This window comes from Pseudopodoces humilis, chromosome 7 (genome assembly GCF_049639895.1).
Source record: "Pseudopodoces humilis isolate 2021_Gansu_Grassland_sample_001 chromosome 7, ASM4963989v1, whole genome shotgun sequence".
Classification (NCBI taxonomy): Eukaryota; Metazoa; Chordata; class Aves; order Passeriformes; family Paridae; genus Pseudopodoces; species Pseudopodoces humilis.
Window position 1 is genome coordinate 62,149,899 of NC_142206.1, and position 70,217 is coordinate 62,220,115.

The window sequence follows — 70,217 nt, forward strand, 5'->3', positions numbered from 1 at the left end:
CCTCCAGGTCCCCTTTACAGTGAGGGGCCCAGAGCTGATCCCAGGACTGGAGGTGCCTCAGCACTGCCAGCACAGGAGGACAGTCACTGCCCTGCTCCTGCTGCCACACCATTCCAGGCACCTTTGTCCTCTTGCCCACCTTGGTATACCCGGGCTCACGTTCAGCTGCTGTCCCCAGGTTCCTTCAAGCAGAGCAGCTCTCGAGCCACTCCTCCCCACCCTTTTGCAGAAATACATCCCTGTACAGAAATAAATCCCTTTATTTATATATCCCATTGTGTCCCATGTCCAGTGTGTCCAGAGCCTCCAGCTGGGGAAGGAGAAGGGTCAGAGCTCATTCTCCTCACTGCCAAGCTCTGAGACAACAAATACTGCACCACTGCCTGTGGGGGTATAAAAATACATGTTTTTCACAAATAGCACTGCATCACTGTGTCCGGGATCCTCTTCCACTTTTCCACGTAAAGCACATTGCTGATGTGACCGTGTGGTTCTTCATGAGCAATCCAGGGACACGTCCTGGGCTGGAGCCTCTGAAGGGAAGCACAGATGGTTTGGAGCTGTTCCTCCACGGCCATGGGGGTGACAATGAGGGGAGCCAGCCCCACACTGCCCAGCACAGCTCTCCCAGCCCAGCCCAGCTCCCCAGGCTCTCCCAGTTCAGTTCAGCTCCCCAGGCTCTCCCAGTTCAGCTCCCCAGGCTCTCCCAGTTCAGCTCCCCAGGCTCTCCCAGTTCAGCTCCCCAGGCTCTCCCAGCCCAGCCCAGCTCCCCAGGCTCTCCCAGCCCAGCCCAGCTCCCCAGGCTCTCCCAGTTCAGCTCCCCAGGCTCTCCCAGCCCAGCCCAGCTCCCCAGGCTCTCCCAGTTCAGCTCCCCAGGCTCTCCCAGTTCAGCTCCCCAGGCTCTCCCAGCCCAGCCCAGCTCCCCAGGCTCTCCCAGTTCAGCTCCCCAGGCTCTCCCAGTTCAGCTCCCCAGGCTCTCCCAGCCCAGCTCCCCAGGCTGGCCCGGCCCCGCCCGGCTCCGGGGTCTCTCCCACAGCTCCCTCAGGCACCGCGGGCCAGCGCGGGCGCTGTTCCCGTCCGTGTGCCCGGCTCAGGCGGCGCTGGAGCTTCACCTGCAGGAGCGGCGATTTTACATCTCCAAAAGCTCCTCCAGGCTCTTGCCGATGTGCGGGGGCTGGGCCGCGGCGTGGGCGAGCAGGCCGGGGCCCATCTGTGCCCACAGGGCCCGGGCCAGGCTGGCCGCGGCCGTGCGGGGCCCGGGCACGGAGCCGCCGCTGGCCGGGCCCAGCAGGTGCCACAGCACGGGCAGCACCTTCTGCTCCACAGCACAGGGCTTCCGTGGGTACAGCTCCGGCACCAGCTCTGAAATATATCCATTAACATATCCATTAAAATTACACTTTAGATGGGATCCCAGCTTTGACAGGGGTACAGATCCAGCACCAGCTCTGCCATAAAATATTCATTTAAATTATAGTTTAGATGGGATCCCAGCTTTGACAGGGGTACAGCTCCGGCACCAGCTCTGCAATAAAATATTCATTTAAATTACAGTTTAGATGGGATCCCCAGCTTTGACAGGGGTACAGCTCCAGCACCAGCTCTGCCATAAAATATTAATTTAAATTACAGTTTAGATGGGATCCCCAGCTTTGACAGGGGTACAGCTCCGGCACCAGCTCTGCAAGGCAGCAAACCAAGCATCAGGATAAAATCTTAATTTAAATTACAATTTAGATTGGATCCCCAGCTTTGAGAGGGGTACAGCTCTGCATCAAACAAGCAAGCAAGCAAGATAAAATATTAATTTCAGGATAAAATATTAACTTCAATTACAATTTCCATGTGATTCCCACCTTTGAGAGGGATTTAAAAGCACTTAAATCATCTCCTCAAACTGCTGCTGTACACGAGTTTGTTGTTGCAACATCAGCTCCCATAAAAAATACCAGATTTTCCCACAACCACTCCTTTTATCCTCTCCCAGGAGTTTACACAGTAGCACCAGTGCTGCTGATAATTACACTTTTCCATCAAGCTAAAAAAACTAAAATAAATAAAGGGGGTTTTAGGCCTTTTTTTTTTTTTTCATTTAGGATTCTCATAAGGACCTTTATTTCTCACAGGGTAAGATCTGGTATTTCCAATTTCCCCTCTATCTCACAAATAAGCAGTAAATATTTAAGAAAAAAAGCAGCCTTATACTGTCAATGTAGAATCATAGAATGATGGAATATCCTGAGCTGGGAGGGACCCACAAGGATCACGAGTCCAGCTCCTGGGCCTGCACACACACATATAAAATACGTATAAAAAATAAAGATGTGTGTTTATAGGATGAAATATTTTCCCTACTTGGACAATTAAAGCACAGAATCATTTTGGTTGGAATAGATCCTCAAGCATGAATTCGGTGTTTCATTAGCAGATGTTTCCCTCTCTGCCAGAACAGCCTCCTCTGATATATAATACAAACCACTCCAAAAATCCTAGCAAGAGAGGGTCTGTTTAAAGGCTGTTTAACACCCTCAGAAAGCATAAATTTAGGGATATTTCAAGAACAGCCTGTCCATTGTGTTAGTGAGTTCCATTTCACACAGAACTGCTCTGAAAGTGAGCCAAGGAAATATTTGGTTCAAGCATACTTCCCGTAAAGGCATTTTTTAAACTTAAAACATGGAAATTCAGCCTTTCTCAAGGAATTCCTGGCTGGGAGGATGGGGAGGGGCTGGGATGGAATTGCCAGAGCAGCTGTGGCTGCCCCTGGATCCCTGGCAGTGCCCAAGGCCAGGCTGGACATTGGGGCTGGAGCAGCCTGGGACAGTGGGAGGGTGGGATGGGATGGGTTGGGATGGGATGGGATGGGATGGGATGGGATGGGATGGGATGGGATGGGATGGGATGGGATGGGATGGGATGGGATGGGATGGGAACCATGGGATGGGATGGGATGGGATGGGATGGGATGGGTTGGGATGGGATGGGATGATACTTAAGGTCCCTTCCAACCCAAACCAGTCTGGATTCCTGGCAAGAGCATGAGGGAATGAGCACTGGGAAAGGGAATACAATGCATGTTAAAATTACTGTATGCTTGAGCTGTTTGTAAATGTTAATCCTTAACGTATTTAAATATATGAGGTATTTAACTGTAAATTAAATCCTTAATATATTTATAAATATTTATAAATTCCAGGTATTTATAGATGTTTCATCTGATTGTAAAACACTAATGCAAATGCTAATACTAATCCTTTGTTTTGTCAGCAATAGCTCCATTAAAGAGCTGAAATGTGACAAGTGCTGCACAGCCTCCTGAGACAGAAGGGAAGGTACAGAGCCACCTTGCAATGAGTTTCCCTAATTAAGGGAACCCAAGCAAGCAAACAAGCAAAGGAGAACAGCACCTTACCAGCCAGCTTTTCTGTCAGGTCCTGCTTTGCTTTTCCACTCAGGAACTGGGCTTTTGTGCAGAATGGCTGCAGCAGCAGGGAGGTGTCTAAAGGCAAAGAGCAAAACATGTTAAATTCTTAAATGGGAAATTAAAATATCTGGAAATAAACCCAATACGGGAAAAGGTAAATAAGAAAATACTATGGAAAAATAACCAAAGCACTACTGGGCAATACCAAGGTGATTTGTGTGGTGAGAATAAACCCATGATTTTTTACACAGTGTAGCAACTCTATGAAACTCTTGGAAAGAGTAACACTTTCAATTTACAACATAATCACAACAATTAAAACTGTTTCAAATTAAGAGAGTAAATTGCTTGCCTAAGTGTTGACATAGGGCCTGGACAACGTTTGTGGCAGCTGCATAAATCCCTGGATTTTTGGAGTTGAGGTTGTTGTCCACTATGGCAGGAATTAACATGTTGATCACAGGTGATAAATTGTCTTTGAGCAGTGGAATCATCTTGTGCATGGTCTCCAAAGCTGCCTGGTTCACTTTGCTGTTGGAGTCATGTAAGCGAGGCTTGAAAGCGTCAAAGATCTGGAAAAGCATCCAAAAGCACTCATGGAATTGGGAATCAATAGCTGAGGTGCAAAGCTCATCACCTGCTTTATTGTCACACTGTCATTGTCCACCTCTGCAAATGATGGCTCTGCTGTCTCCAGGGGTTGGGAACAGATGTTGTGTGAGGTCCCTTCCAAACCCAAACACTCTGGGATTCTGAGGTTCTGGGATGTGCAAATACCTGGGATCACGTTTAGAGCAAGCAACACTTGCTGTTTGAATCCTGTGCATTAATGTGACCTGAAGCCCTGCAGTGCGAGGGACTCCAGGCACAGGAACTCTCACTGGCACTCAGATTTCCTGCCAGCCAGTAATTTTAGGGAAACATGGCTCTGTTCACTACAGGGAATGTCAGAAAGGTTTCATATATATATATATATATATATATATATATATATTTAATTTACAGCTGCTGGATGTTTCTTTCTCCTACAGAAGCCCCTTTCCTATTGGACATTGAGCTTTAGCACAATAAATTTAACACAATACTTTCCTTACCTTCTCCCACACAAAAACTTGTAACTCTACTTCAGAGACAGTTTTACAGTTCTTCATTAATCCTTTCTGCTTTTTTCACAACTATTCCATATTTTGATATTTACCCAAGAATGGAATGAGTAACAGCACACAAGATTCCAGAAATCATGGAATCGCAGGCTGGTTTGGATGGGAAGGGATGTTAAAGCCCATCCCATTCCACCCCTGCCATGGCAGGGACACCTTCCACTATCCCAGGGTGCTCCAAGCCCTGTCCAACCTGGCCTTGGACACTTCCAGGGCTGGGACAGACACAGCTTCTCAGTAGTTCAAAAGCACCCTGAGTGAAAAATTCCACATTTTTCCTCCTGTTCCCTTTCTTTCCTCCCTTAGTGGCTGACACAGACCCCCCTGCTCCTCAGTGCTCTCTATCAAACATCCTTATTCCAAAAAGGACCCAAGACTTTTCTCAGAAAACTTCCTGTCAGGATCCAAAGCCCTTTGAATCGCAGCCTTCTCCCGGAGTTACCCTGACGACGTTGGCGAGCACCAGGGCTGGGCTGCTCTCCGTGTCCAGCAGCAGCCGCCGGACGCCGCTGATGCGCTCCCGGAAATCTTTGGCGTTCAGTAACCCCACAATGTCCCTGACATACTCCTCACTCTCCAGGGCACTGCGAGGAGCTGCTCTCCTTGGGGCTTCCTGGGCCTCCGTGCCGTCCCTGGGGGAAAGGGAAATGTTATTCCATCAGCTGGAACAGGAGGCTCATCCCGCACATTCTCTTCCCATCTGAGTGCAAGTATCAGAAGTAAACACAAGGTTTCACCTTAAATGTGGTGAATTAAAAATAAATCATCTAATAGTAACTGTTGTTCACAAAGTCTTGTGTCCACTCTGCTCCAAATGCAGCTGGTTTTGTGACCAGGAACAATTGGGGACTTCCCTTACATCAATGGGTCACAACCCCCCCAAAACTTACTTTAGGTTAATTCTTTATTCCCAGAGTACTCTAAAGACTGACCCCAGACCAGCTGTTACCTCAGCAACACTCCATGCTGAGGTGAAAACCCAGCAGCTCTTCCTAGAATATTTAGAAACAAATTTCCTGTGGCACCTGATCTCATTAGAGTCATGGAGAGAATTATAAAACCTGTGGAATCACCTCTCTGTCCAGGTAAGCATTTCCAGACCATCCAGGCAGTCATTACCTCACTCCTAATTCCTGAACACAAGGCTTGGATGGGGAATGGAATAAACAATCAAAATGTATCAGTAAATGTAGAATCAGTTATTATTTAGGACCGTGGAGGGTGTGTTAAAGAAATCTGGTCCTGAAGAGACACTGCAGTCACAGCCCTCTGAACTCTTGGATGCAGTTTTTGGCTTGCTTGAAATTTGGGAGTGCTTCTTTTTCAGTTCATTGAATCACAAACCATGGAATGGTTTGGGTTAAAGGGACCTCAAATCCCACCCAGTGCCCCCCCTGCCGTGGCAGGGACAGCTCCCACTGTCCCAGGCTGCTCCAGCCCCAGGGTCCAGCCTGGCCTTGGGCACTGCCAGGGATCCAGGGACAGCCAGAGCCTGTGCCAGGGCCTGCCCCCTCCCAGAAAGGATACAGGGCAGTGTCCTGGGGTGATCCATAGTGCTCCTGTATCCCAGATCTATCTCAGCCAGGCACCCTGTGTGTGTGGGGGGGGTGTTTGTGAAATCCCCTCACCCGGGCTCTTTGAGGGATTTCTCTGTGTGGCGTTGGCTTTGTGGGCTGGTCTTTGTTCCACCAAAGATGCTTTTTCCCTTTCTGGGTTCTCTTTTCACTTTTGTTTTTCCCCTCACCTTGGAGGGACCGCAGTGAGAGGGTTTGAGCTGCCTTAAGGATGAACTCTGCTGTCTGCAGCTGAGGAATCCCAGCAGGAGCAGATCCCTGTGGGCAGCAGCAGCCAGGGAGGGACAGCCCCGCGTGGCCCCAGCGCTGGAGCTTGGCTGTGGGCAGGAGGCTGACCCTGGATGAGCTGTCAGGCCTTTGGCTGCTGCTGGAACTGCTCCACGAGGCTCCTGCCTTCCCAAGGAGGGTCTGACACCAGCTCATCCCTTTGTCCCAAAGCCTGAGGCCATCCCTGATAGCAATGGCTATTTCTCCAGCATTTTGGGTCTCTTCTTTTCCTGGTGAGTTCATTAAATTTAGCACTTTGCTATTTAGCAGTTATTTACATTTCCCCCCCTGCCTGTTGGCTGTTTGTTAATAAACTGTTATTTTTTCACTTACACCTACTCCTATCTCATTCCTTCTTGGCAGAAAGGGATTGATTGGAAAGAGGGGGAGTTCAGAGTGCCCACCTCCTTAACCAGTGACACTGCTGAGGAGGCCCCAGCACAGAACCAGCTAGCAGAGGGTGGGACGTGACACTCCTCACTGGTGGAACCAGCAGGAAATCCATGGGAAGCTGCTGAAGGACAAGGCTGGAAGCCTCCAGCTGGCTCTGGACATCCCTGAGAGAGGCAAGTGGCCAGCACACTCCCTCTGCACTGGGGGATGGTGACAAACGCTCCGTGGGAGTTGGTGGAAAGGTGGGAAAAGGGCAATTGGAAGCACAGAGGGAAACTGATCTTGCTGGAGAATGGGAAAACATCACTGGCCAGGTAGGGAGGCTGAGAGTGAGGTCCATCCTGTGCCTGAGTCTAGTCTAGGCTAGTGAGGAGCATCACAGCAAACAGCTGGAGCAGGCTGCAGGAGTGAAGTGTCCCGGGAAGATCTGGGCTGCAGACAAGGGAGTTATTTCCAGCTTGGTGGGCCGTGGGGCCTCACGTCACTGGGGAAGAGACACCACCTCTAAGTGAGCATGAGCCCAAGGGGTGGCCTTAACCATGGACACTGTATCCCAGCTAATCCATGACTGGATCCATGAAATGTGAGCTGCTGTCGAGGCCAAATGCTGGTCTGGGGTCTCACAATAACCATGGGAAGCCCTGTGGTGCACACGAGGGCACGGCAGGAAAGGCTGGATGAATCCTGCCTCGAGCAAAGCCAGACCCATCCCTGGGGCTGTCTCTGCTCTGGGGCCTGCCTGCACCTGCTGGGTGATGCACAAATGTGTTGTGAACCTCAGGGGGATCGGAGCTGGGGTGAGAACAGCCTGCAATGTTGGAATGCCTGGGTACCCCTGGCTGCTGAATGTCACTGCCACTGCGTGATTTAACTACCATGGGCTGCTCCAGTCCTACCAGTCACACACCCAGTGAACTACTGGGATATCCTGGATGGGCAGTGACCACTGAAATAACTGTACTTGTATGTAGTTATACATAGAATGTATAGATATGTGTGTTTCAAGTGCAAATGTACTCATCTGGGCATCCATCAGATGATATGGAATAACAGCTGGAATGTCCTGGGGTAATCCATAAGGTTATTCTGTTCATATCTATCTGAGCCCAAAAATTGCTATTGTATCTTCAAGACCTAAAAAAGGTCAATATAAAACCTATAAGAAGATAAAACAAAACTAAAAGTGGTCAGAGTATGATCTGAACCCTTCAGCACCCCAGTCAGAGTCTTACTAAACCCTTGGTGTCCACAGTTGTGTACGAATGAGTGATTTGTGCTGTGTCTCCAGCCAGGAATGGTTTTCCCATGAGTCTGAACAGCAGCATTTTGGATGATGCTGAGATGGATCCATTGGATCTACATTGCCCAGAGCAGCTGTGGCTGCCCCTGGATCCCTGGCAGTGCCCAAGGCCAGGCTGGACATTGGGGCTGGAGCAGCCTGGGACAGTGGGAGCTGTCCCTACATGGCAGGGGTGGCACTGGATGGGCTTTGAGGTCCTTCCAACCCAAACCATTCCATGGTTCTGTGATCCCAAACAGTGAATTCCAGGTGTTTTGTGTACTGTGTGTATTTCAGAGATGGTCAATAGACAAATTAACTTCAAAATGCACAAAGCCATTTTAATATAACCAGCCACTCTACTGAAGAGTTTCTCTGGAACAGGCCAAGTTGCCTTTTCCTTCAGGGCTGTTTAACTTTCCCAGCCCTGTGTGGCTGTTCCTGTGCTCCCTCCTTGGCCAGGTTCCTCACAGGATAAGCACTGGAGCTCATTACCTGTCTGGGATGATGGGAGCATCTCTGCAAGTAGAGGATGACCTCAAATGTCCAACATTTCCAGTCTGGGAACGCCTTCCTTTGGCTGAGGGTGTATCCAAGGGCATCTCCCCCAGGCCCTGCACAAAGGCACAGCACGAATTCATGGAATGAGGGAATCATAGGGAATTAATGTGGCTGCAGTACTGGAATTGTCTGCACCCAACAGCCCCCAGGACACCTCCATCTGCCCCAGGAGCTGCACAAGACCTTTCCCACACACCTTCTCTCGTAGAGTGCCAACAGTTTCCTTAATGTAAGGCAAATCCTTGGCTGGCACAAACTTCTCCAGGGTTTTATCCAAGTCAGGATGAGCCATCATGCTGAAGAGCATCCTCCGCCCGTAGTACCTGCAGGGAGAGCACCAGGACATCCAGAACAGGGACTGCCTTTGTCACTGGCCATTACAGGTGTGGCACTCCAAAATGGAAAGGTGCAGGGAGATTGTGTCCAGGGAAAGGAAGGGAGCTGGGAAGGGGCTGGAGAATTGCTGAGGGAGCTGGGAAGGGGCTGGAGAATCCCTGAGGGAGCTGGGAAGGGGCTGGAGAATTGCTGAGGGAGCTGGGAAGGGGCTGGAGAATTGCTGAGGGAGCTGGGAAGGGGCTGGAGAATTGCTGAGGGAGCTGGGAAGGGGCTGAGCCTGGAGCAAAGGAGGCTCAGGGGGCCCTTGTGGCTCTGCACAAGTCCCTGGCAGGAGGGGACAGCCGGGGGGGTCGGGCTCTGCTGGCAGGGAACAGGGACAGGAGGAGAGGGAACGGCCTCAGGCTGGGCCAGGGGAGGCTCAGGGGGGACAGCAGCAGGAATTTCCCCATGGAAAGGGCGCTCAGGCCTTGGCAGGGGCTGCCCAGAGAGTTTTGCAGTGCCCAGTCACTGTTATTTGAGGTCTTTTCCAAGCTCAATGGTTCCATAACTCTAAGATTGTTGTTGACATGAGTAACCAGACCCTTTCCCATCCTCCCTCAGAGGATGTGCTCAAGAGTCACTTTAATTAACTGATAAAATTAATGAGAACAGCCTTCACCTTCAGCTGGCTTTAACCAGGGCGGTCCAGCCTCCTCAGCCAGAGCCATGGATCAGATCCAAGTGTGGATCCCACAGCATTCCCTGTGTGGCTGCATCCTCTCCGTGCACAGCACGTCCTGTGAGCCCCTCTCCTCCTGCTCAGGCTGTGCCAGAGCTATCCAGGTGATTCCTGCCACAGGCACTATCCTAACAGTCCTGCCAGTGCTGGGATAACCACTGGACTCAAAGGTTTGTTGGAAGGGACCTGAAATCCCCTCCCCTCGCACCTCTGCCACGAGCAGGGACACCTTCCCCTGGCCCAGGGTGCTCCAGGCCTCATCCCACCCTTCCTGACAGCCAAGGTTTTTCCATCCTAAACGAGGCTGTGCTGCAGTGCAGAGCCCCAGGGGTGGCTCCTGCAGGAACACTCACCGTGTTTGCTGGGAGCTGTCCTGGGTGAACCTGGCGATGGCGGGGAGCAGCCGCTCGGCCGCGGGCCTGGCTCCCCCCAGGATGCGCTCGGGGCCCAGGCGCTGCACCGCGTCCCCCAGGTGCTGCGCCGTGCATCTCCTCACGGCTGAGTGCAGGTGGCTGGGGAGGGAAACGCACCTGAGGGACAGCTCCTGCAGGGGCTGCTCCCAGCATTCCTCCCCCCTGCCAAACAAACCCTGGAACCACGGCATCCTGAGTGCTTGGGCTGGAAGGGACCTCCGAGCCCATCCCTGCCACACCTTCCACTACAATTATTCTTGTTGGATACAGGCAGGGAGGTTTCAGAATTTCAGTTCTAGTTTTCCTTCAAATAATTTTGTTTTACAAAGCATATGACTGTTCTTTCAAAGAGCTCTACAAAAAAACAATCCCTGTGCTCAGAGACACATCCTGGGCACTCGATATCACTGTAAAATTGACTAAAGCAGTGTTCAGTAGACTTCTAAAGATCCTGCAGGAGTCTCATGATCCCTGCTTTGTACAAAATAAACACCTGTGCTGATGCAAAGGAGAGAACAGCCAGAATCAGCTCTCAAACCCGTGCAGCAAATGATCCTTTTATCTAAATCCTGCTGCCTCTGCTGCTCCCACTTGTGTTCAACAACAAAATCCTGCAAACTCTAATGTCCCCAATTTTATATTTGGATGAAAAATGCTACTTTGAGGATAATTTGTAACTCCTGCTGCACTTTCAAGGGGAAAACAAGAATTGTGAGGCTGAGACCTCACTCCACAAAGCTGCTCATGGCAATGGCTGGAAAACATTTGTGTGCACACAACACCTTTGAGTTAAACACAGTGCATACAGGTAAGAAACAGGGTTTTACAATTCCTGAAGTAAAATCACTCTCAGCTCTACCCCTGGAATCATGCTCTTGGATCATGGATCTATTCATAGAATCCCAGACTGGTTTGGGCTGGGAAGGGACCCTAAAGCTGACTTTGCTCCAACCCCTGCCATGGGCAGGGCCACCTCCCACTGGAATTATTCTTGTTGGTGAAGGCAAACCCAACTTTGGAGCTGGTGAATAATCAGAATTTCTGTCTAGTCAGGGCTGCCAGCATTAAAGTCATGATCATGGCAGCCTTGAAAGGAGCTGAGCAGAAACCAGGGACATTTTAAGAGGTCTCATGAATTATAAGTGACCCCATAATTGAAGGATTATGTTGGGGTGAATTTAAGCAACTCAGCCCAATTTAGAGAGAACATCCCCTGTGGAATTGCAGTTGTGTCAAACAACCCTTTTCACCTGGTACTGAGACACAAATTTCCCCTTTGAAGGGTAATTCCACATTCCTGGTCACAGCCTCTGGAGCTGCCCTGTGCTCCAGGAGCTTTCCTGCTGACATGGCCAGAGCTTCCTAAAGCCAGGCCTAGAAAGGCTGCACCTTTAGGCCATGTCCTTATGTGTTATCCATTAAAAACATCCTGTACTCCATGAGTTAGGAAATCTGAGCTGTGAACAGATTCATCTGTGCTCAAATGCTGTATTCAGCCTCCCAGCTCAGTTCTGATGCCTTAGGAATCACAAAACCTTTACAAACTGACAAAGTGGAGGGGGCAAATCCCAAGAGAAAACCCCTCAGCTGGTGGGTTTGAATCTGCCAGGCAAGGTGGGGATGTCTGACAGAGACAGTTCTGACCAGGAGGGCCAAGAAGAGAGAGCCCAAACAGGGCACTTCCCTTGCTGCTGAATGAAAACCACGGGCAGTTACTGCCTGCTGCTCCTAAATCCACAAAATCATGGCATCAGCCTGGTTTGGGCTGGGAGGGACCATGAATCCATGGGCAGGGACATCTTCCACTATCCCAGGTTGCTCCAAGCCCCATCCAGCCTGGCCTTGGACACTCCCAGGGATGGAGCATCCATCCCAAGTCAGTTTGAATCCCAGAAATTCATAAAGAACAGAAATCCCAAGGCTGATTTTTGCCTTTCAGTTTAAAGAGCAGGAAACTGCAGCAGAGCTGTCAGGAATCCATGTATCCCACAACAACCAGCTTCCCAGGAAACAAAAGACAACATTTTGAATCAAGACTAACTCTGAGGACTGGAGCCATGCAGGAAATCTGTGGGGAGATTGAGAATGGAGCACCTGGAATGTGCCACGAAGGGAAATGGAGCCTGGGAAACGTCACCAAGGGCTGGCAGAGAGGAGAGGAAGCACCCAGCTCAGATGTGGTGAGCAGTGAATGAGGATGGAAAAGGAAAACAGACTGAACAGGGCCAGGGAAAGAAGGGAATTAACTCCAGAAAAGAATGGCCACCAGCACTGAGAAGGAAATTAAAGTGCAGACACAAAGGCTCAGCCTAGAGAAGAGGAATCAAGCAAGATAGATGCAGCTAGAGAACTCTAAGTTATACATCAATTTTTGACATAGAGAGGTGCTGAAAACTGGCCAGGGCAGGAACTGACTGCAGAGCAAAGGAGGAAAAGAAAGAACATTATGTCAGCTTTACCAGGCAAAGCAGAACAGCAGCTCCCCAAGAATATACAGTAACAGCAAAAAATAAAATCACTCAAGTGGTGCAGAACAGCCAGACAATACACCAAGCTTCAAAATCAACAGCCAACCTCTTCCATAATGCACAGAAAGGAACAGAGGGGCTTTAATTCAATTTATGCCAACAAACATTGCCCTGGGTAGAGGTTTAGGACAGCTGATTTCAAACTTCTGTCTACTGTACTCTGATGTTAAAAAGCCTACATTTGATAAATTTACTCTATTCACAGTATTCTTTATAAAGTCTTGACAGGAATTACCTTTGCCCTCCATTTATAAGAGAACAAAGTGCACGTGCTGGAGTCACATTATTAACCATGGCCTTCAGTGCCTTGTCTACCTCTTCCCTTATAAAAGTGTTGGATTCCCCAGCTTTGTGCAAAAGGACTTTTACTGCATTATCTAGTTCTTGATCCATGCTCTTTTTCAGGTGGGTGAACAAATCCCCTAAACAGACCACAGCAGCTCGAGAAACACCTGAGCGTAAATTCTTGACCTGCACACAGGAAAAACCCAAAAAACAATGAATAATGTTTATCAGAGAGACTTTAAAATAAATATTCATGTTTGCCCTTTGTCATTTTTAAGTAACATTACAAGCAACTGAGAAACACATTTCTAACTTGATTCACAATGGGTGAGAATTAAAATATACACTCATAAAAACCTTAGAAAGTTAAAATCTACATTTTTTTCAGCCTCTGAGTCTCAAATCATCCTTGAGACTGCCCAGTTGAGGAAAACTCACCAGAGGCGAGCATAAATCACTTCAGAGAGCTGTAAAATATATATATATACACACACAGAGAGCCAGTGGAATATTCTGATAGGAAAATTTAACCTCTTGAGCCACAGCCAGAGTTGTTTCATGGAGCTTTGCAGTCAGAATAGGGGCATGGTAGGCAGACAAGCACCTGACAAAGTTCAGACCTTCAATTTTCTTCTCCCTGTGTGAAAAAATAGTATTTAAATTCCACCCATTTGAAAAGTTTCATGAAAACATTCAGGTGTGGAATTCCAAGGAATCAAACAGCAAACAAATTAGAGAGTAAAATAAAGATGAGAAATTAGATAAATAATAAAAATAAGAAATAATCCCAGATGGTTTTGGTTTAAAAGGACCTCAAATCCCACCCATCCCACCCCAGCCATGGCAGGGACAGCTCCCACTGTCCCAATGTCCAGCCCCAATGTCCAGCCTGGCCTTGGGCACTGCCAGGGATCCAGGGACAGCCACAGCTGCTCTGGGCACCTGTGCCAGGGCCTGCCCACCCTCACAGCCAAGAAATAATGCAAGAAATTTTCTCCAAGCAAATCTGTTTTTTCCTGTGGGACTGTTAGAGCACAGCAGCCTCTCAGCAGTGTCCCACAGTTCTGCTCCCAGCTGGCACCAGTGGCAATTCAAGGATCTGTTTCTTTCCCCAAACTGAAGGCAGCAGCTCTGTAAGCACATCCCAAGGCAGGAAGCACCAAAGAAATGCTTCAGTTCCACACAAAGCACCAAGGACAAGCTGCTAATTCCACACAAAGCACCAGAAAGGTGTTGGTGGGGCCTCTCCAGCCCTTAAACCCAGTTCCCAACCCTAATTTACAAAGCTCCTTTAATCTCAAATTTGACTTTATGTCGATGCCTGAGAGGCTCCTGGAGCAGGGGCTGGGCAGAGTTAAAGGAATAAAGCAGGGATTCATTAAAAGCCCTTCCAAGGATGCACCTTGGGCAGTGCAAGAGCCCGGCCCTGGCTCCAGCCAAGATGGGTCAGGAGTTGGACACTGGGATCAGTTTTGCTCCATTTCCACCTTGGGTTCATTGTGCAATTCCAGCCTCAGGTGATGAAGGCCCATCCTCCCAGATTCTCTCCTCAATTCCCTGCTGGTTGCACTTGTTGGGGCTGAGGCTGCAGCGCTGCCCTTGCTGCTGGGGCTGGGAAAGGATTGTTGTGTGTGCTGAGCTGTGAGGAGACCCTGCTGACACTTTGTGTGCACTCCAGAGTTCTGCACAATTACACACTCTGCAAAACAGCAAAGCTCCAACCGAGGGCATCGACGCCCGTTTTGCTGCGTTTTCCAGAGGATTCTCCCCGTGCCCACCCTGCCCAGGCCCCTGTGCACGCACCAGTCGTGGTCAGCCAGCAGTGCCAGTGCCTCTGCCAGCGCTGCCTCGGGCCTGGGGAAGGGCTGCAGCTCGGCGGGGTCCAGCACCTCGGGGCTCGGCGGCACCGGCGGCTCCCGGCAGCGGCCCCGCGGCGCCGGGCACGGCTCCTCTGTGACACGGGACAAAGAGTCAGCACCTCTGCCAGCTGCTCCCAGCCCGCCAGGGAAACGCAGCTCCGGCACTAAATGGTGCCACAGGAAATGGAGTTTGTAAAGGACACAGGATCCCAGGGGGGTTTGGGGTGGAAGGATCTTAAGGCCCAGCCAGTGCCAGCCCCGCCTTGGCAGGGACAGCTCCCCCTGCCCCAGGCTGCTCCGGCCCTGGCCCTGGGCACTGCCAGGGATCCAGGGGCAGCCTCAATCAACCAACCAACCAATCAATCAGTCAATCCATCCATCCATCATCCATCCATCCATCATCCATCCATCCATCCATCATCCATCCATCATCCATCCATCCATCATCCATCCATCATCCATCCATCCATCCATCCATCATCCATCCATCCATCCATCCATCCATCCATCCATCCATCCATCCATCCATCCATCCATCCATCCATCATCCATCCATCCATCATCCATCCATCATCCATCCATCCATCCATCATCCATCCATCCATCCATCATCCATCCATCCATCCATCCATCCATCCATCCATCCATCATCCATCCATCCATCCATCATCCATCCATCCATCCATCCATCATCCATCCATCATCCATCATCCATCCATCATCCACCCATCCATCATCCATCCATCATCCACCCATCCATCATCCATCCATCATCCATCCATCATCCATCCATCATCCATCCATCCATCATCCATCTATTCATCATCCATCCATCCATCATCCATCCATCATCCATCCATCATCCATCCATCCATCATCCATCTATTCATCATCCATCCATCCATCATCCATCCATCATCCATCCATCATCCATCATCCATCCATCATCCATCCATCATCCATCCATCATCCATCCATCCATCATCCATCCATCCATCATCCATCTATTCATCATCCATCCATCCATCATCCATCCATCCATCATCCATCCATCATCCATCATCCATCCATCATCCATCCATCATCCATCCATCCATCATCCATCCATCATCCATCCATCCATCATCCATCATCCATCTATTCATCATCCATCCATCCATCCATCATCCATCCATCCATCATCCATCTGAGTTTCATTCATGTAAATTCAATTCTGCCCCCATCCTTCACTTTTTAGAGGCACAGACACGAAGGCAGTGGCTGTTTGATGTACAAACACATTCACAGTGTGCCAATAACATCATAAACCTTGAGGAGACACCTGAGAAATTCTGGCCACCTTTGAGCACCATCAGTAGGAGCTTCTGCTCTCAGCAGTTTTCTACTGCTTATTTTAAAGGCAATTCAGTGCCAAAATGCACCCGGAAAAGGGGTTTTGGGGACAGGAGGCAGTCAGCTTGCTGAAAACGCATTGTATCCTTTCACACCCTGATCAAACTAAAACTCTCTGATGTCTCATGAATCTCCCTAACAGATTCCAGATGAAAAATGAGCAGTTGAATGATCCCCAGTGAGGAATTCAATCCCCTCCAGCCCCACAGTACTCTGATCTTCCAGAGCACCTCAGGACTGTCCACTGCACAAATAAATTGTATTTTGAAACCGTCCCACTCCACCTACCCAAACATTTTAAGAGTTTACTGTCCCAGCTTACCAGAATCTAGCAAGGATGAACACTTTGATCTCTTCAAACTGGATGTTCTTTTCAGGGAAGGGTTCAAGGCCACATTTTCTAAGGACAAAGATCCATTTCTTGGCGATGTCAGTAAATCTCCACAGAGATTAAACCCTAGGAAAGAAATAAATGCCCAAACTACAATAAAACCAGCACCAAGTTAAAGCCCAGTATTACCAGCCCTAATTTCCATTTCAGCAGCATTGAGCAGGGAATATTCATTTAAGAAAATCCCTCATCCTCACTTTCTGCTGTGAGTTTGTCTGGTTCACTCATACTCAGTCTAATCCTTTCCCAAGGGAATTCTTCCTTCCCTTCCAAGTCTTTGCTTTCCTGTTCATTATGGTTGTGTTCTCTGTCTTCTTTCCTTTTCCTCCTCAGCTTCTCCTGAGCAGATTTTGACAAGGTCACTTTTATCTGCAAAAAAAATCATGCACAAGTTACCCCAGAGGTGATTCCCCAGTTCCTGATACTGGACAAGGTCAGCATGGAAAATCAGCATTTTCTCTGATCTGACCCTTCTCTCTCATGTGTTTATGACACTTTTTGTGCCTTAGGAAAACTCAGCAAATTATTTTAATCCAGTTAAATTTAAACTCAGTTTAATAAATTTAATCCATTTACTGCTTTGAATTTGATCCTGCCAGGGGTTCACATATTCAGTGGAAATCAGAAAATTAAGACACTGTTAATCATTAACCTCAAGATTTAGTATTCTTTAAATGTTATTTTAAAGGCTTGCAGAAAGAGTTTCATTTCAATGTTTTTTGACTTTGTATCACACTTCACTCAGATAAATCTTGCTCCATTTACATTTGTAAATAGTATTTAACAAACAGCACCACTCCTCAGAAACCAGATTATGGGCAAATATTCAAGAAGAGTTTTTCTTTTAAGAAAAACTTCTAATTGGAGCTGGATTAATTCATCCCTGGGGAAAACAAGACCTGATCCAACACAGCCAATCCCTCCTTCCACATCTGCACGTGCTGTGGGAGTCAGGGAGGGCATTTCCCAGCTCCCCTCCTTCCTGCAGCCCTTCTCCAGGGATTTGAGCATGGTGGGAAGCTCCTGGCACATCCATTTGCCATCCAGGTGGCCCCAAAAGGAAAACCAGGAGCAGCAGCTCGATGGCTTTGGCTGTTCCAATCATGCCCAAACTCCGGGTGTGACTGAGCAGGGCTGCACTCACCCCACACCACCAGGATGAGAAGGCACCAGGCTGTGCAGTGCTTACCTCTCTTTCATTCCCTGCATGGCAGTGGGAATGGGAAGTGCTGTTCTGCTGGAAGCTTCTCCCTGGGGCTGGCTCTGCTCCCTCCCTGGCAGCCTGGCTGTCCCCATTGGCCACACAGGGCATGGACTGGCTGGGAGCTGGGGCAGGAGCGCTCCCAAAAACACCTGGAGGGCAGAACACGGGGTCACACACTGCTTTGGGGTGGAAGGGACAGCAAACATCTCATTCCAGGGATGCCATGAGCAGAATTGTCTATCCAGGAACCGCAATGCCTTCAAACGTAATTCTTTGTATTCCCACTGAACTGGGGATTGTGAACAATCTAAAACATTGTGCAGATCTATTTGTTCTTTTCCCACTCTACATAAAGGCACGTTTTCCCTCATTTCATAACTCAGACACACACAGGGGATGATTTTGGGTCTGTGGTACCTTTACCAACAACAGCAACGACGTCTTCAGGTGTGAACCCCAGATCGTTCTTCGCTGCAAAACCAGGCACTGACTCCGCAGGGCCTGAAAGCACAAAGAGCACTCCCTGAAAATCTGGTTATGCTTTAGGATGTGCCTCATCCTCCTAAAATGTCACCCTACGTCTGAATTGATCCCTTTCCCTTCTCCCAGGTTACTGAAGCCAACAGGATCTGTTGAATACCCATGTGAAGGATGTCCACATCCCACTGACACGAGCCTGGAGCCAGGCTGGGAGAGCTGGGAATGCTCACCTGGAGAAGGGAAGGCTCCAGGGAGAGCTCAGAGCCCTTTGCAGGGCCTGAAGGGGCTCCAGGAGAGCTGGAGATGGACTGGGGACTGGGGACAAGGCCTTTCCTCCACCCAGCAGAACCAAAACTGGTTAAACACAAATAATCCCAACCCAGCAGTTCCCTGCCCGTTCCAGGGACCCGTGCTGCCCTGGGAGGGGAGAGCACTCCAGCAGCACCTAACCTCAATTCCAACAGGAAATGAGCAAGCCTGGAACTCCTCACCTGAGCACCCTCAAATCCCAGTTTGGCCCCAGAGCACCCAGAGGTTCCCTTTGCTACGTGAACAGCCCCACCAAGGGGCACTCTGGCCCCTGAGGTGAGCATGGACAGGAACACACCTGTGCTGGGGTGATGCTCTGCCCCCTCTGCGTCTCTGGGCCTTGCTGGAGATACTTTTGCAGGGTGGGATTTGCTGCCAAGTGCTGGAAAAGTGTCTGACCTGTTCAGATAAACACATTTTATAGGTGCAATTCTCCACAGCTGTCAAAGCCCAGCCAAAAACAACAATGGATTTCAGTCTCTCCATGGCAATATTTCCAGTATTCCCACAAATATTCCCACTGAGCACAAACAGAATTCAGTGGGAATTATTTGATGAGCAGGTCCATCATGAAGAACACCCTAAAGAAACCTGACACTAGGACTAAATTCAGGATACACCCATAAAGTAAGGAATTGTTTGGCCTGGGGATTGAGGATGCTGGTTCCAACCTGGCCAAGGAGAGCGACCAAATCCTCCTGCCCCTTCCAGGGATGAGCTGCCCCCAGCTCAGTGTCCACCAGAGACATTCACCAGGAAAATGCTCTTATCTACAAGAATAACTTTTCAATTCTTTTAAATTTCAAATGATTCTCTGGATATGAGAGGTGATGGAGCCCAGAGCCAGTGCAATACCCACAACTAAAGACTCTTTGAAGCTGCAAGGGAAGGCTCATGCTCCAGGAACATCCCTAATTCCTGTTTCCAGCTCCCATCACCCACGGCAGTTTATCAGCAGATAAACCAAACCCTTCCCAAAGCAGCCACACCAAAACCCCATTCCTGCCACAGATTTTGGGAACAGACAATGCCTGTTTGTGCCAGTGCTCACAAAACTCCCTGGCATTTCTCTGAGCGCTCCAAGGCTTTCACCTGGGATGGACTCTGTCACTCCTCCCAGCTCAGGGTGACTGCCACGTGTCCCCTCCCTTCCTGGCTGGTTCACAACTCCTCTGACTGAGGATCCAGTAAAATATTAAGCACTGGATGATGGACATGGCAATGTTCAGAGCATGGCTTAGCCCAAACCAGCCCACCCAGGGCTCCGCTGCTTTGACTTCTGAAGGATTTCAGCATTTGAATGTGGGATTTTGAAGATTATTTTAAAAAATGTGATTCAGCAGTAATGCACACGGGGAAGGGATGTAAATATAAATTAATTCTGGGCTGCACAACTGAAAACCTTCTGTTTGTGAATCATTCCAGACTCCTTCTGCCTCAAACCCTTTCATGTTGCCTGTTTTGCTTTCTGTTAATGCAGTTCTGTGTCAGTTCTAAGGAAGGTTCCCTGCTCATGGCAGGGCTGGAATTTGGTGATATTTCAGGTCCCTTCCAACACAAACCACTCTGGGATTCTGTCAGTCTATAAAAGATGATTTTGGTACACACAAAAATACCTTCAGAGCTACAAAGAGCTTCATCGTGGGCTCTGAGAGCAGAAAAGGAGATTTTGGACTGGAGAATTTTCAAAATTCCTCAAAACTCTTTTTATCTCATTAAACAATAGTTTATACTGCTCATAACCACCTGGGTTGTTGCCCTTTACAATCAGAGCATTTGTCACCACCCAATTTCTATTTAGAAGAGCTCTGGGAAGGCATTTTAAATTCACAATTATCTCTCAGGAATAAATGGAACCAGCTCTTGATTCACAATAAGAAACATCTGCATTGTCTTCCTCTTCTCAACAAACCCAATTCAATTTCCAGGCTGTAATAACCCGACCTTATCCTTCCTCTTCTCTCTTGTCCTTCTCACTCCCCTGTTCACTCTGGTCACGTTCCTGCCGTGCCAGGGAAAGTCTTTATCAAACATTCACTGTCCCTGGCACTGCCTCCCTGCCCTGGCCTTCTGCAGCTTCATGTTAGAAAGCAGAAAAAAAAAAAAAATAGAATAAAGTGATTAAGCAGCTCTTGTATTTTTAGAGAAGAACACAATTCACACAGAGAAATCAGGCAAGCCTATATAAAACATGTACCAGCGAGTGCCTGGTTTAAGTGAGGCTGTGAGGGGCTCTCCAGGCTCAGGTGACACTCACATCACTCTCCTCCTGGGGGGCAGCGTGCCCACGGGGGAGCCCGGCGATTCCTGGCTGGAAATTCCGCTCTCGCCGGTGGAAGCGGCTCCGGGGGAGGAGCCCTGGGAGGAGCAGTCCCCGGAAAATTCCAGTTTCACCCCCGAGTCGGGGCTCTCCAGGTCGGCGATGCTGCTGCTCAGCTTTGCCCTCTTCTTGGCTGCGCTGTTCCGCAGGGAGCGCAGGGAATTCTGCATCTGGAATTCAGCGGGGAAAAAGGACAGGGAGCACTCAGTGCCCAGGGAAAAGCTGCTTTCAGGAATATAAAATCTGTTTTGGAGTGTTCAGCTCAGCCCGTGGGGTGCACAGAGCAGTGTGATCACCACTCACACGGTGTTTGTGGGATTATAATGATTCACAAGAATAATTATCCTGTGAGCAAACCCAACCTGACAGCAGCGCTGTGCCCCAGCTCCCCTTTCCCGAGCAGGGCACACATTCCTGCTAAAACACAAAAGCTGCTCCGTGCTTTTTAGAGGATTAAAGGAAGGGTTTGATGCCTGCCAGCACACACAGCAGGACCTCAGGCTTATCCCAGCAAATCTGCACATCCTAGAAGCAGAACCATGGAATGGCTTGGAAAGGACCTTAAGGATCATCCCATCCCAGCCCTGCCGTGGCAGAGACACCTCCCACTGTCCCAATGTCCAGCCCCAATGTCCAGCCCCAATGTCCAGCCCCAATGTCCAGCCCCAATGTCCAGCCCCAATGTCCAGCCCCAATGTCCAGCCCCAATGTCCAGCCTGGCCTTGGGCACTGCCAGGGATCCAGGGGCAGCCACAGCAGCTCTGGCAATTCCAGCCCAGCCAGCAATTCCCAATTCCCAACATCCCATCTAAACCTCCTCTAAATCATGCAATCAGTGCCCAGCAAGCAGAGATCCTACTCAAACGAGCAGGAAAAGCTGTAATTACTGAAGTTTTACACTGCAGCATTCTCCCCTCTTTTGGCTGAATATTTCCCATGTCAGAAATTCTCCCTCTGTTTAACGCCCCAGGCTCCTTTCAGTGGGAACCAGAGGATGGAAGGGGCAGGCAGAAAGGCAAAGCCAGGAAATCAGAGAATTCCAGACTGACTGGGGATGGAAGGAACCTTGAAGTTCACCTTGTTCCATGGGCAGGGACATCTTCCAGCACCTCAGGGTGCTCCAAACCCCATCCAGCCCTGGCACTTCCAGGGATGGGGATTGTTATAAATGGCAGTAGAGTTATTGGCTTTGCATTTATGTATTGGCCTTTGCCAGTTATTATTGATCACCAAGACTCTGATAGAGTAGAATTTGTAATCCCTTTTAATTGCCTTTTGATATGGTTTAATCTGTCAGCCTTTGTATGCACTGTGTAGCTTATACAAATGGTAGTGTGAGAAAAATATTATAATATTATATATACTATAATATATAAAAATATATTTATATAATTATATATAATATGTAATATATAAATATAATACTATCTATTTACTATATACTTATATATAAATATATATTTTATATAAATATAAAATTATATATTTATATTTTTATATTATATATAAATATTAAATGTATAAATATTTATATATTTCTATATTTAAATTAATATATAAATACATAAATACATATATTTACTATATATTATAGTACTAATACAGAAATACATACAATACATAAATATATTAGTATAAATATAAATAATACAAATATATATTTAATATATAATTATATAATATATAATTATATATTAAATTATTTATAATGTATAATTATATAATATAATATAAATTATAAAAATAATATAAATATCTGTAAGGTATAATATATAAATATATATAATATAAATATTATAGCTTAGACCTTTGCATCATATTAAAATAGAAACTATGTACTACTAAATACTTTTATTTGTGTAACCAACTCAGATAATGGTGTGAAATAGCTACATTGATTCAATGTATTTGTGGACTGTCTTATCTGAATGAGAAGATAATGACAGGATCCAGGACACCAAGAGAAAAATTTACTGCTGACTCTCCAGTTATCAGGAAGTGTCAAAACATCAGAATGGAGCCTCAAGAAGAAATAAAATGTATTGATTTAATCCACAGGATGGCATGCAGACAAGGCAAAGGTTAAAACCAAGCAAAAGGATTCCCAGAACATGTAACCCACAGGAATGTTTGAGTATGTATAACCCTCATTAATATGCATTTAACCAATGTAATGAAAAGTAATATAAGTAAAATAAGGAAATTGTTTGAAGCTAACGGGGTGCTTTTGACCATCAGCACTGGATCCTGTCCCTTTTTTCCCTCATTAAACTTTTATAAAACACCAATTTTGAACAGTGAGCCTCATTTCTCCCAGGCACTGCTGTTAAAAGTGCCTCTATCCCATTTCACCCACCTCTTCCTGGTCCACCTCCTCAGGCTCCAGCTGCAGCTCCGCGCCCTCGCTGCCCTCCCGGGGCAGGCGCGGGATGGGGGGCACGGGCCGGGACCCCCGCAGCCCCGAGACCCTGCCCAGGCCAGCCCTCAGCTGCAGGGGGGGCTTCTCCAGCTGCAGGGAATGCTTCTCCAGCTGCAGGGAATGCTTCTCCAGCTGCAGGGGGGGCTTCTCCAGCTGCAGGGAATGCTTCTCCAGCTGCAGGGAATGCTTCTCCAGCTGCAGGGAATGCTTCTCCAGCTGCAGGGAGGGCTTCTCCAGCTGCAGGGAATGCTTCTCCAGCTGCAGGGGGGGCTTCTCCAGCTGCAGGGAATGCTTCTCCAGCTGCAGGGGGGGCTTCTCCAGCTGCAGGGAATGCTTCTCCAGCTGCAGGGAATGCTTCTCCAGCTGCAGGGAGGGCTTCTCCAGCTGCAGGGAATGCTTCTCCAGCTGCAGGGGGGGCTTCTCCAGCTGCAGGGGGGGCTTCTCCAGCTGCAGGGAATGCTTCTCCAGCTGCAGGGGGGGCTTCTCCAGCTGCAGGGGGGGCTTCTCCAGCTGCAGGGAATGCTTCTCCAGCTGCAGGGAAGGCTTCTCCAGCTGCAGGGAATGCTTCTCCAGCTGCAGGGAATGCTTCTCCAGCGGGCTGTCTCCTGGAACACACAAGGACTGTCAGGGACAGAGGTGAAGGACAAACTTCACCTCTCAGCTCTGTATCTACAAAACTCCTTCTGCCATGGAGTGAGTGTTAAAAATAGACTTGTGCAGGCTGAGGTAACAATTTATTCCACTTTTAGTGTCTCCTTCCTTTAGGAAAATAGAAATCAGTGTTTCCTGCATGTGCACACCAACATAGAATCAAAATATCCTCAGCTGGAAGGGACACACAAGGATCAACAAAGTCCATGCACCTCCCATTAGTCCCTTTAAAAACTAATTAACTTCCTTCATTAAGAGAAAAACATCCCCAAACTTCCATGGAAGCTGCTGTAACAACAGAAGGACTCCAAAGAACCAGAAAAAATCAAAATGTGTATGGAAAACATATGGTAAGTGATAAATACAGTAACAAATAATAAATAGAGCAATACAGCAAGCTAGATAAATACATCTACAAGGCAGAGTCACAGTCTAGGGGCAGGGAATTCCCAAAGCATTCAGTTGGAAATTTTCTCTATATATGCACAAAAACATGGGTCTCAGTGAAGATGAAAATTCAAACAGTTTTCTTTAATCAATGCAAAACCGTAACTTTGTTTCAGAAACCTCCTGAGCGATTAGGAAGCAGTTTAACCTAAACAGAGGTTTAGGTTGTTTTTAGGTATTTTTAGATTTAGCATATAAAACCCAGGGGGTTGGAACTGGATGAGTTTGAAGGTCTCTTCCAATCCAAACCATTCTGGGATTCCATGATTCAAATGAAGAGGCAAAAAGGCCAAGTAACCCTTTTCCTGCACGTGGGTTAACTGGGGTATGAACAGGTATTTCTGCACTGACTTTCCCTGCAAGTGCTCCATTTTGGGGTTTATTTTAGCTGCAGGACAGACCTTTCCCTGAGACATTAAGAAAAGCAAAGCTGTAGCATATTTTGCTTTATGACACATCCAAAGGCTCCACTTTTGAACAGCAGCCTGTGGGGATGTGAGCAGTGGAGCCACAAGTAAATAACTCAGTAAAATCCCTCCCTTGCCTCACTGCACCTGCCCAATTCCCTCTCAGCTACCACTGGGGACTTTGTGACCACTGAAAAATCCCTCAAAATACAACTCCCAAATCCCTTTTTATCACATTGAGAACATTCCCACCTGTGCTGTCTCCTGGCTTTTGGCTGAGCAGCTGCCTCTGGCAACCAGGCTTAGGCAGCCCCTCGAAGCTTTTGAGGGGCCAGGAGCTGGAGAGGCTCCTGGGATCCTCCTGGGACTTCCCTGGAGAGGCAGCAGGAGCAGAGAGCTGCTTGGGGCTGTTCCTGGGGGATGACAGGGGGAAGGAGGGCAGGATGAAGGTGCCCTGGCTGGCACTGGGTCCTTGGAAGGACGTGGTGGGCTCTGCCTGAGTGCAAAAACTCCTCTGGGTCTTGCTGGGAAAACTGAGGCTGGAACAAACTGAGAAAAGGAAAAGAGAAGAGTGCCTGTGGTAACTCGGTCTTGTGATAAGAATTTATAATGAAATAATACACTGTAAGAATGATTTCCAGTGAAATAATGCACCATAAAAATAATTTCCAATGAAATAATCTATCATAAGAATAATTTGCCATGAAATAATGCACCACTAGGCAGTCAGAGCCTGAAGGCTTTGCCCATGCAAGCAGACAAATCAACCAACTTCATTCTGAAAATTGCATTCCCCTTCAAATGTGAGTTTAAGCCTTGAAATGATTTCTCAGGCATGTTTTGGAGAACTATATTTAAAAAACAGAGTGATGCAAGTAGATCAAACACTGCTGTGATCCTCCCACAGCAGCACCTTTTCTCCAACACCCTGACACAGATCAAAGGTGGGGCTGTAAATGAACAGCCACAAATTAAATCCCACAGGAAGGAGGAGCCATTCTCCATCTGGAGAGGGACTGAACAACCTTCCATAACAGTTTCCATTTCTTAGGGAAGCCAAGGAACAAAGAGACAGCTCCAAAGTGACGTGTCCTGCCTTAGGCCATCGGCAGAAGTCACATACCTTTGTCCTGCTGACAGTTATTTAATCCCAAAAACTGCAAATCAGAGCCCACACTGCCACTCTTCCCACGTGCCTGTGGGTGTCCAAGTGTCCCACATTTCCCTGAAATCTGGGGCTGATGAGAGCCCAGAGCACCTTCCAAAAGAGAACATAAAGAAGCAAGTCAGTACTTCACCAGAGAATATCCAGTAATATTTCACAGGGAATGCAGACTGTGTGTAGCTCAGAGTGTGAAACTCAAATACGCTCTGAGTACTTAATTCCAGAGTCTCTAAGCAACCTCAGAAAGGGAAAGGGAAAAAGGGAAAAGGACTGGCTGCTGTTCCAGGGCGCTGCTCCAGCTGGGAACTGCAGGGGGGCAAGAGAACAATCCCCTCTCTGAGTGTGTGACAATGAAGGGGAGCAAACTTGGCAGGACCAGGAGTCCCCAGAGGGGACAAGGACCGAGCCCAGGGCCACGGGGACACAACCACTCAGGTCTGGTCTTGCCCAGGCCTTTCAGACCCTTCTGGCCACTGAAGCACTCAGCTCTGGTGTGCCCTGGCAGCTCCAGCAGGTCCCTGTGCCCCACTCACCAGCAGCGAGCACAGAATGCTCCAGGTTCAGCTCCACACTGGGCTGCAGTGAAGGCCTGCAAGCTCTGCTCCTGCTGAGAAACAGCTCCTCACTGCCCGCGATTCCCTGCGAGGGACGGAGCTTCGGGGAGTGAGGGAAATCACTGGATGCAGCCAGCTGTAGGGAAAGGCAAAATAAATCAATAAAATAAAAAAATAAATAATATAAAAATATAAAAGCAAAATAAATCAATAAAATAAAATAAATAATATAAAGATACAAAAGCAAAATAAATCAATAAAATAAATAATATAAAAATATAAAAGCAAAATAAATCAATAAAATAAAATAAAAATAATAAATTAATTAAAAGCAAAATAAATAAATAAAATAAAAGCAAAATAAAAAATAAAAGCAAAATAAATCAATAAAATAAAATAAATATAAAAATATAAAAGCAAAATAAAGAAATAAAATAAAATAAAAATAATAAATTAATTAAAAGCAAAATAAATAAATAAAATAAAAGCAAAATAAAAAATAAAAGCAAAATAAATCAATAAAATAAAATAAATATAAAAATATAAAAGCAAAATAAATCAATAAAATAAAATAAATTTAAAAAGCAAAATAAATAAATAAATAAAATAAAAAATAAAATAAAAATAAAAATAAAATCAAAATAAAAAATAAAAGCAAAATAAATAAATAAAATAAATAAAATAAGAAATAAAATCAAAATAAATAAATAAAACAAAATAAATAAAATAAAAATATAAAAGTAAAATAAATAAAATAAAATAAATAAAATAAAAGTGAAATAAATAAAATAAAATAAAAATTAAAAGCAAAATAAATAAGATAAATAAAAAAATAAAAGCAAAATAAATAAATAAAAATTAAAAGCAAAATAAATAAATAAAATAAAAATGTGTGACATGAAAGCACTGCTCTGTGCAAACAGCACAAACATCCTCACACGAGCTTGACTTTCCCACCTACCCAATACTCAAACATTTTAATCATTACAGAGCATTGCAGCTGTTTTGCACTTCTTGCTAAAATACAGGTTAAAACTACTCACACTGAAAGGGGAAAAAAAAATTCCACCAAAATAAACTGGTAGAAAATAGCACTGTTTTAAAAATTGAATATTAAAAATTCAGCACTGACTTTTTGAATTATGTGCTTTAGATGGGGAAGTGCTTAAATACACAACAGAACCCCAAAATCCCAGAATGGAACAGTTCCTTGCAAACCACACACTCCAGATTCAGTCTAAAACTGTACCTGGCAACACCAGCAGCTTTTACTGAGAACTGGCTACAGGTAGGGAGAAAATCTCAATAATAGCAATATCTAACAAAGACAAGGTGATGCTTTAAATAAATTTCTGATTTAATTAGTAAAATCAGTGATTTAAATCATTCCCAGGCTGTATTTGCTCTGCCCTCCCTTCCCAGGGACACAGGAGGGAAAGAACAGCAGGAAAATGCTGAAGTGGTTTATTGCAGGTTATTACAAGTTGGGATGAAGATGTGAGACCTTGGCATTCCCATTCCTGCAATCACCAAACATCATTCCATCCATGGATCCTTAATGAAACGTTCCCTGTTCACATCACCACAGCCTGGTTTCAGCTGGCAGAGAGGGAATTTTCTGCTTAGGAGCTGGCACAGGATAAACTTTCATCCCATTTTTCCATACAGATAAAGCTACACGTGCAGAAGGAGTGAATTCCAACACTGCCATGACTGCAGAGCTTTGCTCAGCTGTTCCCATCCCAGCTCCAGGAGTGAAAACTCTGCTTCCTTGTACACAAATTATAATTACAGCATTGCAAATTCACTAAACACAGGCTTGGGGGTGGTGGGAAATAAAGCAAACCCAAAGCTGCCAGATATTTCCCTGGAGTACACAACAGATCCGAGCAAAGGGATTTCTCGAATGGGTTCAGATTCCTTTAAATTCCACAAATGTTGGAAAATACCTGAATCCATCCACCACAGCCCTTGAGAGTGACCCATCGTGGAATCCTGGAATGTTTTGGGTGGATAAATCCCATCCCACCCCTGCCATGGGCAGGGATGTTTTCCTCTGTCCCAGGTTTCTCCAAGCCCTGTCCAGCCTGGAATCACAGGCAAACATTCCCTCCCTGTGGAGCTGGGATGACACCAGAAGTGCTCCTAATCCAACACCAGCAGCACCAGCAATGTTCTCCCAGGAAGAAACCACCACCACACTAAGACAAATATCTCCCCAAAATCTCTCCCAGAAAAACCAGGCCTCAGGTCCCAGAGGGACACCCAAGGAAGGGACACTTTACCCCACAGACTGGCCACCCTCTGTGTCCCTCTGATTGTTGGAAAACAAAGAGGTTTTGTTCCATAAATCTGATTTCCCAGGGCATTTGAACCTCAGCAAAGCCCAGCTATCAAGTTCTCCCGTTATCAGATCAATATGGAAATGAGAAGAATTCCACATCTGCAGTTAGAGGAGATCCCAGAGTTCACAGGAACTTTGTGAAAGGGCTTAAATGTCCAGTGAAATGTCCAAATGCTCTTGTTTTCCCCAAAAGGAACCTCTGGGTACCAAAGGTACCTCCAGCAGCAGGGTCAGAGCCTGCAGGGTCTGTGTGTCCCAGGGGTAACTTTCACCCTGCAATATTCCATATTCCAACCTGCCCTTGAACACCCGAGTGCCTCCAGGGATGGAGAATGCCCAGAGGCTGCCAGACAAACCCCTCAGGCCAATATGCCTTATCTACCTTTTATTTTTAGTACACATTAACTCACAGATGTTTTACTCACATCTTATCTGATCAGCAGAGTCTAGACACAGCCCTGGACAATCTCTCTGTAACATGACCCTAAAAATACCGGCAGGAAAACAGCTTTAAACATTAATCTGCTTCCATGCATCCTTTCAGCCACACAATGACTCCAAAAGTTAATTTTTAAGCAAATTCATTTGATAGGAATGTCTGAATTAATAATTAATATTTGACATGTACAGAAACCAGTTGACTGCCTGAGATTTATGCCTGATAAATGCATTTTCCTTACTGAGGGAGCTAAGGGCAGTTCCAGGGTAACATCCCACACAGATCCTGGATGGCCCAGGGACAAGAGCTGGACTCTCACAGCTCCTGGAATGTCCTTGGTCCAGGGAACACCAGCCAGCTTTACATTCCCAGACCAAAAACACAATTCACTTTCTTGCATCCAAGACAGAAAATCAGGGAGTATCCTGAACTGGAAGGGACCCACAGGGATCCTGCCCAGACCCCACAGCAATCCCAGCCTGGGCATCCCTGGCAGCGCTGCCCAAACGTTCCCGTGCCCATTCCCTGGGGAGCTTTTCCAGAGCTCATTCCACCCTCCAGGGGAAGAACTTTTCCTGACATCCAACCCCAGCCCAGCTCCAGCTGCTCCCCCAGGTCACCAACACCACTGGACAGCGTCCCCTGCCCTAGAGAGCTTCAGTCAGGTGTGATGAGATGAAGGATCAGGATGTGAAGAAGGAGCAGCAAAGGTGTCAACTACAGCAATCAGGTAAATATTCCACTATTAAACCATCCCCATGTTTCAAGTTTCCTTTACAGTAACTGAGGTCTGACCAACAGGACTCCAGTTCATCCTGTGCCAAATCAGGTTCCCAGTGCCAGAGGGCAGGGATGGATGGGAGATTGGGAATTGGGAATTGCTGGCTGGGCTGGAATTGCCAGAGCAGCTGTGGCTGCCCCTGGATCCCTGGCAGTGCCCAAGGCCAGGCTGGACATTGGGGCTGGACATTGGGACAGTGGGAGCTGTCCCTGCACATCCAGGGCTGGGATGGGTGGGATTTGAGGTCCCATCCCACCCAAACCATTCCAGGAACTGATGATTTACCCCACCCCCAAATGCACTTTACACACTAACCAAACAGAACCCATTGGCCACTTGCTTTCTCTCCCTCTCTGCAGGGCTGGAAACTCCTCCCCATACAGAGATAAACACAACCACACGTACAAAGGCTTCATTCCTTTCAGGAAAGGACCATTTCCAGAGCCCCTCCCTGACTTCCCTGGAGAGGGGTTGTCCCACGCAGGGAATGTTCCTCCTTTCCAAGCCCCAGCCAGGTGTTGGTGCCCGTCCTAACTTGATTTTTGTTCACAGCTCCAGAAAAACAGCAGCAGCAGCAGCACAGGGCTTGGCCCAACCTACCAGGTGAACACTGGCACGGGTTGTTTTTTTTTACAAGCTGTATTAGTTAATACTGAAAAACTGTTCCAAAAAGGAAACCCTTCTTGCTCCAGAAGTGTTTCCTACACACCTTGCTGTCCCAACCCCCAAAGGAACTGATTCATCAGCTCAGGAAGACACAGGTGACTTTAGGAGCCTTGGGAAAGGTAACACAGGCACCAAGGAAAGAGATGAGCACTCAAGTCTAGGCATGAAGCTCAAGGTTTGGCAGTACAGAAACATGAACTGAGTTTATTTTGTGAAGGGCCTGCCCCACAGCCGGGCTGCAGAGGAGCACTCACTGTCCATGACCTCATCCAGCCCAGCAACAAGTTACCAAGCAACTGAGAATTAAAATCTGAGTACGTAAATGTGGCACTGAGGAATATCCTCTGCACGGACTCTGATTTCCTGAGGAGCTCTGTTTGCTTCAGCTCCCTCACAGGAGATCAAATTGTGATAAATCAAACGTGTCCACTTTAAAAAAACCCCAAAACCCAACAGAAAAGCCCTCACACAGAGGTACACCCCCATGTGTGGTATCCAAAACACATCACAGAACCACTGGCAAAGGAGAAAGAACCTGGACAGTTTTCCAGAGGTTCCTCCCCTTTCCAGCTGCCGACGTGGGCAGTAGGTGACTACCCCCAAACTCAACCACAATCACTATTCCAGCCTGACCTACATTTTTCCTGGTTGGATCAGCCCAAGGAGCAAGAGCCACACAGGCACTTGGCAGCCCCCAGGCTCGTCCCAAGGAGCCCCACCCGCAGCTCTGCCTTCGGAGCCTGAGCTGAAGGAGCAGCTCAGTTTTCCCACAAACAGGAAACTCTCTGCAGTCAGCCCCGCGCTTTCAACAAAAGATACAAAGTGTATATTTTAGATCAATAAAGATACAAATAAAGGCTGTTTTTCCCATTTTTGTGCTCACTCCCTGGGGTTCACCTGTCACTGTTGACACGACAATCAGGTCACTGCTGTCAGAATTAAGGAGTGCCTCAGGTAGTCCAGCTAACGTCAAAAAGAGTTTCATCTATTTTTTTGTAAGCGATAAGTACTCTGGTAAATTGCTTGGTTGAATCTGACATAAGGAATTCCCAAGTTTACCTTCCCAGAGCGATCTAAGCATACAGATCCACGAAACGTGAACCAGCAGCCGTACCTCCCATGCTTAACAAGCCTCTGACAACTCTTCATCCTCCCTTTGGAAACGCCTTAAGGATAAAAACAGCCGAGGAGGGAATTACATACCTGCTCCACACCCTTCGTGACGGGCATCCTCACCCCCGAGCCACCTTCCCTGTCCGCAGCCGGCTCGTTCTCCCAGGGCAGCTTGTTTTTGCCTCTGCCGGCGCTCAGGACTCTCCTGGGGCTGGCTCGGCGCTGGGCACAGGCGGGGTGCCCGCAGTGCCCGTGGGCGCTCCGGCTCCTGCTGCCCATCAGCAGCCACTCGGTGTCGGCTCCGGGCGGCTGGCACGGCCCGCGGCAGTGCCCGGAGGAGGGCGAGGGCACTCCGTACTCCACGAGTCCCTGCTCGCCCAGCCGGGGCAGCACCTTCCTGGCCAGCCGGGCCTGCACGGCGTGCACGACCCCCGCTCCGCCGGCCCGCAGCTCCACCGCCTCCAGGGCTCGGAGCAGCGCGCCGTTGTTGCCGGGGCCCAGGGCCGAGCCCAGCGCGGCCGGCGCCTCCATGGCAGCGTGCCGGACCCTGCGCTTGGCGTCCAGCAGCGCCGGGGCCAGGGCGGCCGCCAGCTGGGGCAGGTCCAGCTGGGCGGCGGGGTAGGTGAGCAGCGCGGCGATGCACGTGTTGAGCAGCTCCTCGCGGAGCCGGGCGCTGCGGTGCCGCAGCAGCCGCTCCTGCAGCAGCAGGCGCAGCACGGGCCGCGGGCCGGCCGCCGCCATCAGCCGCAGCAGCAGCCGCCCGCTGTCCCGCCGCATGGCCGGCTGCGCGTCCCCCAGCGCCCGGGCGGCCGCGCACACCAGCGGGGCCAGCACGGCGGGGACGCGGCGGCCGAGGCGCAGCGCCAGCAGCCGGGTCACCTCCAGCGCGCCCCGCGCCACCGCGAAGTTGGGGTCGTGCAGCAGCGCGTCCAGCAGCGCGATCAGCCCCAGCAGGGCGGCGGCGGGCGCGGCGCCCAGCCCGGCCGGGCTGCAGCCCTCCACCGCCCGCCGCAGCTGCTCCACGGCCTGGGCACGCTCCCGGTAGTCCCGCCGGTCCAGCAGCCGCGCGCGGGGCTCCCGCGGCACCAGCGACAGCTCCGGCCCCAGCGGGGGAGCCGCGTCCTCCTCAGGGCTGGGGGGCTCCGTGCCCGGCCCGTCCTCGGCGGGGCTGGGGGGCTCCGTGTCCGAACCGTTGTGAGCGGGGCTGGGGGGCTCCGTGCCCGGCCCGTCCTCATTAGGACCGGGAGGCTCCGTGTCCGAACCGTTGTGAATGGGGCCGGGGGCATCCGTGCCCGAACCGTTCAAAGCGGGTCCAGGGAGCTCCGTGCTCGAAGCGTTGTGAGCGGTGCCGGAGGGCTCCGTGCCGTTCTCACCGTCCTGCGCGGAGCCGCCGCGCTCCCAGGCCCGGCCGCGGCCCCGCGGTGCGGCGGGTCCGGGCGGCGGCTCCGCCATGGCCCCAGGCCGCGGCCATGGGCGGCCCTCAGGCCCCGCCCGGCAACGCCGCCGTCGCCAGGGGGCGCCGCGTGCCGCGCCGGCGCGGCGCCCACCACGCCGCGGCGGGCGGGGGGGGGACACGCGTGCCCCCCCGACTTCTCTTCAGGCCGCTGCGGGTGGAACGGGCCGAGGACGCGGTGGCGGAGAAGCGGAGAGCAGCGCCGCGAGAGCGGCGGCGCCGGGCCGGAAGCAAAAGCTCCCGGGAAGCGAACCCGCGGCGTCCCCCCCGCGCGGTGCCGGTGTGGTACCGCCCGGGCACGGCTGGTGTGGGTGTGTGCGGCGGCACGGCCGTTGATTGGCGGGGAGCGGGGGGCGGGGCGGCCGGAAGTGACGTAGGGGCGGTGGCGGAGCGGCGGAACGAGGCGGCGGCGCGGCCGGGCCGGGCCTGGGGCACCCCGGCACAGGTGAGAGAGGGGACAGCGGGAACAGCCGCGACACAGCCGCGACACAGCCGCGACACAGCCGCGACACAGCCGCAGTGCCGCCTTCCCGTGTCCCCGGGCGGGGTGCGGGTACGCGGGGGGCCCGGCCGGCACGGGGAGACCCCCGTGTGAGGGGAGAGTGGCGGGGCCCCGCCGTGCTTTGGGAGCCTGGGCACGGACACCTTTCCCAGCCCAGACCGCTCCGAGCCCTGTCCCCGGCCGGCAGCGGCGCTCGGGCACCGGGCTGAGGCACAAACGCGGGCAGGGCAGGAATTGCAGAAGTAGCCCAGCTTGAGCTGTGTTTTGCTCTCTTGCCCGGTGCCGGGGCTCTCCGGGCAGCCCCAGCCGCTCCCCCGGCCCGGCGGGCCCGGTGAGCGCTCGCTCCCCGCTCGGGGCAGGGCAGAGCCCGCAGCTCCTCCTGCTGCTCTCAGCACTCCCCGCTCCCTCAGCTCTGTTTATTCCCCTGCTTCACCTCTTCGTTTCCAGCCGCTCTTGCCGTTCCAGCTGAGTTTGTAGCACAGGCTGAGGGGCTCTGACAGCCCGGGGGTGACCGTCTGCTGAGTGTCACAATTCCAGGGCTGCTTCATCTTCCAGCTGCTGATTTCTCGCTCAGCAGTAAAATAAAACCCAGCAGATCCCCGGGACGGGCGAGCCTGGCCGTGCAGGGGGGTGAGAGGTTCTGCCAGGGCGGTACTCGAAGCGTTATTGCTGCAGAATGCCTTAAATATAGTTATTTACAGGTGTTTTGGCAGGTTTTGCAGCTGAACCGTGACTGTTCCTTTTTGCCTGTGGTGGTGCCTGATTTTTGTGTGTTTGTATGATGAAGTCAGGAACTGAATGCAAACACAAAATCGGAATACATTCTTTTAGCTGCTGGATTTTTTTTTTTTTTATTATTTTAACTTTCTTAATTCTCCCTTGTGTAATTCGTGCTGCAAAATTGTGATAGGGAAAACACTGTTATATATGATCTTGCCTTCTGCAGATGCACTTCAATTAGTTTCTTTCAGTTAATTCTTCCAGTACAGAGTGATAATAGTTGAGCTTATTTATCTCTTTGTGGGTAAGAGGTTTTTCAGCCCCTTCCCTGTCACTGCTATTGTATTCTGTATTTAAACTCTGGCAACCCGTGTGATTATTTCCAATTAAGCACTTTTAAGTGGGCTCCCCTGCAAGTGAGGTGTCATTTAAGGAGCTGTGCAAACCATGAACTTATTATTAAGATAAAAGAAGCGCGATCTTGCAGATCATTTTGGCAAGTGAGAAGCCGCTGTGCTCGGGAGTGGGGTGCTTGCAGTGTTCCCTGTAGAACAATGGCATTCTTTCCCGTGCCCAGGATCCTGACACGTTCCTGCCCTCCACCCCTCAGCCGTGCAGCGCTGGGGGCTGAACAAAGAGCTGCTGCACCCTGGCAGCGTTCCTGGAGCTGAAATGAGAGCAGGAACCCGAGGGCTCCGGTGTCACGAAGCACGCGGGGACGCGGGGGAAGAGGAGTTTGTGGAGCTGTGGGGGAGTGAGGATCCTCCCCTCTGCGCCCCTGGGGAGCGTGGGCAGCTGCCAGTGCCAGGGAAGAGAATTCCAGAGTGCTCAGCCTGTCCCCCTGCTCACCTGGGGAGCTCTGCAGGGGCTGAGACCGGCCCAGCAGGGATTTCCTGGTGTGGTGGGAGCCGCAGGGTGAGGTGAGGTGAGGATCTCCCGTTTCTCCTGTGTGCATCCACAGCACAGGAACCTGCTCCAGCCCCACTGGCTCTCTGGGGGGGTTGGCAGAGGAAATGGGAATGGGAAGCTGCTCCCTGCCAGAGAAAGGCACAGCAGGACTGGGCTGCTCCCCAGGAGCACTAAGCAGGCAGCAATTGAACTGCACAAAAGGAGTTGGAGAACTTTGAAAGCTTTGTCTCCAATAAGCCAGTTGTATTCTTTAGTTATCTGTGTTTGTTTCTATTTCAGCCACTGGTCAGTTCTCTCAAACCCTTGATGTAGAATGACAGAATGTCCTGAGTGGGAAGGGATCCACAGGAATCACCAGCCCAGCTCCTGGCCCTGCACAGACACCCCAACAATCAGATCATAGACATTTGACTCCAGAACAAAAAAAAAGTGATGGTCGTGGGGTTTTTAAATTCAGGGTTGAATCTAGCATAGAGTGCCAATGAACATTTGAAGGTCCTGGGTTTCACTTGCATGAAAAAGTGTAGCAGGTAAGGCTTGAAAAGGGAGCTGGGAAGTAACAAACCGTACGATTTAAAAGCCAAAACGTAAAAACGCCTTTTCACCGTTACAAAAACTCCAAGTGACACCTCCCAAACTGTGTTTGTCCCAGATGGACCCGTCGTCCCCGCCGTTCCTGCTGGCCAAGCTGACCCCCCTGCACTCGGAGCAGCTCCTGCAGGGCCTCAACCTGCTGCGGCAGCACCAGGAGCTCTGCGACGTCGTGCTGCGCGTGGGCGAGGCCAAGATCCACGCGCACAAGGTGGTGCTGGCCAGCATCAGCCCCTACTTCAAGGCCATGTTCACCGGGAACCTGTCGGAGAAGGAGAACGCCGAGGTGGAGTTCCAGTGCGTGGACGAGGCGGCGCTGCAGGCCATCGTGGAGTACGCCTACACCGGCACCGTCTTCATCTCGCAGGACACCGTGGAGTCGCTGCTGCCCGCAGCCAACCTGCTGCAGGTCAAGCTGGTGGTCAAGGAGTGCTGCGCCTTCCTGGAGAGCCAGCTGGACCCCGGCAACTGCATCGGCATCTCGCGCTTCGCCGAGACCTACGGCTGCCACGAGCTGTACCTGGCGGCCAACAAGTTCATCTGCCAGAACTTCGAGGACGTGTGCCAGACCGAGGAGTTCTTGGAGCTGACGCACTCGGAGCTGGACGAGATCGTGTCCAACGACTGCCTGAACGTGGTGACGGAGGAGACGGTGTTCTACGCCCTGGAGTCCTGGATCAAGTACGACGTGCAGGAGCGCCAGAAGTACCTGGCGCAGCTGCTGCACTGCGTGCGCCTGCCCCTGCTCAGCGTCAAGTTCCTCACGCGGCTCTACGAGGCCAACCACCTGATCAGGGACGACCACACCTGCAAGCACCTGCTCAACGAGGCCCTCAAGTACCACTTCATGCCCGAGCACAGACTGTCCCACCAGACCGTGCTGCTGACGCGGCCCCGCTGCGCGCCCAAGGTGCTCTGTGCCGTGGGGGGCAAGGCCGGGCTCTTCGCCTGCCTGGAGAGGTGAGGAACACCTGGGCAGAGGGGTGGGCACTGCCAGCTGGGAACCCCCAAATCACTGGGGTTGGAACAGAGCTGGGAGTCCCAGCAGAGTTTGCAGGCTGTGGTTGTTCCTTTCCTCCATAAAAACTCTTCAGCAGGTGTTTTTTTTTAACAAGGATGAGCCCCAAGTTCAAAATGCTTTTTCCAGTGTTAGGGGGTTTTGTTTGTGCAAAAAAATCTCTGAAATCATTTCCATTCTGTTGATTGAGTTAATAACGTGGTTAATCACGTTAGGTTATCACGTTATGGTTAGCTAAGTTTGTACAGTTCTTATTTTTCCTTCCAGGTATTTTCATTTTACTTAATTTTCCCTCGATTTGTTAATTTATTTATTTATTTTGTTATTAATTTTCCCACGATTTGGTATTATTTTAAACAAACCATAAAAATTAACTTGGTATCTGACAAATGTGCTTCCTGGTAATTCAAAAAATCCTTGGAATTAAAATGGTCTTAATCAGAGCAGACTGAAGGAGAATAAAGGAGGCTCAGAGGGACTTTTCCCTACAACTCCCTGCCAGGAAGGGACAGGTCTGCTGCCAGGGAACAGGGACAGGAGGAGAGGGAACGGCCTCAGGCTGGGCCAGGGGAGGCTCAGGGGGGACAGCAGCAGGAATTTCCCCATGGAAAGGGCGCTCAGGCCTTGGAAGTGCCCAGGGAGGTTTGCAGTGCCCAGCCCTGGAGGTGTCCCAGGAATTGCTGGAGGTGGCACTCGGAGCTCTGGGGACAGGGTGGGCACAGCTGGGACTCTGATCTTGGAGGGCTTTTCCAGCCTCAGGGATCCTGGGATTTCATGCAGGAGTTGTGGATGTGATGTGATGATGGCTTTAGTCCCCAGGCAGGTGGCTGTGCTGTGCTGTGCTGGCAGGAGCAGCTGAGTGCCCCTCCTCCTTCCCCTGCATTCCAGAATGAACCTCCCCCGTTCCTGGAGAGCGTCCCTGAGGCTCATCCTGGGGAGCAGAAGGCATGAAAGAGGGAAAAAGAACTTTATGCTGCAAGCTGGTGTGGCTGGGTTTGCTTAGAACATGGGATTAACACTCCCAGAGCTGGTAGTTAAACTTTGTGTGGGCTGTTTATATACAAATACCCATTTACACATTTATACTTGCACAGGAAGAGCTTTGATGTTCAGAGTGCCCTTATCAGCCCCAGGAGTGTTCCCTGTGCCCAGGCAGACTGCCTGAACTGGTTCCACAGCTGGATTCTGGATATATTCCTATAATTCATATAATAATAATAATATGTGACAGTCCTGTGCTCGCAGAGAGAAGCACATTTAAAAACCTGGGGTGAGCTGTGTGTTCCTTTCCCTGTGTTCAGAGATATCAAAGTCATTTAAAGTTAATTTTCCCAGTGGTACTCACTGATACTCAACCAAATGTTGGGACAGGGAATTGGTTATAGACAGGGAATTGGGTTTATAGGCTTGAGAAATAAAGTGGGGGTTTGTGCTTCATAAAAAATGTTTGGGTGAATGAAGTCATTCTCTGATATTCTTCAGCTCTGCTTCTTTCAGTGATTATAAAATGTAGCCTACCAGTATAATTTGGATTAATTTCAATTTTTTGGTGCTTCATAGTGACAAAATTAATTAGAATATATTTAATTTCTCTTGTCTGGTGTTTCAGCAGCTCCTGTTTCTGGGCTCTTAGTGTCAGCTCTCCAGGGGCCTCATGCTCCTGTATGGTTTTTGAACAGATCATGTTTCCTCTCTACCAGATAGCCTCTTAATTATTTAGGTAATTTATTAATTGAATTATTCAGGTAGATTGGCTAGACTTTATATGGGGCAAGCTAGACCCACCGTGTTCTCACACTGAGTATAATTTTAAAAAATAGTGATTTAAGATATAAGATTTCAATTTAAGATTTCAATTTAAGATTTCAATTTAAGATTTCAAATGCTGTTTAAAAGAAATAAGCTCTTTTAAAGACATGGGTTTTTTTGTTACATATGGGTAAAACCTTATAAAAGAAAGGCCTTGTAAAATCAGGTCTTGCTATTTTGGTTAAACTAACAACCAGCCTGGGAAGTTCCTGGGGAAAAAAAGAATCACAGGAATGAGAATCATTTGCATAACAATCTATTCTTGTGAAAAAAACCAGCTTGCACCTGCAAAGAGGAGAATTCTACCCAAGTAAAACAATCCCCAAGAAACAAAATAAACTATCTAAAAAGAGGAAAGTTTGATAGACATATCCACTAGCCAAGCAATAAAGTAAATTTCAGTGAGCAATTAGACTCAAGGACAATACCTTCTACTATTCCTATAAATATGAACTGTGTGAATAAAAATTATAGGAATAATAGGAATATTCACACATAGGAATATAGGAATATTCACACAAGTGTCCTGTCCATCTCTGTCACAACAATCTTTCAGGTTGGTTTGTGCTGCATTAACATTTTGTTTAAATTACAGAGTGCCCCTAAGATGGGGATTTATAAACTGCAAGCTGTAGTTTCCAAATGTACATTTGTAAATACAGATGTGTGCTTCCCTCTCTGACATTTGCTTTTCCCTCTCCCCTTTCTGTGGCCAATCTTGGTGTTTTGGTGTGTGTTTTCTCCCTCCCTTTGGGCACTGTTTGCAGATGGTTCCTGTTTTCCTGACCACTTTTGGTTATTTTGGTGTTTTGGTGTGTATTTTCTCCCTGCTTTGGACACTGTCTCCAGCTGGATCCCATTTTCCTGACCAGTTTTGGTTGTTTTGATGTGTATTTTCTCCCTCCTTTGGGTGCTGTCTCCAGCTGGTTCCCCTTTTTCTGACAGTTTTGTTTGTTTTGGTGTGTGTTTTCTCCTCCCTTGGGGCACTGTCTCCAGCTGGATCCCATTTTCCTGACCAGTTTTGGTTGTTTTGATGTGTATTTTCTCCCTCCTTTGGGTGCTGTCTCCAGCTGGTTCCCCTTTTTCTGACAGTTTTGTTTGTTTTGGTGTGTGTTTTCTCCTCCCTTGGGGCACTGTCTCCAGCTGGATCCCCTTTTCCTGACCAGTTTTGGTTATTTTGGTGTTTTGATGTGTATTTTTCCTCCCTTTGGGCACTGTCTCCAGCTGGATCCTGTTTTCCTGACCAGTTTTGGTTATTTTGGTGTTTTGGTGTGTATTTTCTCCCTCCTTTGGGCACTGTCTCCAGCTGGATCCTGTTTTCCTGACCACTTTTGATTGTTGTGGTGTGTGTTTTCTGCCCCCCTTTGGGTGCTGTTTCCAGCTCCAGTTCCTGTTTTCCTGACCACTTTTGGTTATTTTGGTGTTTTGGTGTGTATTTTCTCCTCCCTTTGGGCACTGTCTCCAGCTGGATCCTGTTTTCCTGACCACTTTTGTTTATTTTGGTGTTTTGATGTGTGTTTTCTCCCTCCCTTGGGCACTGTCTCCAGCTGGATCCTGTTTTCCTGACCAGTTTTGTTTATTTTGGTGTTTTGGTGTGTGTTTTCTGCCCCCTTTGGGCACTGTCTCCAGCTGGATCCTGTTTTCCTGACCAGTTTTGTTTATTTTGGTGTTTTGGTGTGTGTTTTCTGCCCCCTTTGGGCACTGTCTCCAGCTGGATCCTGTTTTCCTGACCAGTTTTGTTTATTTTGGTGTTTTGGTGTGTGTTTTCTGCCCCCTTTGGGCACTGTCTCCAGCTGGATCCCCTTTTCCTGACCAGCTCCTGTTTGCCCCTGCAGCATGGAGATGTATTTCCCCCAGAACGACTCGTGGATCGGGCTGGCCCCTCTGAGCATCCCCCGCTACGAGTTCGGCATCTGCGTGCTGGAGCAGAAGATCTACGTGGTGGGAGGCATCGCCACCCACGTGTGCCAGGGCATCAGCTACAGGAAACACGAGAGCTCTGTGGAGTGCTGGGACCCCGACACCAACACGTGGAGCTCCCTGGAGAGGATGTTCGAGAGCCGCAGCACGCTGGGCGTGGCGGTGCTGGCCGGAGAGCTGTACGCGCTGGGCGGCTACGACGGCCAGTCCTACCTGAGGAGCGTGGAGAAGTACATCCCCAAGGTCAAGGAGTGGCAGCTGGTGGCCCCCATGAGCAGGACACGGAGCTGCTTCGCTGCTGCTGTGCTGGATGGGATGATCTACGCCATCGGGGGCTACGGGCCTGCACACATGAACAGGTACGTGCTGGGGGTGGATGACCCACCTGGGCATCACCAAACCTCCTGAACGTGCTGGGGGTGGGTGACCCACCTGGGCATCACCAAACCTCCTGAACGTGCTGGGAGTGACCCTGTGCCCACCTGGACATCACCAAACCTGGACAGGGTCATTAATCCTTCCCTGCACACATGAACAGGTACGTGCTGGGGGTGGGTGACCCACCTGGGCATCACCAAACCTCCTGAACGTGCTGGGAGTGACCCTGTGCTCACCTGGGCACCACCAAACCTGGGCAGGGTCATTAATCCTTGTCTTACCCACATGAATGTGCTGGGGGTGACCCTGTGCTCACCTGGGCATCACCAAACCTGGACAGGGTCATTAATCCTTGTCTTACCCACATGAATGTGCTGGGGGTGACCCTGTGCCCACCTGGACATCACCAAACCCCCTGGGCAGCCTCAAAAATCCTTCCCTGTTCACATGAATGTGCTGGGGGTCACCTTGTGCCTGGGCAGGGTCATTAATCCTTCCCTGCCCACATGGACATGCTGGGGGTGACCCTGTGCCCACCTGGGCAGCACCAAACCTGGGCAGAGTCATTAATCCTTCCCTGCACACATGAACAGGTACATGCTGGGGGTGGGTGACCCACCTGGGCACCACCAAACCTCCTGAACGTGCTGGGGGTGACCCTGTGCCCACCTGGGCAGCACCAAACCTGGACAGGGTCATTAATCCTTGTCCTACCCACATGAATGTGCTGGGGGTGACCCTGTGCCCACCTGGCACCACCAAACCTCCTGGGCAGCCAATGAAATCATCTCCAATAGATCCTGGGTCTCATTAATCCCTGCTCTGTCACATCAGTCCCATCACTCAAACGGGAAATCTCTGGTTTTGCTTCACTTTGTGTGTTCCACCTTGTTTGGGCTCTTTTTGAGATCACCTAAAAGGTGATTTTACCAAAAAAGGTAAAAACAAAGATGTGCCTGCACGTTATTGACCCTTGTAGCTCAATCCTGCAGAATCTGAGGGTGGGAGGTGAGTTTTGCCATGAGAGCCCTGATTTGAGGTGAACAGGAGTTTTCCCATGCTTGATACACACAAAATAAATACATAACTCTGATGGGATCTCAAATCAGTGCTACTGCCAGTAGCAGAACTCAGGATGGGGATTACTGCTCTGACTCCAGGGGTTGTTTCTGACCTTGCATTCCCAAGGAGTTTTCCTGGTACTGCTTTAACAGGGACACCCAGTTATCCAAGGGAACCATTTCCCATCGTTAAAATGGGAACAAACCAGCTGAATGTCCGTCCAGGAAGCAAAATCATAAACTACAAGTGTAAGAGCTGAGTAAAGAATGAAACTCTTGCTCCTAGGAAGGGGCACAGTGATTGTTCAGACATTGGAATGATGAATTGCATGGATTTTTTATACTTGGGGCTGAGACAGGGGAGGTTTAGGTTGGACATTAGGAAAAGGTTCTTCTTTTAGGAAAAGGATCATCTTTTGTTAGGAAAAGGGTCCTTGGACTCCTTGATCCTTCCAGCTCAGGGTGTTCCATATTCTGTGAAGGATTTTGGTTTTATTTATGACTGGAGGGGTGAGTACCATCATGGCACACAGCACCAGGCTCCTCCAAGCTCTAGCATTAAATCAGCTCCCCCTGGGTAGTGAACCCCCTTTCCAAACCCTGTGCTGCTGCTGATCTCCTGTCCCCCTTTCTTCTGCCCCTCTGTGCTCCTGCAGCTGCAGCTCCGAGCCAGGAGTGTGGCAATGATCTGTGCAGTGATCAGAAATATTAATAATGATGAGAATTCACTTCCCTTTCATCTCAGGTCTCTCCTGCCCTCGGTGTTTTCATCAGCAGCCTCTTCTCTGCTTTTCCTGAGGAATATAAATACACTCTCCACATGCTTTTTCTCTCTGAATGTTATTTTCAGGCCAGCCTCAAGGCAGTTTTGGATTTGCTGTGTACCCAAAGAAATACACTTCAACTCTGCGTTGTGTTCAGATTCCCACAAAAAAATTTATTCTAACATTATAGTATTATTTTAATAGACTATAGTATTATTTTAATAGACTATAATATTATTTTAATAGACTATAGTATTATTTTAATAGACTATAGTATTATTTTAATAGATTATAGTATTATTTTAATAGACTATAGTATTATTTTAATAGATTATAGTATTATTTTAATAGACTATAGTATTATTTTAATAGATTATAGTATTATTTTAATAGATTATAGTATTATTTTAATAGATGATAGTATTTTAATATATTATTGTATTATTTTATATATTATTGTATTATTTTAATGGGTTATTATATTAATAGATTATTATTCTTATGACATACATTTTAAATTCTTGTTTTAAAACCTGCAGCAGGCATCCTGAAAGAGCTTTCAGCTCTGAGGAACCTCTTGGTTTCAGGGTGTGACTGAAGATCCAGGGCAGGGGGGACATGGGAGAGGCTGAGCCATGGCAGTGTCTGGGGGAAATATCACAGAACCATTTGGGATGGAAAAGTCTTCTAAGATCATTGAGTCCAACCTTTGTCTGAATATATTATAAAAATGGGTTAAAACTGGATTTTGGCTGCACAGTTGGGCTGCTTTGGTTGTGGAAGTGCCCTGGGATGTGATGGATTCTTCCCAGGTGAAAACAATTTCTGGGTGCTGCCCTTGGGTTGTACCAAGCAACTGCACCACAGAATTTTCCATCAGCTCCAGCCCTTTCCTCTGTATTCCATTATTCCTGTGTGGGAATTCTGGTAGAACCAGCTGTGTCTGTGGCACACCTGGAGTCAATTCCCATCCCAGATCCTGGGCTGGAGCTGTCCCTGTGGCACTCCAGGAGTGAATTCCCATCCCAGATCCCAGGCTGGAGCTGTGCCAGGTTCCAGGAGTGAATTCCCATCCCAGATCCCAGGCTGGAGATGTCCCTGTGGCTCTCCAGGAGTGAATTCCCATCCCAGATCCCAGGCTGGAGCTGTGCCAGGTTCCAGGAGTGAATTCCCATCCCAGATCCCAGGCTGGAGATGTCCCTGTGGCTCTCCAGGAGTGAATTCCCATCCCAGATCCCAGGCTGGAGCTGTGCCAGGTTCCAGGAGTGAATTCCCATCCCAGATCCCAGGCTGGAGCTGTGCCAGGTTCCAGGAGTGAATTCCCATCCCAGATCCCAGGCTGGAGCTGTGCCAGGTTCCAGGAGTGAATTCCCATCCCAGATCCCAGGCTGGAGCTGTGTCAGGTTCCAGGAGTGAATCCCCATCCCAGATCCCAGGCTGGAGCTGTGCCAGGTTCCAGGAGTGAATTCCCATCCCAGATCCCAGGCTCACGGCTGTGTTTGCTTTGCAGCATGGAGCGCTACGATCCGAGCAAGAACTCCTGGGAGACCGTGGCCTCCATGGCTGACAAACGGATAAACTTTGGGGTGGGGGTGATGCTGGGCTTCATCTTCGTGGTGGGGGGACACAATGGGGTGTCCCACCTGTCCAGCATCGAGAGGTACGACCCCCACCAGAACCAGTGGACGGTGTGCCGGCCCATGAAGGAGCCCAGGACAGGTGGGACACGGCAGAAGGGAACCTGGAGCTGGTAAAACCTGCAGGGGGAGTGGCAGGGACTCAGCTGTGGGGAAAGGTCACTTCAGCTCTGTGGAGGGGTCTTGGTTTCTCCAAGGTCAGTTTATTAATGCTGAGCTGTAACAAAATTTATAGGAAGAAGGAATTCTACTTTAGCTCCTGTTTTTTCAGTGATTTCAGCCGTGGTGAGTCTCAGAGTTCTGTGCTCACTGTTCTGCTGGATTTTGTTGGGTTGGATGCTCAGGGGTGCAGGATTGAGGTGCAGCTCCTCCTGAGGGCAGCTGGAGCTGGACCAGGGGAGGTTTAGGTTGGAGATCAGGGAAGGTTCTTCCCCCAGAGGGTGGAATGAGCTCTGGAAAAGCTCCCCAGGGAATGGGCACGGCCCCGAGGCTGCCGGAGCTCCAGGAGCGTTTGGGCAGCGCTGCCAGGGATGCCCAGGCTGGGATTGTCGGGGGGTCTGGGATCATCCCTGGGGGTCCCAGCTCAGGATATTCCATGATCCTATCCCAGTCTCCCTGAGAGGGGCCCTGGGACAGAGAGGTTTTGTGATAGGAAAGGTGATGGGAACAGCACAGAAGGGGTGTCAGAGCTGAGCAGAGAGGGCTCCTCATTTACAGCCCTGCACTTTGGGCAGCGAGGTCTGGGGTCAGCCTGGGCGTGCTGGGGGGAAAATCCACTTGGGCACACGGCCCCAAGTGATTCCCACACCCCCAGTGATTGATTCCCACACCCCCAATGATTGATTCCCACACCCCCAGTGATTCCCACACCCCCAGTGATTGATTCCCACACCCCCAATGATTGATTCCCACACCCCCAATGATTGATCCCCACACCCCCAATGATTCCCACACCCCCAATGATTCCCACACCCCCAGTGATTGATTCCCACACCCCCAATGATTGATTCCCACAGCCCCAATGATTGATTCCCACACCCCCAGTGATTCCCACACCCCCAGTGATTGATTCCCACACCCCCAATGATTGATTCCCACACCCTGAATGATTCCCACACCCCCAGTGATTGATCCCCACACCCCCAATGATTCCCACACCCCCAGTGATTCCCACACCCCCAGTGATTGATCCTCACACCCCCAATGATTCCCACACTGATATTTCCTCCCCCGCAGGTGTGGGTGCGGCGGTGATCGATGACCACCTGTACGTGGTGGGAGGCCACTCGGGCTCATCCTACCTGAACACGGTGCAGAGGTACGAGCCCATCTCGGACTCGTGGCTGGACTCTGCGGGGATGATGTACTGCCGCTGCAACTTCGGCCTGACGGCGCTCTGAGCCCGGCCCGGGCTGAGCCAGCACCTCCCCGGCCCCTGGGAGCCACCGGGGCCCCCTCGGCACCTCCGGAGCGCGGCCAGGGAAGCCGAGCTGCCCTGGGCACCCCGCTGGCGGCGGCAGCTTCGGGAGAGAGCCGCCATCCGCTTGGGAATTTGTCCGTCCCACCCTTCCCAGAGCTTTCGTCTCTTCCCCCTGCGGAATGTGGGGTTCCCTGCGCTGGGGGAGCTCGGGGGTGCCGAGCCCTGCCCGTGTCTGCGCACGGGGAAAGCGCCAGCGCTTCACGGGGTTTTTTATGACCAAGGGCTGCCTTGTTTCTGTATCTCAAGGTTTGTACATAATAAATGCCATAGGATGTTGCCTGTACTCTCCTTTGTCACCTGCTTCCTGCTGGGAGGGCTGGGATGATCCTTGGAGACGTTTACAAGGCGAATTTATTGCCTCCTCGGGACGTTTTTGGATCTGATGAAGAGAATTTGCGTTTTTAACTTTCCCCTTCTGCTTTGGGAGAAGAGTGCTAGATGAACCCACTTAACCCTGCTGTTGGAATGCGAGGAGGAATCCCAGCAGCGGCATTCCTGGCATGATATCCCGCAAAACCTCCATCCCATCCTTCTCCCGTGCTCCCCCTTTTCTCAAGGACTGTGTGATTGCTCCCTCTGAGCATCCCCATCTCACAATGGTGCTAAATGTAGGGGTGCCCCAGGCTGTTCCCGATGTCAGTGCATTCCTGATAAAAGCATGTTTGCATTGTTCCACTGCTTTGGTTTCTTCTTTGCTCCGCAGTGCCAGCCCCTGTGCAAGGAGCTCCTGGTGGGTGTTTCAGTGGGGTTTTTAACCTTGATGTTCATTGTTCTGCCCTTCACCCCAGGGGAGTTGAGACAGGGCTCATCCCAGATGTGTGTCCTGCTGATACGGGGTTATTCAGGAAAACTGGGCCCAAGAAAGCGATGCTGTGGGTTACAACCATCATTTAAAACATAATTTAACCAATTTAGCACATTTTGGGTTATCTTCTCAATTACCTTAAATTTCTGTGGTCTCTGCCCATTGCCAGGCCTGGTACTCAGGATTTTTTTTTTTGCTTCCAGAGTTTCCTTTCCCTTCATTTTAACGTGTTGGGTGTTTGTTTTCCAAGCCCACACAGTGTTATTTTGAAAAGTGCAATAATATTTGGCACAGTTGCTTTAAAAACCATTTCTTTATGATTTTGCTAAATGGGGAGGGTTGAGTGCTCTGGATTTTTCCTGAATTCCTGCAGAGCTGGTTGCAGCCAGGGCTGCTCCAGTTCTTCCATGCCAATCCCTGGAATTTCACCAGTCCAGGAGGGTGTTGTGACCATAAAACATCATTCAGGTATCCCAGACTGCACTGACCATAAAATCCTGCAGGTCTCCTTCAGATTTGGTGGAACTGAGCAGAACTTTAAATGGAAGTAAGAGAAACTGCACTGAAAACACTGGAATTGTTAATTTGACCCACAGGGATTCATTCAATTGTTAATTTGACCCACAGTGACAGTAATAAAAGCCTGGTTTAATTGTTCCAGAGCATGTGTTGGCAGCACAGGAGGGGCTCCATGGCTTTATTTACACGTTTGTGCGTGGGGAGGAGAAGGAATCATGGAATTCTGGACTGGTTTGGGTTGGGAAGGCACCTAAAACCCATCCAGGGCCATGGCAGGGACACCTCCCACTGTCCCAGGCTGCTCCAGCCCTGCCCAACCTGGCCTGGGACACTTCCAGGGATGGATCACAACAAAAAATCCCTAAACAACAAAAACCTCACCTAAAAACCCCATCAATCAGAACAAACAAACAAAAATCCCCATTATGATTATTTCTATCAACATCTTTCATTTATGGAAGTCAAAGCAGTGAAAATTGGAAAATGTTTTTTATATTCCCTTTCTCCAGGCAGTGGGGATGATAAACCCCAGAATGGTTTGGGGTGAAAGGGGCTTTGAAGACCACCCTGTTCCAGCCCTTTCCATGGGGAATTCTTCCCCTGGGATGAGGTCAGAGGAGGTGAATGATGTCCCAGATCATCCCTGTGCTGTGGATGTGACATTGTCTCGCTGGAGAGAGCAGCAGAAACTGATTTTTATTGTGCAGGAGAAATGCCTGAAGAATTTTCCTGCTGTTATGGGATGAACTCCTCCCCTGGAGATGGATCAGCCCAGGGATCATGTCCCTTAAATTCACTCTGTGAAAAATGAGCTTCACATAATTTTTATAGAATTTAAATGTTTAATTAAAAAAACAATTAGGAGATAAAAAATAAAGTAAAGTACACAGATCTGGCCGGGTGTCTCTGCATTCACCTCACTGACAAAGGATTGTCCCTTAAAAACAGAACCCTGCTCCATATCCATAAATTCTCACACATATTCACACATTCTTCTCAGGATCTTTGGGCTTCTTCTGTTCAGTTTTCTCTTGCCCCCTTCCCAATAGATCAATGCTCTTGGTGCCATCGAGATTTACATTCCCTGATAGCAGAAATGCAATAAATTCCTCCCCCAGAGCTCTGGGCACTGCTGTCCTCATCTGGATCAGAGAGTTTACAAAAGGAAAAAAGATCTCCAGCTCTTTTTCAGTCTTTGGGTTACACAAACAAAAGCAGTTTTTGTTTTAATGCTATGTCACAGCTTAACAGACATGTATTATAGCACTATTTCTGAGTTTCATCAATAACAGAGATAAAGAAGACTGTATTGTTACAGCTAAATTTTCTAATCTTATACATATAACATTCATGATAATACTTGTGAAAAGCCAATAATATGATATGAATTTATAACAACTCCATCCCCATTTCTGTCCTGTCCCTTCAGGGCTTGGGCAGAGGGAGACCAGACACAACAATCAGGATAAAACTCTGGAAAACTCGCTAATCCCATGGGAATGTCAGGCTGGGAGCTGGAAAATCAGGGACCTGCAGCTGCCATGTCACAATTACCATCAGTTCCAGTTCCTTGTCTCTCAAACTGCACCTCACAATGCGTTAAATGAGTTTATTTGTGTCCGTACAGCTCGGAATTTCTGCTTTTTAAAAGGTGATCATCTACGAGCTGCTTGCCAGGCTCTCCTCCTAGGAATGCTTTCCTTCCAGAGACTGTTGGAATTTTTATTCTTGTTACAAATATTGGGAGCTAACGTTGCTTCAGTGAACTTCCCATCTGGAAATCCCCGTTCCCTGTATGAAACAATGCAAAACATCCCAAATCGCCTTCAGTTCTTTCCATTGACCTGAAGCACAAAGAACTGCATGGCAATTCCTATTTTTATTATTTTTTATTTTTGGCCTTATGTGGTGTGCTGTGTTTTAAACCCACGGAAAACTCTGGTTTTTTGGGCAGCTGTGCCAGGGCTGGACAGCCCTTTCCAGGAGGGAATTTTCTGATATCCAATCTAAACTCGCCCTGGTGCGACCTGAGGCTGTTTCCTCCTGTCCTGTCCCATCCCTCAGGCACTGGGAGGCACTGGGAAACACTGGGAGTTACTGGGAAGCACTGGGAGTTACTGGAAGGCACTGGGAGTTACTGGGAGTTACTGGGAAGCACTGGGAGCACTGGGAGGCACTGGGAGCACTGGGAGGCACTGGGAGTTACTGGGAGGCACTTGGATTTACTGGGAGGACACTGGAAGACACTGGGAAGCACTGGGAGTTACTGGAAGGCACTGGGAGTTACTGGGAGGCACTGGGAGTTACTGGGAGGACACTGGGAGTTACTGGGAGGACACTGGGAGTTACTGGGAAGCACTGGGAGGCACTGGGAGGTACTGGGAAGCACTGGGAGGACACTGGGAAGCACTGGGAGTTACTGGGAGTTACTGGGAAGCACTGGGAGGACACTGGGAAGCACTGGGAGTTACTGGGAGGCACTGGGAGCACTGGGAGTTACTGGGAGGCACTGGGAGGCACTGGGAGCACTGGGAGTTACTGGGAGGCACTGGGAGTTACTGGGAGTTACTGGGAAGCACTGGGAGCACTGGGAGTTACTGGGAGGCACTGGGAGTTACTGGGAGTTACTGGGAAGCACTGGGAGCACTGGGAGTTACTGGGAGGCACTGGGAAGCACTGGGAGTTACTGGGAGGCACTGGGAGTTACTGGGAGTTACTGGGAAGCACTGGGAGCACTGGGAGTTACTGGGAGTTACTGGGAGCACTGGGAGTTACTGGGAGCACTGGGAGCACTGGGAGTTACTGGGAGCACTGGGAGTTACTGGGAGCACTGGGAGTTACTGGGAGCACTGGGAGGACACCGCTCTGCTGTGCCAGGCCAGAGGTGCCCCTGCACACCAGGGGGGCTGGGATGGATCTGGGATGCTCCACTGGAGACCTCGGAGCCTCGGCAGCAGCCCCAGCCCCGCGCCCCCCTCGGCTGTGGTGTGAGGGGAATCCCTTCATCCCAAACAGGGAATGATTCCATTGGGAATCCCATCATCCCACACAGGGAATGATTCCATTGGGAATCCCTTCATCCCACACAGGGAATGATTCCATTGGGAATCCCTTCATCCCACACAGGGAATGATTCCATTGGGAATCCCTTCATCCCAAACAGGGAATGATTCCATTGGGAATCCCATCATCCCAAACAGGGAATGATTCCATTGGGAATCCCTTCATCCCAAACAGGGAATGATTCCATTGGGAATCCCATCATCCCAAACAGGGAATGATTCCATTGGGAATCCCATCATCCCAAACAGGGAATGATTCCATTGGGAATCCCTTCATCCCAAACAGGGAATGATTCCATTGGGAATCCCATCATCCCAAACAGGGAATGATTCCATTGGGAATCCCTTCATCCCAAACAGGGAATGATTCCATTGGGAATCCCTTCATCCCAAACAGGGAATGATTCCATTGGGAATCCCTTCATCCCAAACAGGGAATGATTCCATTGGGAATCCCTTCATCCCAAACAGGGAATGATTCCATTGGGAATCCCATCATCCCAAACAGGGAATGATTCCATTGGGAATCCCTTCATCCCAAACAGGGAATGATTCCATTGGGAATCCCTTCATCCCAAACAGGGAATGCTTTGAATTCCTGCATCAGCACAGGGAGCACGGAGACACTGGGAAGGGGATGGATATTTGGGAAGGGGATGGATATCTGGGAAGGGGATGGATATCTGGGAAGGGGATGGGTATTTGGGAAGGGGATGGGTATTTGGGAAGGGGATGGGTATTTGGGAAGGGGATGGGTATTTGGGAAGGGGATGGGTATTTGGGAAGGGGATGGGTATTTGGGAAGGGGATGGATATTTGGGAAGGGGATGAGTGTTTGGGAAGGAGATGGTATTTGCCAGAGTTTCTCTCATGGCCAGGAATCAGTGCTGTGTTTAAAATCCTCATCCTTTGACAGGTGAATCCATCCTGGAAGTGCCCAAGGCCAGGCTGGACAGCCCCTGGAGCAGCCTGGTCTAGTGGGAGATTTCAATTATGGCTCCAAGCTGATTTTTCCAAATCCATTTCAAGATTTGCCTGAGCAGCTCCCTGGGTGCATGGGAGAAGTTTAGATGCCCCATTCCCATTCCCATGATCATCCCAAATCCTCAGCAAGGCTGAGGCTCCCTAAGGATCCAAACATTTCACCCTCTGGGGCCCCCAAACACCGACCCCAGAGGGGTCTGGCAGCATTTGAAACCAACAAAATCTGATTTTTGGCATTCCCAACCAGCTGCTGGGAGGCTGCAGCTGGAGAGGCCCCAGTTAATCCTGGGAAGTGTCCGGCTCCGTGTCCCTCCTCTTCCCCACGGCTCCTTCCTTGCCGGGATCTCACATTTTATCTGCATTCACGTCGCCGCCGATCCAGCCCGGCACCGCTGCTTTAATTCAACATGACAGAGCTTATCGCACTGTGTCATCCTGAATTTCCAGCACGAGGAAGAGAAGGAGAGGGAGAAAATGGAGGGGGCAAAAGCATTTGAATACTGCCTGGAGATGCTGGAGAGCAGCGGTGGCAGGGAGGAATTTGGGACACGCCGGGCCCTGCTCCCTGCCAGCCTCACTGTGCCAGCAGCTCCGGGGAAACTCAGGCTGGGAAAGCTCTGGGAGCGCTGGGGATGGTGGCAGGGAGAATCCCAGGGGATGGTGGCAGGGAGAATCCCAGGGGATGGTGGCAGGGAGAATCCCAGGGGATGGTGGCAGGGAGAATCCCAGGGGATGGTGGCAGGGAGAATCCCAGGGGATGGTGGCAGGGAGAATCCCAGGGGATGGTGGCAGGGAGAATTCCAAGGGCTGTGGCGGTGCCAGGGCAGTGCCCAGAGCTGCCCCAGGGGTCCCAGGGGACAGCGAGGAGAGAGGGTGGGACCGAGCTTGGTGTCCCCGAGACTTGGGGACACCCCTGGGAGGGAGCTGGGGGGGTCTGCAGGACACCAGAGCAGCCCTGGGACAGCCCTGGGGCATGGACACCCTGGGATTGTATGGGATTTACCCTGGGATTTACCCTGGGACAGCTCTGGGGCATGGACACCCTGGGATTGTATGGGATTTACTCTGGGATTTACCCTGGGACAGCCCTGGGGCATGGACACCCTGGGATTGTATGGGATTTACTCTGGGATTTACCCTGGGACAGCCCTGGGGCATGGACACCCTGGGATTGTATGGATTTACTCTGGGATTTACCCTGGGACAGCCCTGGGGCATGGACACCCTGGGATTGTATGGATTTACTCTGGGATTTACCCTGGGACAGCCCTGGGGCATGGACACCCTGGGATTGTATGGGATTTACCCTGGGATTTACCCTGGGACAGCTCTGGGGCATGGACACCCTGGGATTGTATGGGATTTACCCTGGGATTTACCCTGGGACAGCTCTGGGGCATGGACACCCTGGGATTGTATGGGATTTACCCTGGGATTTACCCTGGGACAGCTCTGGGGCATGGACACCCTGGGATTGTATGGATTTACTCTGGGATTTACCCTGGGACAGCCCTGGGGCATGGACACGCTGTGGGATTGCAGGAATTTACTCCTGGATGTTCCAGGATGAAGCAAAGGGATGGAAAGGGGGCATTTGGGATGGGGATGTGGCAGGGCAGGGGACAGCAGGGGTGCAGAGGTGGCTCCTGGCTGCCCATGGCTTGGCCTGGGGCTGGATACAAAAAGTGACAAAAAGCAGGATATGGGATAATTCCCCTCTTGGAATGAGAGGGGAGCATTTCCCCCCCTGAATCACCTTCAGTGAGGGTTTGAGGATAGAAAAATTCTTTTCTTCTGCAGAAAGAAAAGGAATAAATAAACTTATTTGAGGAACCTGCTTTCAAAATGACTTTTTAATTATTAAATTCAATTAGGAAAGGTCATAGTTTTTAATTACTCAAAAGGAAGAGCCACACTCAGCATAGAACCCAATTACAGGGGGGAGTTCTTGAGGAAGATTGTGATAAGACAATAGGAGATGTTTCCTCTTGCCACAAAAGTGTGAAAGTCCAAATGGAAACTTCCATCACCTCCTCCAGAGGAGCCACGGAGCTGCTCCAGGGCTGGAGCCAGGCTGGGAGAGCTGGGAATGCTCACCTGGAGAGGAGAAGGATCCAGGGAGAGCTGGGAATGCTCACCTGGAGAGGAGAAGGATCCAGGGAGAGCTGGGAATGCTCACCTGGAGAGGAGAAGGATCCAGGGAGAGCTGGGAATGCTCACCTGGAGAGGAGAAGGATCCAGGGAGAGCTGGGAATGCTCACCTGGAGAGGAGAAGGATCCAGGGAGAGCTGGGAATGCTCACCTGGAGAGGAGAAGGATCCAGGGAGAGCTGGGAATGCTCACCTGGAGAGGAGAAGGATCCAGGGAGAGCTCAGAGCCCCTGGCAGGGCCTGAAGGGGCTCCAGGAGAGCTGGAGAGGGACTGGGGACAAGGGATGGAGGGACAGGACCCAGGGAATGGCTGCCAGTGCCAGAGGGCAGGGATGGATGGGAGATTGGGAATTGGGAATTGCTGGCTGGGCTGGAATTGCCAGAGCAGCCGTGGCTGAGCTGAAATGTAAATGTTGGGATGAGCAGAGAATTCCTGGGAATGGCAGCAGAGCCCTGGTGGGACCTGGGGCATTTCCCACCAAGCTCTGGGAGAATACACTGAATGAAACCCAAAAATGAGCAGGAAATGAGGAGGATTTTCCTCACAGGTAAGAGGGACTCGGTACAAGATGTTTTCATGCCAGAGGAAGATAAAACAAATCCCTCTGATTCTCCCGGCATTATTTTCCTGCTGTTTATAAACGATGCAGCCGCGGTGAGGTGGGAGAGGTCGGAATGGCATCGATTCATCCTGAAACAGTGCTGCTGGAACTGGGATGGGATCCATGGGATGGGATGGGATGGGATGGGATGGGATGGGATGGGATGGGATGGGATGGGATGGGATGGGATGGGATGGGATCCATGGGATGGGATGGGATGGGATGGGATCCATGGGATGGGATGGGATGGGATCCATGGGATGGGATGGGATCCATGGGATGGGATGGGATGGGATCCATGGGATGGGATGGGATGGGATCCATGGGATGGGATGGGATGGAATGGATGGGATGGGATGGGATGGGATCCATGGGATGGGATGGGATGGGATGGAATGGATGGGATGGGATGGGATGGGATCCATGGGATGGGATCCATGGGATGGGATCCACGGGATGGGGAGCTGGGAGCAGAGGAATGGGGAGTGTCCAAGCCCCACCTCGGCCATGCTGGGCCTGTCCCCTCTCCCAGGGCCACCTCAGCCGCGCTTTGGGCTCTCCCCCGCCGGGGATGGAGCAGCACCGGGATTTCGGGAGCCGAGCCGGGGGTTCCGTGGCAGGGAGGGCTCCGTGGGGAGCCCCGGGGCCCCCGCGCTGTTCGCTCGCTGCTGACACCGCCGAGGGTTCAAAGCCAAGCGGACAAAAGGATCTGAGGCTCCGGAGGGATCCTACACGCATCCCTGTGACATTTGACACGCTAATCGTATGGAAATGGATTAATTACAAATGCTGTTTCTGTAGGCTTAACGCAGCAGCGTAAGGTCACTGCTGAGGGATAAAAGCTGATGGGATTGAGCTGAATAATAACAACTCGGCCCGGGTTCTGCAGCCCAGAGCCCGGCTCAGGGCCCGGCCGTGGGGCTGTGGGGCTGAGGGAGCCCGGCTGTGGGGCAGAGAGAGCCCGGCTGTGGGGCTGTGGGGCAGAGAGAGCCCGGCTGTGGGGCTGAGGGAGCCCGGCCGTGGGGCTGAGGGGCTGAGGGAGCCCGGCCGTGGGGCAGAGAGAGCCCGGCTGTGGGGCTGAGGGAGCCCGGCTGTGGGGCAGAGAGAGCCCGGCTGTGGGGCAGAGAGAGCCCGGCTGTGGGGCTGTGGGGCTGAGGGAGCCCGGCCGTGGGGCAGAGAGAGCCCGGCTGTGGGGCTGTGGGGCTGAGGGGTCCGTGCTGCTCCTCGGGGCGAGCCCCGGCCGCTCCTGGCCCCTCGCCAGGGCTCCTGGAGCAGCTCGGACCCCTCAGCCCCACAGCCGGGCCCCATCAGCCCCACAGCCCCACAGCCGGGCTCTCTCTGCCCCACAGCCCCACAGCCGGGCTCCCTCAGCCCCACAGCCCCACAGCCGGGCCCCATCAGCCCCACAGCCCCACAGCCGGGCTCTCTCTGCCCCACAGCCCCACAGCCGGGCTCCCTCAGCCCCACAGCCCCACAGCCGGGCTCTCTCTGCCCCACAGCCGGGCCCCCTCAGCCCCTCTGCCCCACGGCCGGGCTCCCTCAGCCCCTCAGCCCCACAGCCGGGCCCCATCAGCCCCTCAGCCCCACAGCCGGGCCCCATCAGCCCCTCAGCCCCACAGCCGGGCTCCCTCAGGCCCACGGCCGGGCTCTCTCAGCCCCACAGCTTATCCCGGTTTGTGCCATGGGAATTCCTCCTGCGGGCAGGGTGGGCACGGAGGCCCGGGGCCAGCCGGGGAGCCTCCAGCGCCCTGTGGAGCTGCTCCCAGCGCCGGGGATCCTTTCCTGCCGGGAAGTGCTCGCCCCCCGGCCCGGCAGCACCGCGGAGCCCCCGCTCCCGATGGGCTCCAGGGGACAGGGGAGCAGCACCGGCAAGCACCGGCTTGGCTTCCAGCAGGGAATGTCCTGGGAACGGCCCCGGGCAGGGCAGGGCTGCTCCGGGTGTCCCTGGGGGGGATGTGCTGGAAATCAGGGAATACCGAGCCCCCACCTCCTTCCCAAGGGACCCGGGCAGTCCCAGCCGTGACGAGCTCCAGATCCTTGGGGATGGTCCCGGGGCTGCGGGTCCCGGAGCGGAGCAGGACCGGGACCAGGAGCAGGGTTTGTTTTTCCACAGCGTGCTTGCTTTGTTGGGCATCAATAAATAACATTTCCTGGGATTGCCGGGGTCGGCGGGAGCTGCCCGGGATGTCCCTGGGCTGGAAAACCCTCGGGAGCAGAAGCGAGGGGCAGCCAAAGCCCGAGCAGCCCGGCAGGAGCCCTGCAGGTGGTGGTAGAGCTCCACTGCAGCCACCGCTGCAATCCCAGCGCTAAAGTCACTCCCGCATCTCTCCAGAAGGGAAAAGGAGCCCGGAGCCGGAGCTCAGCCACGCTGCACTCGCGAGTGGGACCGGGAATGGGATCCATGGGATGGACCCGGGATCGATGGAGGGGAAATGAGGGGGGAGATCCATGGAATGGACCTGGGATTGATGGAGAGGAGCCAGGAAAGGAGTTCCATGACCATGGGTCTGGGATTGATGGAGCAGGACTGAGATAAAAAGGTCCATGGTATGGAACCCAGATGGATGGAGCAGAACCAGGGAAGGAGATCCATGGCCTGGATCTGGGATTGAGGGAGAAGATCCATGGCTTGGATCCTGGATTGACGGAATGGATCCACAGCTTGAATCCCAGATTGAAGGAGCAGATCCATGGCCTGGATCTGGGATTGAAGGAGCAGATCCATGGCCTGGATCCATGATCCAGGATTGAGGGAGCAGATCCATGGCCTAGATCCATGATCCAGGATTGAAGGAGCAGATCCATGGCCTAGATCCATGATCCAGGATTGAAGGAGCAGATCCATGGCCTAGATCCATGATCCAGGATTGATGGAGCAGATCCATGGCCTGGATCCATGATCCAGGATTGATGGAGCAGATCCATGGCCTTTATCCAGGATCCAGGATTGATGATGCTGGCTGCTAACGAGGATCCAGGATTTACCTGGAGGGGCCTCCCAGGGGTGTTCAGTACCAATCCTGATCCCCTGAACCCAGCCCAAGCAGATTTACAATTTCCCAGCTGAGCACTGGGAAGGGATTTCCACAGCCAGAAGTGCTGGCAGATGAAAAGGCATTTTCAGCAGCACCCGGCTGTCCCTGTGTGTCCTCAACACTTTGAGGGAAGAGGTTATTTGGGATTTGCTCCCAGTGCTGGCAGGGAGCTGCAGCAGGGACTGGGATTTGCAGTGGCCACCAGCAGGTCCAGCCAGGCGGGGCTCTCCTGGCTCAGCAGGGATTCCTGCTATCCCGGAGGAAAACTGTGGGAAAACTACGAGAAAAACCATGAAAACCGTGGGGAAAAGGCTGGAATGCCCACCCGGGCCGGTGCTGGGTGATTGGGGTGCCCCCAGCTGAGCCCTCCACGCTCCTCTCCGGGGCACCCAGGGCTGGAGGGTGCTGTGCCCCTCAGGAATTCCGCTCCCCTTTCCATTGCAGGGATTCGATTCTCACAGCAAGCCCTGGATGCAGTGGCAGAGGATCTCATTTGGCAGAAGGAGGCTGTTAGTTGTGAAGAAGGTTCTAACAAGAGCAGGAAAAATAACCCCTGCCACTGGTAATAATTATGGATCCCTGAGCTTCCTCCATTGGAACATTTTAATGGCTTTTAAAGCAGAATCACTTAGTTGGGTTGTTTTTTTTTTTTCTTCCCCTTTCCAGAATATCTAAAACCTGAAAAGGTCATTTTTTCTCCCCCCACTGTTTTGTTTTATTAGGAAAAAAACCCAAAAAACATGTAAAAGGCAAACTGAAGTGTAGAAATAATATTTCTGGTATAGTGCTGGTGAGAAGTGAGGCAGGAATTCAGGGATCTGAGGGTGCTGCTCACCTCACCCATCACAGACACCATGGCCAATGTTTCCATGAAGGAATTTTCCCAATATCCCATCTAAACATCCCCTGGGCCAACTTGAGGCTTTTCCCTCTTGTCCTGTCCCTTGTTCCATGGGAGCAGAGCCCGACCCCCACCCGGATCCACCCTGCTGTAGAAAGCTGTGGCAATGCTCAGGAGGCACTTTCCAAGACCAGGGATCACAGTGGGAAGTGGGAAGGGCTCCAAAGGGTGGTGGGGCCTGGCTGGGCCGTTCCTTCTCCCAAAACTCTGGGAACATCAGCACCCCCAGGTCCCAGGCAGGAATCCCCTCTCCAGGAGCTCCCTGCGACGGGGCAGGACAGGGGGGAACATTGGCTGGCTCTGGAATCAGGATTTGATGGCAAACTGGCTCCTTCCCAGCCGTTCCAGGCTTTCCAGGAAGAGGTGCATGAAGGACCTCTGGTGATGTGATCGCAGCTCCCGGCTGGGATTCAGCTCCTGCAGGATCATCTGAGCTCAGGCTGTGCCCAGGGGGTGCCCAGCACTGCTCAAGGGGACGAGGTTTGGTGGAAAGCTGCTCGGGAAAGTCCCTCAGCAGCTTGGATTGATGGAGCAGGACGAGGAGGAAGGTCCTGGCCTTTCTCTGTGAGCTGTGAGGCCACACTGCTGCCACGGGGAGATGCAGGGTGCTAAAATTGCCTTTTTTCCCCAAAAAGCTCCATGATTTCATTTGAGCTGCTGCCTTTGGGCATCCACTGGTGGCAGCAGCACAGAGAAACTTCCAGAAAAGGTAGGAAATGATGCCAGAGCAGTGGTGGAATGGGAGCTGGAGCATCCCTGGAGGTGGTGCAGGATAAAATCCCCCACAGGTCCTGGCAGATGACCCCATGCAAGGTCCTGCCTCGGCCTGGCCCATGGAAGGTGATCCCTGAGTGTGTTCCCAGCTCTCCAGCCCCACTCCTTGTGCTGGAGAACCACAAAATCCCAGATTGGCTTGCGTTGGAAGCACCTTAAAGCTCATCTCCTTCCCCCCCCTGCCAAACTGTTACCATTTATCAATAAAACTCTCATTTCTTGCCTGAAGGCAACATTGGGGCTGCTGGGAGCAGGTGAAAACGCCAGCTGAGGTTCCCAGGAGGGCAGGAATTCCCACCAGGAAATGTGTGACATGCTCAGGTCCAAAAAAACCTCTCTGGGTCCTGCAGAGCCTCCCTGCCCATTAGAAAGCATTTATTTGAAGTTAAGTTTTGTGTGAGAGCTTATTAAAAAAGTGTGGTTTATGGATTTAATTAAAGTTCTGCATATGAGACCTTGCTAATCCTGTTTGTGCTGCAACTGTATTAACGTGCTGAAAATCAATATATTTGAGTTTAAATATTTTATTATGGCAAGCTGTTAAATATTAATGATGTAACAAGTAATCAGTGTCACTGCTTCTGTCTGTTCTGGGGGAAATCTGCAGGAAAGGAGAACAAAAGCAATCTGCCTGCTGGGTTTGATGGTTCTTTGTGGCTCAGCTCGGGAACCAAAGGTTCGTGGTGGGTTTGGAAGTCATGAAAGCATCTTGCCGTGGCTGGAGAGGGAATTTCTGTGAGGGAAAGCACAGGGGAATGGGTTAAAGTTGAAAGAAGGGAGATTTAGGTGGGATTTTGGGAAGAAATTCCTGTCTGGGCTGGAATTGCCAGAGCAGAACCCCTGGATCCCTGGCAGTGCCCAAGGCCAGGGTTAGGGTGGACTGGGACAGTGGGAGGTGTCCCTGCCATGGCAGGGGGGGATTTAAGGTCCTTTCCATCCCAAACCAGTCTGGGATCCTGGGATTCCCTTTCCCTGCAGGGAAAAGCAGCCATGGGAATAATTAAACTGTGCTGCTGCAAGAACCTGATGAAGGGAGAAAAACCCCACTGTGATCCTTGACAAACAGAGCCAGGCTGGACTCTTTGAGCTCAGCCCCACTGAAAGCACCATGAAATTGTTCCAGGGAAGGGCAGCAGCTCCTCCCTGCCCAGCCTGTGACCCCACATGGTTTGGGGGTGTCCCTCTGCCCCCGGAGCCCCCACCCTGCCAGGACCTGTGGGGAGGCTCTGCCAGGGGGGTCTCTGCCTGCCAGGACTGAGATCTGACACTCACAGTCCCTGCTCAGCGTTTTTTTTTCCCCCAAAATATTAATGAGAGACAGTAAAACTGTGCCTTTGTGTGATCCTAGCGGTGTCTAACCCTGTCATGCACATTTACCCAGCTCTGGTTGCTCAGCTCAGAAGGTTCCAGCTGGTTCCCAGTGCTCTGCTCCTCCTGCCTGGAATGGCCCTGGGAAGGGCAGGGCTGCTGGGATCTCACCCCGAGCTCAGCTGCTGCCACTGCTGGCCCAGGGGAGATGCTCCAACATCCCCCTGGAACCCCAGTTTTCCATGGCAAACCCACAGGAGCAGCGTCAGCTTGGAATTCTCCCCAGGAGCTGTGGGAGAGGAGGCACCAAGGCAGAATCCTGGGATCCCCGAGGCTGGAAAAGCCCTCCCAGAACCCTCTGACCCTCCTCAGCCCCCTGGAGCCTCCTGCCCGAGGGTCAGCCACAGAATCCCGGGATCCCCGAGGCTGGAAAAGCCCTCTGGGGTCACCGAGTCCCGGCTGTGCCCGATGCCCACCCTGTCCCCAGCCCCCAGTGCCACATCCAGGCATTCCTTGGACTCATCCAAACCCATCCAAGCAATTGCTTTGGTTCCCAGGCATGGCTCGGGACACACTGGACGTGGCCAGAGGGCAGGAGGGCCTGGAGCCGTGGCTGGAGATGTCCCCAGGCACGGGAGATCCTGGATTCCAGGCTCTGACCTGGCTGGGAGCTGGGAATGCAGGATTCCCTCCCTCCTCCCTCTCTGCCTCCAGCAAACGGGGCTCTCTGGGAATATTTGGTGCTGCTGCTGTTGGGTTTATTTTATTTTTTATTTTATTTTTTATTTTTTGCCTTTGCACTTCTGCAACTCAAAAATGCTGGAACTAATTTAGCCTCCTGCATTTATTTTCCCCAAGCTCCCGAGTGCCCAGGCTGCTCCTCCAATTACCTGCAGCCCGGGGAGATGTTTCCTGCCTAATTAAAGGAAACAACAACAAAGCAGCCTTGGACAGCCGGGACTGGAGTGGTGGGAGGGGAACTGGGGCTGTGCTGGTGTCACTGGGGCTGCGCTGGTGTCACTGGGGCTGCGCTGGTGTCACTGGGGCTGCACTGGTGTCACTGGGGCTGTGCTGGTGTCACTGGGGCTGCACTGGTGTCACTGGTGTCACTGGTGTCACTGGTGTCACTGGGGCTGTACTGGTGTCACTGGTGTCACTGGGGCTGTGTTGGTGTCACTGGTGTCACTGGTGTCACTGGTGTCACTGGGGCTGGGGAGCCTCTCCAGGGGCGGGCGCTGGCTGATCCCTGATCCCACCTGGAAAGGATCCAGCAGTTCCTGGGCCCGAGCAGAGGAGTTTCCCATCCAGAACTGCCTTGTCCCCACAGCTCCAGCTCCCAAAGCCCTTCCCAGGTGCTGGGAACACCCCTGGGGTGCAGGAGCCTCACACTGACCAGGGACAACCTGTGCCAAACACAGGAGAGAATCCCGGGATGGGCTGGGTGGGAAGGGACCTCAAATATCCCCTCATCCCACCCCAGCCATGGCAGGGACAGCTCCCACTGTCCCAATGTCCAGCCCCAATGTCCAGCCTGGCCCTGGGCACTGCCAGGGATCCAGGGGCAGCCACAGCTGCTCTGGCAATTCCAGACCAGCCAGCAATTCCCAATTCCCAATCTCCCATCCATCCCTGCCCTCTGGCACTGGGAGCCATTCCCTGGCTCCTGTCCCTCCATCCCTTGTCCCCAGTCCCTCTGCAGCTCTCCTGGAGCCCCTTCAGGCCCTGCAAGGGGCTCTGAGCTCTCCCTGGATCCTTCTCCTCTCCAGGTGAGCATTCCCAGCTCTCCCTGGATCCTTCTCCTCTCCAGGTGAGCATTCCCAGCTCTCCCAGCCCTGGAGCAGCTCCGTGGATTCCTCTGGGCTCTCTCCAGCAGCTCCAGGTCCTTTTGATGTTGGTTTCTCCAGAGCTGGATGCCATATTCCAAGCTGGATCTCACCAAAACACCACTTGGACAAATGATTTGGGAATGACAAAGTTGCCTTCAGGAAAAAAAAAAAAAAAAGAAGAGATTTTAACGAAAAAGAACAACTGAGGAAAATCTCATTTTTAGTCTTGCTGTGGCCAAGAGCATCTTGTGGTTTAACGTGATCACTTATAATCTGAAGGCAGAAATCTCAAGCAATTTGATTTACATGAAACCAGTCAGAAATGAATTTTATGGAGCTGGAGAGCTCGGAAATGTCAAACACAAATGAATTGCCTGGAAGGGAAAGGGGTCTGGGAGCTGGGGCTGGTACCTGCTTCTCCTCCTGGCGGCTCCAGAAGGCTCCTCACGCTGGAATTAATTGGTGCTGAGCAGGGAGAGTGCACAGATGGTGCTGCAGGCACAGAATATTTCCTTTATTATTATCTGCTAACTGCAGGTGAGTGAAGCTGATTGGGAACCCGAGGCAGCTTCACTTCTGAGCCATCAGCTCCAAGAGTTTTATCTCAGAGGAGCAGAGACTGTTCCCAAGGGATGGAGGGACAGGAGCCAGGGAATGGCTCCCAGTGCCCGAGGGCAGGGATGGATGGGAGATTGGGAATTGGGAATTGCTGGCTGGGCTGGAATTGCCAGAGCAGCTGTGGCTGCCCCTGGATCCCTGGCAGTGCCCAAGGCCAGGCTGGACATTGGGGCTGGACATTGGGACAGTGGGAGCTGTCCCTGCCATCCATGGCTGGGATGGGTGGGATTTGAGGTCCTTTCCCACACAAACCATTCCATGGTTCCACGATACTTTTGGGATTCACTCCCCCTCTCCCCACCCCAGCAGGAAAAGCAGATCCCGACCTCTTTAGCATCAGGAAGCTTTAAAGGAGGTGCAGGGCAGAGCAAGAGGAGGGTGCAGTGAACGTTCCCCGTTCACATCCCAGCTTTTTCATCCCTGCAGGTCCCCCAGTCCCACCCTGGGATAAAATCCTGGACTCTCTCTTGCACAGGACTTCAGGCAACTCGTGTTTGCCACGGCCACGCTCCACGGAGCGATGGAGGAAATATGCAAAATAAACCTTAGGAAAGCAACATGATTAAATTTTCTGACAGTGGTTGCCATGATGTTCAGAAATGCATGAAATGAATGAGGCTTGTTCATGGCTTTGTTATCTCTGCCAGGTTGCCAGGGAGGGAGGGAGAGGGGAAAAAATCCTGAAAATTAAAATAATTTTTCAATATGTTAGATAAATATCAGGGCTCTGGAAGAGGTGTGTGAGCAGGCATGAGAAATACTTCAATTTAAAAAATGGAAAGCTTCATCAAAGGGCTGGCACGGGGCTGGCTGTGTGCAGGGGAGGGAGGCTGCTCGGATCCCGGCTCCCAACCGCTGGGGACAGCCTGGCAGATCCTCCCAGCTGTGGTGGTGCCATGGATGTTCCATCATTCCAGCATTATTCCAGCCCTGGCAGGGCCCAAGGGCAGCTTGGACAGGGCTGGAGCAGCCTGGGACAGTGGGAGGTGTCCCTGCCATGGCAGGGCTGGAGTTAAATGGGGTTTTAAGTTCCTTCCAATCCGAATCATTTTGGGTTGAACCAGTTCATCTTCTCTATGAAGAAACATCCCAAACTGGCCTGAGCTCCAATAACCTGAATATTTTAAACCAAAAATTCTGCTTCTTACCTCATCTTTACCAGGGTGGGGTTCTTGTACCCCCCTGTCCACGCAGAGTCCCCATCACAGAGCCATCGTCCCAGGATGGTTTGGGTTAAATGGACCTCAAATTCCCCACAGTGCCAGCCCAGCCATGGCAGGGACAGCTCCCACTGTCCCAATGTCCAGCCCCAATGTCCAGCCTGGCCTTGGGCACTGCCAGGGATCCAGGGGCAGCCACAGCTGCTCTGGCAATTCCAGCCCAGCCAGCAATTCCCAATTCCCAATCTCCCATCCATCCCTGCCCTCTGGCACTGGGAGCCATTCCCTGGCTCCTGTCCCTCCATCCCTTGTCCCCAGTCCCTCTCCAGCTCTCCTGGAGCCCCTTCAGGCCCTGCAAGGGGCTCTGAGCTCTCCCTGGATCCTTCTCCTCTCCAGGTGAGCATTCCCAGCTCTCCCTGGATCCTTCTCCTCTCCAGGTGAGCATTCCCAGCTCTCCCTGGATCCTTCTCCTCTCCAGGTGAGCATTCCCAGCTCTCCCTGGATCCTTCTCCTCTCCAGGTGAGCATTCCCAGCTCTCCCTGGATCCTTCTCCTCTCCAGGTGAGCATTCCCAGCTCTCCCTGGATCCTTCTCCTCTCCAGGTCAGCATTCCCAGCTCTCCCAGCCTGGCTCCAGAGGGCTCCAGCCCTGGGAGTGTTCCTGTGTTCCAGGGGAAGCCGAGGGAGCAAGGAGCAGCTCCAAGCAGAGCTCTTTGCCCTTCAGGCTCTGCACTGAGCACATCCAGCCCATGGTGCTCAGCTCTATTATTTCCTTCCCCATGAATTGCCAGCTCAAGCTCAAATGCATTAAACTTGAAAGCGAATTTTGAATGCAGCCCAATATTTTATCTGCAATCCTGTATCGTGTGTAATTTGCTTGGCCTGGAGCAGTGAAATCGCTCTTGTCGACTGCATTGAAAATGAGACAAAGATAATGCCATGATTTTTTCTTTATTCTGGGTGATGGATGCTAAGCTGGCTACAAACCTGTGGCTTCCCTGTCCTCAGGAGCTGAGCCACGGCTCCAAACTGCCCCGAGAGCTGTCTGGGCACGGGGAATTCGTGGATTTCTGGGAGCAGCACTGAGCTCCTGGAGCTGCTGGGACCACCTGGGCCAGCTCTGGGCCGAGTTCTGGGAGCATTTTTTATCAGGAGAGGGCTCTTCTTCCCCAGAGGTGCTGGCACTGCCCAGGCTCCCCAGGGAATGGGCACGGCCCCGAGGCTGCCAGAGCTCCAGGAGCTGCCAGGGATGCCCAGCTGGGATTGCTGGGGGTTCTGGAGCTGGATCCATGATCCCTGTGGGTCCCTTCCCGCTCAGGATATTCCATGATTCCATGACTCCAGCTTGCAGGAGTCTGCAAACACAGAGCAGTGAGGTGGGAGCAGGGAGCAGAGCCCAGGGAAGGAGGTCACCCAGCCCCAGCTCCGTCTGCCCCAGCTCATTTCTCTTCATTAGCAGCACCCAGTACTTGACAGAACGAGCTTTTCCACGTGCAGGTTAATGAAGATTTGTTTGCAAGGATCTGAATAAATCCTGGTGCTGCTTCCCCCCTGAGCTGGGGCAGAGCTCATCAAAGCCAGCACAAAACCCCAGCTGGTCTTTGGGGGGGTCTGACAGAGCACCCAGGGGTTACAGCAACCTGCAGCTCCCCAAACTGCTCCTGGAAGGGTCCCACGCTCCAAGTGCCGCCCCTGGCCAGGAGAGCCGGGCTGGATGGGCTGGGAGCAGCGGGAGGTGTCCCTGCCCATGGCACTGGCTGGGATTTGGGCTCCTTCCAACCCATCCCAGCACTCTGTCTTTCCTCCCAGCTGCACTCAGCTCTAATTAGCTTTTCACGCAGAAATTGAGAAGGAGCTGATGTTGCTGAGCCCCGGGTCCGGGGGCAGCACAAGCTCAGCAGGGAGAAGGTTGAATTTTCGGGGGGAAAGGCTGAATTTCCCCCTGCTCCCTCCCTGGAGCAGCACCAGGGCCCTGATGGATCTCTCTGAGTCCCTGCAGTGCCCCAGGCACTGGGAAATGGGCAGGAGTTTATTTGTGATGACGCTGGTGGTGCACAATGTTTCTTAATGAGCCCCATAAAAGATTTAGGGGGAACGGAGATGAGGAAGGGAAAGATGCAAATCTCAGGCCCTGCAGATCTCTAATATTGTTTTCCCTTCAGAAGGGAAATCACCACTAAATGCCATCCACAGCTTATTGTGGTTTGCCAGGAGCTGGGTTCTGCTCCTTTTTCTGCTCCCTCCACTTTAAAGTGAAGTTTCACTTTAAAAATGCAGTATAATATCATTGACCCTTTTGCTCTCAGCTGGGAGGGACTGGAATCACACTGAGCCCTTTGGGATTCACCCCAAAACCTGCATTTAATCCCTGCTTTCCCTGGCCTGGGCTGTTTTCCTCTGCCCTCCCCTGGGCACTCACTGGGAGAAGCACTTTGGGAACAAGATCCTGCTCTGCTTGCAGCCAGGAAACTCATGGAGAGAGGCTGGACACCACAGGCACTCCTGGAAGATCCTTTACTCTGAGCTGGGATACAGAAACCTCTGAAGGGTACGGCAGGGTCTGCTGGTGCCTCGCCATGGAATGTTCTGGGTAATTTTGGTGTGTTTTTGGGGCTGCTGCTGTTGGGATCCCACCCTGCTCCATCCCCTCCCCCTTCCTGCCTGTTTTAGGTGTAATTATAAATTCTGTTAGAGGTATTTTTAATCTAAATGGAATATCCAGGTAATGAAACAGGCAAATCTCGAGCCAGTGCCTTCCTTCCAGTGAGACACTTGAGGATTCAGAGAGAAAAGCTGCCCTTGCAGTTACCCCAACATTGCCATTTTTGCCCAGCTGACAAACCCTGGTCCCTTCCACTCCAGAGGGGGAATTTCCATGGAATGCTGCCCTTCCACTGCTGGATACAGCTCCGGCTTCATTTGGCACGGGACACATCAGCCTTGGCTTTTGGGGACAAGGGTAGAGCCTGCCGGGGACAAAAACGGCTTCCAAACCCCTTTTTTTGGTCATCCCCTAGCGGGGATGGGGTTGGAAGGACCACAGGAAGAGGAGTTGAATTTTCCATGTTTTGGCACGGGGTCATGGCAGGAGATTCCTGGGACAGGCTGCCCCTCCCAATCCGGCCTTTATTCCCCAGTTCCACCGCGGTGTCCAGGGGACCCAGCCCGGAGGGGATCTGGGGGAAGAGGTGACAATTAAACATCCAAGGGCTGATCTGAGCAGCCAAATTTGGGCTCCCACCTAAACCCCAGCACTGGGGAAGGTCTGGCCCACGCTGAGTTTGGAACAACACCACAGCTTTATGGAATCACGGAATTGTTCAGGCTGGAAAAGCCCTCTGAGCCCATCCAGCCCAAACATTCCCAGCCCAGCCAGGGCTTTAAATCCCACCTGGGATGGGCACCCCAGCCCTGCCCTGGGCAGCTGTGCCAGGCCTGGACAGCTCCTTTTGGCAAGGAATTTTCCCAGTATTCCACATCAAGCTCCCCTGAGGCTGTTCCCTCTCTGGCCCTGTTCCCTGGGAGAAGGATCCTCCGTCCCACCAGGGATTGTGTGGAGCCACAGGGTCCCCCTGAGCCTCCTTTTCTCCAGCCTGTCCATGAGCTCATCCCGATTTCCCTCTCCCAAGTGCATCCCTGCCACCCTCCCTGGAGGCTGTCACATTTTCCAGTCACATTTTCCACCCAACAAGACAGAACAATTCGAGTTTTGTCTGCGGCTCATTTGCATCTATTTTACCGAACACATTTTGAAATATTCCCTCGTCCTGGAGTGCCTCCAACAGCCTCTGTGGCAAATATCATTTTCTGGTTATTGTTAAAAAGTGATGATAAAAGAGGGAGACGAAGCTTTCAGGTTGGATTAGCCCCTGCTCCAGGCTGCTCTGGGTGTTTTGGCAGCTCCTCTCCCGTGGGGAGTGTGCGGTGCTCTGACAGCCACCATGGACACTCAGGGCTGCCAAAACAGCAGCAAAAGGAGAAATAAAGGTGGGTATGAAACAACAGGGAGCTGCTCTCTGCCAGGGACACCAAACCTGGCACCACAGGGAGCTCCAGGGCACTCCTGTGCCACCCCCCAAAATCTGCCACTGCAGCCAGGGAGGAGCAGCTCCTGGAGGGAATCACATCTTGTTTGTCACAGGTTGATTTTCCTCCCTTTGCTTTAATGAACTCAGGCTGTTTCGTGCCCCTTCCACCAATAAATTCGACTTTCCCTCACGGTGCTGGCATCACCTTCTCCCGGGGAAGGCCCACGCTGTGAGCTGGGGGGATAGACAATAAAAACAGGGAAAAGAATCCCAGAATCCCTGAGGCTGGAGAAGCCCTCCCAGACCAAGCTCTGAGTGCCCGGTGCCCACCCTGTCCCCAGAGCTCCAGCAATTCCTGGGACACCTCCAGGGCTGGGCACTGCAAACCTCCCTGGGCACTTCCAAGGCCTGAGCGCCCTTTCCATGGGGAAATTCCTGCTGCTGTCCCCCCTGAGCCTCCCCTGGCCCAGCCTGAGGCCGTTCCCTCTCCTCCTGTCCCTGTTCCCTAAGGACACCTGGAGTTAAATTCAGCCTCTTTGCTCCCACAGCCTTTTCCAGGAGCATTCCCAAGATGGATCCCAGGGGTTTGTTGTGAGGTGTGTCCCGAGTTAAGGTGGGTTAGGGGTGATTCCAGCTCCTGCTGTGCTGCTGTACCAGGGCTAATGATCTAAAGTGTTTATTTCATGCTCCATTTCTACGACTAAATGGCTGCAATAGATAATGGGATTATTCCAGCCTTTTTCAGCTCCAGGCTGATGGCCATAAGGAACATGGGAAGTGTCATTATTAGGGGAAAAGTGCTGCTCAGGTATTTTGTGGTCATTAAGTGTTCAATCAGAACATGTGGAAACAAATAAACCGAGGGAAATAATAACTGAGGAGTTACTAACACTTTACTCAGTCATCTGAGGAGCTCCCAGGAACCTTTTGGGATGAATTAATTAATGGATGCTCTGCCCACTCTTGGAATATCTAAAGCCTTGATACACTTTGCTCCTGCTTTTGCCATGAGACAGCCCTGGAGTTTTGTCTTTTCCTGGCTAGTTTATGGCCCATTCCAACGGGAAGGGCTCGGTGATTCCATGGCCTCCTGAATCCCTGCTGGCTCCCAGGGCGCTCTGACCCACTGCTGCTGTCCTTGGAGAGACCCAGGAGCTGCACATTTCCTCCCTCCAGCCCCGATTTTAGGCTGGGAGAGGGTGGAGCAGCTCCTGGGCAGGGGCTGGTGTCCCCAGCCTGGCACAGCTGAGGGGACACGGGGACAGTCAGGGAATGGGAGCTGCGAGGGACCCCAGGGATGGTCCAGCCCAACCCCTGCCCTGCCCAGACACCCCAACAGCCCTTGTGACGCCTCAGCAGCTTTGGGCAGCCCTGAGGGGATCAGAGAGCTTGGGGCAGATGAGCAATGTAGCATCCCAGAATCCCAGAACGGTTTAGGGTGGAAGAGACTTTAAATCCCACTCATCCCACCCCTGCCATGGGCAGGGACACCTCCCACTGTCCCAGGCTGCTCCCAGCCCTGTCCACCTGTGGCCAGGTCCTTTCCAGCTGAAATATTATATTAAACATTAAATATATCAAATATAAAATACATACATAAAAATAAATTAAATATATTCACATATACACGATATATTATGTATATTTGGGGTGGTTTTCTGCCTTTCCAGTCTATGTAAAATGTGCATCCAGCACATCCTGATTTTACCTGCAAAAACTGGGCCTAGGTGCAGTTTATCCAATGGGGATCCCTATCTGGTATTTCCCATTTTAAAGAGAAGCTGTGGGATGGAGCACTGCCCTCAGCACTGAGTGCAGGAAACCTTCCCATCCATCCGAGGGGGAAAGGTCCATTATTCCTGGAAATGTCTCTTGGCTGAACCCTCCTGGGTCAACGCTCTCCGTAGCTCTGTGTGTAACCAGCTGGAAAAACAACCAGAAAATACCTTTTTTGTTGCTGCTTTGCTGCTTTTTCCAACCCCTGCACGCTCTGCTTTCATTCACAGCAAAACTCCCAGCGAGATCCTTGTGAGTGGGGTGGTAAATCCCAGCTGGAAGGGGTGGAAAACCCCTGGAAGAGGTGGAAAATCCCATGAAGAGGTGGTAAATCCCTGGAAGAGGTGGAAAATCCCATGAAGAGGTGGTAAATCCCTGGAAGAGGTGGAAAATCCCTGGAAGAGGTGGTAAATCCCTGCTGGATGCTGAAGGGGCATCGAGGGGTAAGAATGATCTGAGCTTTAAAATCTCTTCAACCCAACCTGTTCTGTGAGAAACATTTGCTCATTTAAATGACTTCATTCCGTTTAATGAATTTTGTTGCCGATTC

At 51.1% G+C, this 70,217-nt stretch overlaps 2 protein-coding genes across 4 annotated transcripts; one reads left to right on the forward strand and one right to left on the reverse strand.

Moving 5' to 3' along the window:
- Positions 1–242: 242 nt before the first annotated feature.
- On the reverse strand, positions 243–33,331 carry TOGARAM1 (TOG array regulator of axonemal microtubules 1). Its single transcript, XM_088058078.1, has 22 exons — positions 31,970–33,331; positions 26,516–26,672; positions 25,941–26,075; positions 25,070–25,366; positions 23,250–23,917; positions 20,831–21,063; positions 18,872–18,972; positions 18,202–18,285; positions 17,770–17,933; positions 16,778–16,949; positions 16,512–16,646; positions 14,742–14,889; positions 13,470–13,575; positions 12,889–13,124; positions 10,066–10,224; positions 8,855–8,981; positions 8,593–8,711; positions 5,027–5,216; positions 3,777–3,996; positions 3,413–3,499; positions 1,113–1,362; positions 243–533 (listed from the first exon to the last, which is right to left on the reverse strand). Exons 1-21 carry the CDS (start codon positions 33,329–33,331, stop codon positions 1,130–1,132), a joined length of 5,133 nt encoding a protein of 1,710 aa, XP_087914204.1. The 3' UTR covers positions 243–533; positions 1,113–1,129.
- Positions 33,332–33,703: 372 nt separating this feature from the next.
- KLHL28 (kelch like family member 28) lies at positions 33,704–46,404 on the forward strand. 3 transcript variants are annotated; one of them, XM_088057167.1, is made up of 6 exons: positions 33,730–33,777; positions 35,743–35,993; positions 36,116–37,014; positions 40,717–41,160; positions 44,515–44,723; positions 45,878–46,404. In XM_088057167.1, exons 3-6 carry the CDS (start codon positions 36,116–36,118, stop codon positions 46,039–46,041), a joined length of 1,716 nt encoding a protein of 571 aa, XP_087913293.1. In that variant the 5' UTR covers positions 33,730–33,777; positions 35,743–35,993; the 3' UTR covers positions 46,042–46,404. The 3 variants fall into 3 exon arrangements, with proteins under 3 accessions (XP_087913291.1, XP_087913293.1, XP_087913292.1); XM_088057166.1 differs by lacking the exon at positions 33,730–33,777 and adding an exon at positions 35,063–35,479; XM_088057165.1 differs by lacking the exon at positions 35,743–35,993 and having other exon boundaries at positions 33,704–33,777.
- The last annotated feature ends 23,813 nt before the right edge of the window (positions 46,405–70,217 follow it).

Excerpts from the sequence above, each read along its gene's own strand:
- TOGARAM1 (XM_088058078.1), bottom strand. The coding sequence starts at position 33,331 with ATGGCGGAGCCGCCGCCCGGACCCGCCGCACCGCGGGGCCGCGGCCGG. Across the intron at positions 26,673-31,969 it reads TCACGAAGGGTGTGGAGCAG|CTGGCTGCATCCAGTGATTT; the intron begins GTATGTAATTCC and ends CTTTCCCTACAG. Across the intron at positions 3,997-5,026 it reads TGCTCGCCAACGTCGTCAGG|ATCTTTGACGCTTTCAAGCC; the intron begins GTAACTCCGGGA and ends ATGCTTTTCCAG.
- KLHL28 (XM_088057165.1), top strand. The coding sequence starts at position 36,116 with ATGGACCCGTCGTCCCCGCCGTTCCTGCTGGCCAAGCTGACCCCCCTG. Across the intron at positions 37,015-40,716 it reads CTCTTCGCCTGCCTGGAGAG|CATGGAGATGTATTTCCCCC; the intron begins GTGAGGAACACC and ends TTGCCCCTGCAG. Across the intron at positions 44,724-45,877 it reads CATGAAGGAGCCCAGGACAG|GTGTGGGTGCGGCGGTGATC; the intron begins GTGGGACACGGC and ends CCTCCCCCGCAG.